Source organism: Populus nigra, chromosome 7, assembly GCF_951802175.1.
Source record: "Populus nigra chromosome 7, ddPopNigr1.1, whole genome shotgun sequence".
In the NCBI taxonomy this organism is placed as follows: domain Eukaryota; kingdom Viridiplantae; phylum Streptophyta; class Magnoliopsida; order Malpighiales; family Salicaceae; genus Populus; species Populus nigra.
In genome coordinates this window covers 8,764,119-8,836,207 of record NC_084858.1, presented here as the reverse complement: position 1 = coordinate 8,836,207, position 72,089 = coordinate 8,764,119, and the positions used below count along the sequence as shown (strand labels likewise).

The window sequence follows — 72,089 nt, the reverse complement described above, 5'->3', positions numbered from 1 at the left end:
AAGAGTGATAACAATAATGCACAAACTTCACAACCATCATTTCAAGCAAACCATAATTTCCAAAATTCTCATGGATAAGCACCTCCTTAAACTCCACCTCCTAGAAGAAATCTTGAGGAAACATTGCATGCATTTATTGAAAAGCAACAGACAATCAACACTCAACTTGCTCAAAGCATGATAGATTTTAAAGATACTCTTGCAAAATTCACATCTGCTCCCAGTTTTCAAGACAAAGGTAAGTTTCTATCTCAACCACAACAAAATCCCAAAGGGCAATACAATACAAATGCAAGTAGCTCCGGAAGCCAACACATGAATCAAGCAAATCTGTCACTACTCTCCGTAGTGGTAAGGTTATTGAAAAACCTATTCTTGAACCTTGTGAAAAAGATGATGAGTTAATCTCTGAGGGTAAGGAAGGGGTTGAATATGAACATTGCAAAGAAAAGATTGATTCCCCGCCAACACTTCCATTTCCTCATGTCATGACCAAACAAAGGAAAGTCAATCACAACTCTGAAATCTTTAAAATTTTCAAACAGGTAAGGATCAATATACCTTTATTGGATGCTATTAAACACGTACCTTCTTATGCTAAATTTTTGAAAGATCTATGCACTGTGAAGATAAAACTGAATGTGAAAAAGAAAGCTTTTTTAGCCGAACAAGTGTCATTCTTTAAAACAATAATACTTTGAAATATAAAGACCCTGGTTGGCCTACAATTTCATGCTTTATTGGAGAGCATAAAATTGAAAAAGCTTTACTTGATCTTGGAGCTTGTGTGAATTTACTTCCATATTTGATTTTTCAAAGTCTCAATCTAGGTGAGTTAAAACCAACTTCTGTAACTCTTTTACTTGTTGATAGATCTGTAAAAGTGTCTAGAGGAATAGTTGAAGATATGTTAGTACAAGTTGATCAAATTCATTTATCTTGTGGATTTTATTATCTTGGATACACAACCGTTAAAACATGTAATTTAATTCCTGTAATTTTAGGACGTCAATTTCTTGCAACTTCTAATGCATTGATTAATTATAGGAATGGAGTGATGAAGTTATCTTTTGGAAACATGAAATTGAAGATGAATACTTTCAACATTTGCAAACAACCTGGAGATGATAATGATTTACAAAAAGTGGACTTAATTGAAAAATTAGTTCATGATCAATTTCAAACCACTTCTAGTGAAACTGAGATTGATGAATTTGATGATTTGCAAATGGTCTATTTTCAGGAAGAATCAAAGGCTAGTAATTGGAGACAAAAAATTGAGGAATTGCCACCATGATCAATTGAGTCCATACCTTCAAGTGTTCAACCACCAAAACCTGATTTGAAATTGTTACCATTCAATCTCAAATACTTATTTTTAGGAGAAAATGAAACTTTTTCAGTAATAATTTCTTCCAAACTTAATGCACATAAAGAAGGTAAGTTATTACAAACTCTGAAAATGCAAAAAAATGCATTAGGATGGACCATAGCTGACATAAAAGAAATTAGTCCTTTGATTTGCACACACATAATTTATTTATAGGAAATGCAACGAAGGCTTAATCTTAATATGAAAGAAGTAGTGAAAAATGAAGTCTTTAAGCTTTTAGATAATAGAATCATTTATCCTATTTCTGACAACAAATGGGTAAGTCCTACCCAAATTGTACTTAAAAAGTCTGGAGTCACTGTTATAACAAATGAGAAAAATGAGTTAATTCCAACTAGGACTATTACTGGTAGGCGCATATGCATTGACTATAGGAAACTTAATTTAATGATTAGAAAAGATCATTTTCCTTTACCTTTCATGGATCAAATCCTAAAAAGAGTTGCAGGTCATGAATTTTATTGTTTCCTAGATGGTTATTCAGGTTACAACCAAATTAAAATTGCATTGGAAGATCAAGAGAAGACTACTTTCACATGTCCATTTGGTACTTTTTCATATCGAAGGATGCCTTTTGGATTATGTAATGCACCAACCACGTTTCAAAGATGCATGCTTAGCATATTCAGTGATATGGTTGAATGTTTTCTTGAGATTTTTATGGATGATTTTTCTGTTTTTGGTGATTCATTTGATGATTGTTTAACTAACTTTGAAAAAGTTTTGAACAAGTGTGAAGAGAAGAATCTTGTGCTGAATTGGAAAAAATGTCATTTTATGGTAACAAACGACATTGTACTTGGTCATATTGTTTCATCAATGGGAATTAAGGTTGACAAATCTAAAATCGAGTTAATTGTCAACTCACCAACACCAAAATTTGTTAAAGATGTTAGATCATTTTTAGGACATGCTGGTTTTTATAAAAGGTTCATCAAAGATTTTAATGTAATGTCTAAGCCATTGAGTAACCTTCTAATAAAGGATAATATTTTTGAATGGACCGAATATTGTGAAGAAGCCTTTGTTAAACTTAAAAACTTGCTTACTTCTGCTCCTGTCATTTAACCTCCTGACTGATCATTACCTTTTGAAATAATGTGTGACACTAGTGATTATGTCGTGGGTGTTCTCTTGGGACAAAGAAAAGATAAGAAACCTTATGTGATTTACTATGCAAGTAAAACTTCAAATAGTGCTCAAATGAATTACACTACCACTGAAAAAGAATTACTTGCAGTAGTATTTGCATGTGAAAAATTTAGATCTTATCTTGTTGGCTCACCTGTTGTTGTTTTTAGTGATCATGCAGTATTGAAATATCTTCTTTCCAAGAAGGATTCTAAGGCTAGATTGGTGCGATGGATTTTATTACTTCAAGAATTTGATATCACAATCAAAGACAAGAAAGGCAATGAAAATGGTGTCGCAAATCATTTGTCAAGATTAACAACAGATTCGAGATCTGATATCACACTAATCGATGACTACTTTCCTAATGAATCTTTACTTTCTGTCTCTACAATGCCTTGGTTTACTAATATTGTTAATTTTCTTGTTTCAGGACAATTGCCAACTCATTGGAGTACCCAAGATAAAAAAAAAGTTCTTGAACGAAGTGAAGAACTTTTATTGGGATGACCCTTATTTATTCAAATATTATCCTGATCAAATATTTCGAAGATGCATTCCTGACAATAAGGTAAGTAGTGTCATTAAATTTTGTCATTCTAAGGCATGTGGGGGTCATTTCTCATCAAGAAAGACAACTGCAAAAATCTTACCAAGTGGATTTTACTGACTCACCATGTTCAAAGACTCACATGCATTCTGCAAGACTTGTGAAAATTGTCAAAAGTTAGGATCTATTTCAAAACGTCACATGATGCCTTAAATCCTATTCTTGTCATTGAGATCTTTGACTGTTGGGGTATGGATTTCATGGGTCCATTTCCTCCATCATTTGGTTTCTTGTACATATTAGTTATAGTAGATTATGTTTCAAAATGGATAGAGGCAATTCCAAGTCGAAACAATGACCACAAAATAGTGATAAAGTTTTTGAAAGAAAATATTTTGAGTCGATTTGGAATCCCTCGAACCATGATAAGTGATGGTGGAACACATTTCTACAACAAGCCATTTGAGTCTTTAATGAAGAAATATGGAATCACACACAAAGTTGCCACCCCTTATCACCCTCAAACAAGTGGACAGGTAGAACTTGCTAATAGGAAGATCAAACTAATCTTGGAAAAAACAGTGAACCCTAATAGGAAGGACTGGTCTTTAAGACTTAATGATGCACTATGGGCTTATCATACTACGTTTAAAACATTATTAGGTATGTCACCTTATAGGTTGGTATATGGAAAATCTTGTCATTTGCTTGTGGAACTTGAACATAAAGCTTATTGGGCTATCAAAGCTTTCAATTCAAACCTTGATGATGCTAGCCAGCTGCGTAAGTTACAAATAAATGAGCTTGAGGAAACAAGAAATGATGTATATGAGAATTAAAAAATTCATAAAACAAGAATCAAAGAGTTTCATGACAAGAAAATCTTGAGAAAAACATTTGATGTTGGTCAAAAAGTTTTTCTTTATAATTCTCAACTCCATTTATTTCCTGGAAAGCTAAGATCAAGATGGAGCGGTCCATTTATTGTGAAACATGTGTATTCTTATGAGGCCTTTGATATTGCGAATCCAAAGAATGGCAATGTTTTTAAGGTAAATGGACATCGTTTGAAAGCTTACTTTGATAATTTTCCTAGTGAAAATGAATCCATTGGTTTGAATGATCCTGTATATAAAGGTTGATTATTTTGTTTTCCTCACATTGTTTTTATGTTTCCTTTTGGTGTGACTCATGTTTTACTAGTCTTTCTCCAACCGCGGTCAAATGGCGGATAACGGTACTCCGTGACTTTTAAGTCGATTCTATCAGTTTCCCATGATAACTGATATCTGTGTATATATTTGTGCAATTATTTGCTCTTTCTCCTTTCTTTGCATCTCTTCTCCAATTCTCATTTGAAAATGGACACCACTCTTGAAAAATTGAAAAAGTATTTTTCCACTTTGCCTCCAAATACGATTGCAAAAATTTACCATGCTAGGTGTGAAATATTGAGGTTGTTAATGAATCATGGAATTCCTGAAGATATTCGCTGGCTAATTGAAGCGAAGGTCTGATTATCAGGTGAGTCCTCCAATTCTTTCATTTCATACATGCCTGGAACAAGTAAAAGAACATTTGCAAAGAAACGTCGTGCAAAACGACTGAAAGTATGTCACAGATGTGCCAGATGGACTTGTAATGCAACATGTCATTCTTTAGGAATGATATCTATAAACCGTTAAGATAAAATACAATTCATTAAGGATGGCCTGAGTAAGGGGTCTTTAGATAATCTTCTATTTACTCTTGAGATGCATCCTAGTGAAGATGTGCATCGTGCAATTCATGATTTATAGCCACAATTCCATAAAGAACATGCTTGATATAGTCTTGGGAATCTGACTAAAAAAGACCTTGTTTGCCAATTTTTAAGAAAACTGGATGGGAAGCCTATCCCCGATCCATATAAGGCGTTTAATCCGTTTTTCGACGTAAAATCAAGGAAAGATGTGAGCCACAATCACAACTACTTGTACATACACATGTTTTCAAAGAGAGAGAGAGAGAGAGAGAGAAAGAATGAGACTCTAGCTAACCTACATATAAGTGGTATGATTGCATTTTCAATTTTTCATTAATAATATCTTCTATTCCTTCCCTTCATTTCTACTCAACCCATACATTCAACAGATATAGAAGTGTGTAGAAATGGCAGGTTCCTCAAGTCATCAAATAAGAAATATTTGTGTTTTTGGTGGATCCAGTCTTGGGAAAGAAAACGAGTTTTTAGAATCAGCAAATCATCTCGGTCAGGTACTAGCTGAGAGAAAGATTCATTTAGTGTATAGGGGAGGCAGTCTTGGGTTAATGGGGGTGTTTCAATAGCTGTATTTTTAGGAGGCAGTCAAGTTTTGGGGGTCGTCCCCAAAGCTTGAGCAAAAGGAGACATCATTGGAAAAATAATTGGAGAGGAACTACAGGTCTCCACAATGTCTGATCGAATGAATAAAATGTTTAACCATGCTGACGCCTTCATTGCCTTACCAGATGGTATGGGCACATTGGAAGAGATCTTTCACATTTCCTCTTGAGCTCAATTGCACATTCACCATAAACCTATAGGTTTGTTAAATGTTAATGGTTTTTATGATAATTTGTTGTCTTTTTTTGATCAAGCAGTGGAACATGAATTTCTAACATCTTCGGCACGACAAATCATAATCTCGGCTACTACTGCTGAACAACTGCTTGATCAACTATAGTCTTTCATCCCTGTAATTGATCCCTCCATGAGTCGCATAAATTGGTCAACTATGGAAAGCCGTAAAAAGCTTAGATTGAATTTGAGTCTTCGTTTGTAAAACCTTGTGTCCTTTGGTTTAATTAATAGCATATTATTTTGTTTTGTTATTTCTTATATTTGTTTAAGTGTGTTTCAGGTTTGTCAGTATTCGTTGTTTCAGGTGATGTCTTCTATACTCTATCTTTCTACCTTAGAACATTGAGGACAATGTCTCATTTTGGTTGGGGGGAGGGTAGTAGTTGACATAAAAAAACTTACTAACTGTTTTTGCTATTATTAAAACCATTTGACAAAACTATTATTAGGATGGTAGAGTAAGGAGAAATTTTATTGACTCTTGAGATGCATCTTAGTAAATATTCTTATCAAGGTCTATCAGAATACTTCTTGAAATATTCAGGTTTATAAACTTTCGCATTGTTATCACTTGATTCTGCTCATATACTCATTTAACAAGTATTCTTAAACCTTCATTTTCACACACACACTTTAACATATGATTGTGGGTTACATATTGGATTATTACATTATTTATGTTCTTTTGTTAAAGGTAACAACTAAAGGAAAGGGATAGTATATAATTTGCAAAAAAAAAAACAAAATATTGATGATAATAAAAACATAGATAAGTTTGGTTTCGTAGCCTCCCTAACCTAAGCAATTAAGCCCGAAGGGGTGTTTTAGCACCTAATACCCTAAAATCAACTGACTTGTGAGCTATTGGCCTAGTGCTTGCTACATGGGTTAAGGAGAAAAGCTTAAGGGAATTAAACATTGCACTATCTATGTATCAGTATTTGTAACCCGAGTTACTAAGCTCGTAGGGGTGTCTCAACACCTAATGCCCTAAGACCAACTAGTATGGGAGTCATTAGCTGAAAGCTTGTTACATGGGTTAAAGATGCATTGTGTTTTAAGTTATAGGTGTGTGTGTGTGTGTGTGTGTGTGTGTGTGTGTGTGTGTGTGTGTATTTAAAAAGATAATAATCCCAACCCAAGAAAGTTAACCTTAGAAAAATATTAGAACAAAATATTGTTTTCTTCCAATAAAAGCCCCATCATCTATGTTTTCATACAATGAGCACATAAAAAGAAGGTTTATTAATATCTTGTTTCAACAGTATGAAGCAGATATATAAATTTAATGAGAGTTTGTTTATTTGGATAGATTAATGGAAGTTGGATGATGAATGTCTTGCTTTGTGGAACTTGCAAATTGTTTTTCTATTTTAACGCTTTGATTACTAGGGACTAGTAATAAGCTGGTTGGGGGGTGTGATTAGTACTTAAAAGTGCATTTCTATCAAGGTTTTATATCATCATTCTGCATTTGAAGTATCAATAACTCCTTAACTAAGATCACGTTTTATAATAACAAGTTTGATAGTATAAGATACCTTTAATTTATGGTAAATGTTCATTTTAAATCCAGGCCTATCACATAAATCAAAGGATTGATTGATGGGTTTAACCATTGAAATTGAGAAGACAAAGAGCCCCTAAGCTTATAAAAGAGATGCTGGTTGAATTCAAATTGGAACACCATTCGGTTATTAGATCATAACTGGACCTGTAGAACTTGGATTTAGGTTTTGTTTATATGGATAGAAAGCTAATACATAGGCCTTAAACTTTCATGAAGAGTTCAAGATTCAAAAGAACCGTTTTGAAGTTCAAATTATAGCAACAATAGAGAAGTCGGAATCTGTCCTACAACCCAGACACTATTCAGTGTTCATCCCATATCTCGAGTTCTAGAAGTCCAAATTGCACCGATTCTTGTTTTGTTAGAAAGCTGAGACAATTCCCCAAAACTTTCATGAAAACTATCTATTCAAATTTTGATGTTAGCAATGACGTTTTTTGTAGACAAAAAGATAAGGATGGTTACCAAGTCAAGTTCTGAATTTTGACCTATAAAAGAAGGCATTTGCCATGCATTTAGGAATCTTGGTTTTCAGATCAAGATCATGTTCTTGCTCTCTCTCTCTCTCTCTTTATATTTTTGTAATGCTTAAGTTTTGCTTTCATTAATCTCTTGTTTATGCCTTTCATTTCCTTTATTATACTTATATAATCATGTTCTCCTCTTGTTTATCTATGTTTCTCTTATTCATAATGTTCAGCTAAGTTTATTATGTTAAGGTGAAAAGGTTACACTAATGATGTAAGAATAAGTATAGTATAAACTCAACATGGACTTTAATTTTTGATACTAACATGTTTTATATTTATTATCTTACTCACTCTTAATACCTTGCTTGTTAAATGGTTAATCTAAATTTGTGTTGAAAAACCCTTGGTACAACAAATACTTGGCACTTTCATAGCCCAACTGTATGATTTAACTGACACATGTGCTACGAAAGGAACTTGATTTGTTGTTAACATAAGTTATCACCATGAATACCTGATAATATTTAAAAGTATTGGCATTACTCGAATAAGATAATTAATGTAATCATGTTAACAATTTATAATCCGAATGGAACCTCCTTTGTGTGTGGTTTCCAGTCAAGTAATAAAAAGAGTTTATACTATACTTATTTGAAATACCATTAGTGGATCCTCTAACCTTGACAATTATTTTATCTTTGTTTAAATCCTTACATCATTATCACATCTCAAAGCTCTCTTTAAATCTTTTCTTTTATTTATAATTCTATATAGTTCACCTCCCTGTGGTTTGACCCCGGTCTTGCCGGGTTATTTATTACTTCGACACTCCTGCACTTGGGATAAGACATCAACTCTTTGATCATGTCACACACCATCTCCAGCACATACGACCCACAAATGAGTAACAACAACGACGTTGAAAATGTTAAAAAACGATGCAAATATATCAAAAATGCATTTTTTAGTGTTTTCATTGTTTTTTTGCTATTTTTGGTTTTTTCAAAAACTTTATCAAAACATGGGTCAAAAATTAGGTAGCAACAAGAGTCATAACCGTGTTTTAGAAGGTAACCCAAGATGAAAAATATGAAGATGTCCTTCAAGTGCACCATTGCTCTTAATTGCTGCTAGAGTGCTCTTAATTGCTGCTAGAGTGCACTAGATCACGAACTGTCTTTGAACAACAATGTTCTCAGTTGATCTGAATGTGCTTATTCATTGATTATCTTTATTTAAAAAACATTACCTTCAATTGATCTGATTCATCATTTGATTATCTTTCTTTGCCCCCAGCTGATCTGAATATTATTTGTTGTCCTTCTCATGGTCCATTGTATTGCCCCCAGCTGCTCAACTTTTCAAGTAGTGTTGAGAAGTATTGATGTCATTTCTATCAAGGATTTTACAAGTTCGATCGATGTTCTTCTTGTTTGGCAGTATTTCTTGTTCTGGAATTAACTCGCATTTTTCAAAGGTCATGTATATTCAAAGTCTAATTGTTGAAATGAAATAAGAGAGATGTCAGTTTTGAAAAGTATTTTTGAAAATCATTCTTCTTTGATCAAAGACCCAATACATGTCATTCAATACATATAGTCCTTTGATTGTCTTGTCTTTTGAAAACATAAATTGACCCGTAGTAAGATTAAAATAGTTTTTTATGTGGTTCTTCATGTCAATTTTAATCTCTGATTTTGAGTACATCATTTAATGGTATGTGATGAAATGACCTTCTATGAATTTCAAAAAACAAGATGTTCAAGTCAAAACTCGAGGCTTTATCAAGAAAGATTGTTTCTATTTTAGCATCAATTTTATCAGCATGTATAATAACCAATAGCTTAATTGATGAAGTCATGACCCTTATGAAAAAACTCTTCAAGTTTTGAGAGCGCTATTTATAGGTTCAGATTGCTTACTTGATCAAAAAGGGCTATGAAAGAAAGGGAAATTCATAGGCTCAAAAGGTGTTTAAGGGTTTCAAAGACCTAGAATCAACATCAACTATTCATCAATCTTTTTTCTCTTGTTGTCTTTGTAGAGAAAATGACATATAACCATGTTAGCTTTTAAGATCAAAATTCTCTTAATATGGGTCATAATGCAGATCCAACTTCTCTTTTGAAGAATAACCAATCTGATATTTTGAAGATATCAGAGGCTTTATCATAGACACCAAAAGATACAAAGCTTGATTTGTTTTCTAGTGTTGACTTTTGGCATTTGCTATGTCTTTTCTCAATTGAAACCTTTTTGGCCCCTTTTAAAATTGATAGGCATTCTCCTTCCTTTATCCTTGACTTGCCTTTAAGTGTAGGCAATTTCCACTTTTTTTTATAGCCTTCCTTAAAGTTTTCTTAGATGCCCCCAGTCTATGTCTTTTTTCTTTTAGCCATTTCCCAATCATTGAACTTTCATGCTTAACATTCCCTTTACCATTGATTCTATTATTGTCTACATCCTTTCAAACAAAAATCCTTTATTTATCTCTAGTGTGGGGTGTGATATATTATCAAGGTTTCTTTTTGAAAGAAATATTCTACAAGGCTCAAAATGGGATTGCAAATGATACATTTCAAGAATTGTGAAAGGAGTGAACAAAGATGACCTTTTCTCATTTCAAGCAAGGTCGGTTAGAACCGATTAATTTTGATCCCGTCCAGTATAATGATTTGGACTTGTAAGAATCATGATTTGCGAGTCCATAACTATTGAATCCACTACATGTCATTATGCATACTACTAAAACTTAGCTACATGATTTGTGGTTCAGTTTCATGTGTGAGTTCAAAATTGTTTGGGTCACCCCATGTTGTTTATCATGTAATATCAAGTCATTTCTGCAATCAAAACACTTTTAATCTTTTAGGATTGTTTGGCTTTAATTTTGCATGTTGGAGTTCAATCAAAATATTTTGTCAAAATAACCTTTGAAAGAAACATCTTTTTATTTCAAGACAATAATAAGACAAAGAACAAAGCACAATCTATTGAAAGATGAGATGTGAACCCAAAATAAAATGGTGAATAAAAATGAGAAAATGACATTCTAATAAGCTTCTTCGGCAATCATCAATGTCTTGTTATCCCTCATTGATGGTAGTCTATTGACAATATGATTGTTGACATCATCCTTCACCAAATCCACCTGCCTCTTGCTCACTAGCTTTCGAACCTGATTCTTAAAGTTCTTGCAATTCTTCACATCTTATTAGGATTACTCCACCTAGAGAATGGTGTCTTGGGGCATTGACTATTCTAATGTTGTATCCAACTATGCTTTTTACTCGGTGGTGAAGGTGAATTAAAATGGAAAGCATCCATGGAGCAAACCCTTCCCTAATTGTAGCTCATCAATATCTCCAGTCTTAAAGTTGAAGAACATCATGTTAGAAAAATATTCTTCCATCATCATAACATCAACATTGCAAAAGGCCAAAGAACTTACATTGGGTTTTTTCAATGTTAAAACCCCTATGTTTATCGAATGCCTCATGCTCCATTGTTTTTCATTACGATCCTCCATGAAGCATACTTCCATTAAATTGCTCTCCCTATTAATGCAGGTCATGGCGAGCTTTTTTTGTATTCAACAAGTCCAATATCTTTGTTATCATTGTCTTTAGAGGCAAGTATGAGAAGTGGGAACAAATAATGACTCTCCCTTTTCACATCAAATGCAAAGATATTTTTCTTCCAAGTGAGCCATTCACCGATACTTTTGTCATGCAATGAAGGGATTCTTCTCGAGGCAATTACATTTCATCAAACAGCTTCCATTTCCAAGTTGTTAATTCAAACAACTCGACTCTAATGTAGTGGTACATATAGAAATGTGACTTAAACTTGGGCTTCAAGAATCTCACAATCTTGTAATGTGAAGGCTTTGACCTTTCAATCATTAGGCCAGATTCTATAGTATCACATCATGTCTTTAGATTCAAGATCTTTTGCCATTGTTTGATAGAAGGTTACACATATAATAACATGGTCCATTGTGTGCATGACAAAGTAGAATTTCTTGATTTGTTGGTGGCACAATCTCCACGTGTCCAAGAAGAAAATCAAAGGATCTTTTAGGATGGGGCTTCAAAGTGTCAGTTGAAACAAAGGAAACATGATATTCATTCCTCATCATGCTTTAGATAAGGAAACTAGAGACAATATTAGTTCTTTGGCTGTGTAGCTTTGTGAAGAGGGATTCATAGGTTAACTTGTTGTACTCTTTAGAAAAAAGACTATATTTCCCCACATTCTCCATTGATAAGCACGTTAAAACTTCATAGATGGAATCCCGAAAAAAATCACCAGCCAAGTTCATGGTACAATAGAGACTCTTATTACCATAAGCTATATTTCTCGATTGGAAGTTTGAGTGAATCCTTCTTAACACTGTCAGATGTCAACAACTTTTGATTCTAGAGAGGAAAGTAGAAGTGGTGGACCTTTATTTCAAATTGTGAGCATGCACATTTAAATGTATGAGAATGTTTTATATGATGTACTCGCCCTTCAAGGGGTGACATATGGTCGTAACTCTTGCTCTGAACAAGAATTTTAACTTTTGCCCAAATTCTACAATGAAACTTTCATGAGTGATGACCATTGTGTCACCTGCAAGCCTTGATTTTAAGATGCTTCAAGAAGGGATTGCTTTAATGTAGAAAATGGGTGTGGAGCATACATCCTAAAGGCATGTTCTAGTTCTTTTATGTGAGACAAAAGATAGGTTAAATATTCAGTCTCTAAAAATGGTCTCTTGCTATCCTAGTGATTACCCTCATAAAGCTAATATGGGGGTTTAGTAGGTAATGAGATGACATGTGTACCAATCACACTACAAGATTTCACAGTTTTACAGATGGAAATATTCCGTCAGTATGTGATTAAGAGTTCGTTGGTAATTTATTTATCAACGTCCTCACCAACAGAATATGTCGATTAGCCTTCTGATCGTTGGTAATACCACTGTCCGTCGCTATATCGGTCGGAAACATAAAAAAAAACATTTGCCAATGGTTTTACAGATGGAAATTGTGCGCCAAAAAAAAAGTTTACCGCTTGAAATATACCGACGGATTTATCCCATCGGTGAAGTGTGACATACCGACGGATACATACTGTTAGTAAAGTTGTCGGTGAGTGTCTGAAATACCGACCGAAGATATCCGTCTATACATTTGTCGATCATTGTGGCAGGTTCTGTCAAATACCGATGGATTAAGCCTGTCGGTAAAGTTGTCGATAAGTGTGAAATACCGACCGAATATATCCGTCTATAAATTCGTTGGTGATTGTGGCAGCTACTGTCAAATGCCGACGGATATATTCCGTCGGTAAAACCCTCTGTGATTATTTTTAAATATGTTTTTTAAAAATTATTTAGAATACATAATATAAAATTCTATAAATTAATGGTAATAAAAACCAATTATGCAAATAAATTTTTTATTAAACATCAAAAACAAAAAAAAAAGTTAAATAATATTCTTTACAAACTGAATGTGTTTCAAAAAAAAATATTAAATGAACTACTAAAGGTAAATAATATTTATTACAAATTAATATAAAGGTGGAGCTGGAGGAGGAGGAGGAGGAGGAGGCAGGTGGTTATACCGCCAAAAAGGATGAGGCGCACATGTATCACCACTCTGTGATGCCATGTTCATGACCATTTCGCGAAGATGTTCATGATCTGCCTTTTGTTGTGCATACTCTGCTGATAGGTGGTCGTATTTTTCAGTGAGCTGAGTCGTGTGTTGCTGCAAAGCCACGAACTCCTTAAATTGGGTGCTCGATACTGATTGGGAGCTCCCAACGGTTGAAACACTATGGGCCGCCCGCAAGTTCTCGGCCGTAGTGTTGGAGAGCCCGTAAACCTGATTTTTATCGGGTCCATCAGACGATCCAACCTCCATCCACAAATCCAGATCGAATTCTGGATGGGTCAAAGGATCGTCCCTATATCTCTCCCTCAACTAGCTATTATAGGTCTCCAGAAAATAAAATAAAAAAAGTAATCATCATATTCAATTCATTAAAAATAATAACTTACAAAATAAAATGGTTGAACAAACATACCACGAAGTGTTGAGCACGGTTGTCAACGAACTGTTGCGCCCCCTTTTGGCGGTCTAGACTCCGCACGTGCGTCTCCACAAATAGCTCCATCGGGCTGGGCTCACGTCCAAGAGACGTAGCCTATAATGAAAAAAGATTAATAAACAACAAATTAATTTAACGATATATTTCATTTAAATTAATCTTACTATCCGTTTCGCATGTGCAGCAAACGGAACGGAGCCGCCGGTGTGCGTTGTCACCGAGCCATGAATTAGCCGATTCTGGTTGCCAGCACCAGACCGTGAGCGTCGTGTGAACCGCTTAGATGTCACATGCTCAAGATAGCGTGGCCATATATCTTCCTGGATGTATATCGGTTTGAAATCCCTCCAAACCACCACATCGTTCCAGCCTTGGAGACCCCTATCTCTCGTGGTTTTTTTTTTCCTTTTTTGTGATTCATACAAAAAATCACGTAACCTACTTCCATTGAAACATAAATTTTTTTCTAAAAAAATCTTGTATTGTTTTCGATGTTACCTAGTTACCACGTGATTTTCCCACACCCTCCTCACAACTTTGTCATGCGCCTTGTCCCAGGCGAATTTGTGTTATGTATAAATAATTAGATAAATAAAAATAATAATTTATTTACAATTATATTAATAAATTATTATAAATAAGCTGGAAATTAGAAATTAACACCAATCTCAAATCTGTTAAACCATGCATCGATTTGAGGTATCCATTTAGGATGTCTGGATACCTGACTCCATTGAAATAATGGAATCTCCGTCGATGATTTAAACGCTGATGATATTACTTGGGGTGGCCTCAATGTTTTTGAACCTGAAAATAAATTAAATTAATGAAATATTGATTAGTTGTTCATAAATTATGTTATAATTTAAAAGAAAAAACTAAAACCTTAACAAACTTACATTGAAAGATCGTCCTTCCATTGTGCCTCGTACTTGTGGGTGAATTGATTCCGCTGTGAAGGCATGCCACCTCTGCGCTATGAACCTGCATTGGAAGAGACATCATCGGTTGATGGCGCAGGTGGTGTAGGTGCCTCTTCTTGAGAGGCACCTAAGGATACGTCATCCTCGCTGCTAGAAGAAGACCATACGTGAGCAACGAGCTGTGGTTTTCATTCTATGTATCTAGATAATTGTATACGAATAATTATATAATTAAATTTGAATGTTAAAAAAAATTCGACAGCACTTCCTCTATGTTGGATACTACCCAAATCTACAAATCTGCAAATATTGACAAAAGCCACAACCAATTGACTCCATCTATACTAATATTGTATATAACATAACATCTATACATATAACATTCATACTAATTACAAGGTAAATTCAATATTAACAACATATTCAATCATTATATAAATACAAACAATAAAAAATATTCAATAAATTAAAAAAAAAACTCTAGACTAACAATTAAAATTAATGCAAATAATTAAACAAAAATCATGCAATAATGTAGTAAAATTACTAATTATTCCAACATATTCAATTACTTATTCTAAGGTATATTCAACATTAATAATTACAATTCAACAAATTATTCAATCATTATATAAATAAAAACAATAAAAAATATTCAATAAATTAAAAAAAAATCTAGACTAACAATTAAAATTAATGCAAATAATTAAACACAAATCATGCAATAATGTAGTAAAATTACTAATTATTCCAACATATTCAATTACTTATTCTAAGGTAAATTCAACATTAAGAATTATAATTCAACAAATTATTCAATTATTATGCCAATACAACAATAAAATATATTGAATAATTTTTTCTAAAAAAAATTAATGCAAATAATTAAACACAAATCATGCAATAATGTAGTAAAATTACTATTTATTCCAACATATTCAATTACTTATTCTAAGGTAAATTCAACATTAACAATTATAATTCAACAAATTATTCAATTATTATGCCAATACAACAATAAAATATATTGAATAATTTTTTTTTAAAAAAAAACTATAAACTTTAGGAATGAAATATGCTTACCTTAATAATGTGTTTATTTCAAGACTTTATCTACATTATAAAAATACACCAAAACAAAAAAATAGCTAAAAAAAAACTTTAATGTAAAATGAAATAGAGGAAACACGTACCTTTTAATTTGATGAAGATTCAGAAAAAATCTAGTTAGAGACTGCAGGTAAAAATCTTGAAGAAATGAGAGGAAAAAAATCAAAACTGAAAGGTGAAGAATGGAGAAGATGCAAAAATGAACTGAAGGGGCGGTCGCAGGGATTTATAGCGCATTTTTAACGACGGATTCACCGATGGAAATTAAAAATAATATTATTTTAATTTATTCCGTTGGTGAAGTTTTGAAAATCCGTCGGTAATTTTTGAATTTCGGACCAACATTTTGTATTACCCTCCATATTTTTCGCGGTCCGTCAGTAATTCCATCGGCAAAATGACGCGGTCAGAGATGCATTTAATGCACCGCTCTTTGGAATTCACACAGTCCGTCAGTGATGTTGTCGGTAATAGTGGCCCGCCGATGACATACCGACGGCTTGGAATTCATCGATATGGACATAGGTGATAGTGGCATTTCAAGTAATTATTTTTCAACACTCTGTGAAATGCCGATGGAAGTTTTTCCGTCAGTATGGACGTCGGTGATAGAGGCATTTCAAGTAATTATTTTCCAACTCTCTATGAAATGTCACAGACGTTTATCCGTTGGTATGGACGTCAGTGATATGGCATTTCAAGTAATTATTTTGATTGCTAAACTGTCAATCACACAAAACAATAACAACAGTGCTTAAACAATACGTAAACTTATAAAATACATATTTCATGTTACAAAATATATCATCCATAATATATATTACATGAAAAAAAAGTTTTTACATAGGGCTTCATTCTGATAGTTAGTCAAAATTTTCTTTTTCTTCGTCATCAATTGAATAGTCATCACCTTCATCACAATCTTCAATATGGATATCATCATCTTCATCGATATTTGCTTGTCCGCTAGAGCTCAAAACAACATTCAACTCCTTTGCGTCAACATCAACAAGACTATCATAGAAAACATGAAAATTTGAATTTTCTTCCAAGTCAATCGAAGGAGCAACTCGATATGGTTCAACCAACTCACTAACTTGAAAGACTTCATCTCACACACTTGTGTCTTCGTTCTCATCTTAAACAAGCTCGACACGACCCTTGGGTTTCGTTTTTAAAACGAACAACCAATCCACTCTTGATCGATCCTTTCTAAAAGAAGTGGTGTATGTGTAATAAACTTGTTGACATTGCTTTACGAAAACAAAGACATCGTTTACATTGCGGAGTCTAGCTTTTGAGTTGATTTCGACTAGACCATAGTGCAGATCAACTCTGATTCCTCTATCAGTCGTGTCATACCAATAGCATTTGAATAAAAATACTTTATTCTGCTCGCTATGATATTGATGTTGTATGTCTTTCTTCCATGCCCATATTCTTCAGTATGGAAAACATATCCATTGACAAAATACCCATTGTAGCACTTAACTTTTCTTTCAAGGCCCAGACTCAGTGAAGACAATGACTTAGCAAAACTTCTTCTCATTTGATAAACCTTGTATATAATGTACATCAATGAACAGTAAACGAGAATCACGTAATGACATGCATACAATAATTTTGCAAGTGAGAATGAGTTTATGATAGTGCTTACATGTGTTTTGAACCATGTGGCAAATTGTTCATCTTGTAATTGAAAGATTTGGGATTCGGTCAGCTGTCAGTTATTGGACAACAAATATTGTCGATGTTCCCTGCAATGGTAATAAGTGTATTATATTACAATATACAATTAACAGTATATTATTGACAAAGTTTAATTAGTATTACATATATATACACTTACTGAATAAAAGGTCTGAACTCATCATAGTTAAATAGAACATAATTGTGTGCTTGTTTGAACTCTATTTCTGACAAATATCTTCCTCTTATGGCATTTTTAGGTGTGGGTCATCCAGGATTGGAGAATAATGACAAGTTCCCATTGGAAGACACTTCACCGCCATCATCATGCCGTGGAACACGATTGATTCTCGTTCTCAGATGAGGTTCGAAATAGTACGAGATAAATGTTGAGATCTCCTCAACAATATAGGCCTCACATATCGAAACCTCAACATATGTCTTGTTCTTAACCTTTTTCTTGAGATTGAACAAGTACCTGCATTGAATTAATCAAATATTTTCAATGAAGAAAAACAAAGAAAATACTTTTATATATGAATTACATTGCAACTGTAATATCTAACCGTTCAAATAGGTACATCCATCTATACTGGACCGGTCCTCCAACTTTTGCATCGAACGGTAGATGTATGGGGAGATGCTCTATTAAGTAAAGAAATAATGGAGGGAATATCATCTCAAGTTTGCATAGTGTCATGACGATATTCGTTTCAAGCCTCTCAATATGATCAACATTCAACTTGCTAGAGCATAAATCTCTAAAGAAATGACTGATCTCCGTGAATGCATCCCATATTCCCTTTGGCGATAAATCACGAAAAGCTAATGGGATGAGTGTTTGCATAAACACGTGGTAGTCATGACTCTTCATTCCATACAATCTGCATTCCTCCATATTAACCAGTCTTGATATGTTCAAGGCATGTCCATCAGGAAAATGCAGACTTTTAAGCCATTTGTAGACTAGTAGTTGTGTGTTTTTCTCTAACACGAAGCTTGCTCTTGGTTTTGCGACCCGTGACTTATCCCAAACCAACTCCATATTTTTATGGTTACAGAACAAAGCTACATCCAATCTAGCCTTGATGTTGTCCTTTGTCTTCCCCTTCACATCCATGATGGTGTTGAAAATGTTCTCAAATACGTTCTTTTCAATGTGCATGACATCAAGGTTATGGCGGAGAAGATTGATCTTCCAATAAGAAAGCTCCCAAAAGATACTTCGCTTTACCCAATTATAGGTCAAACCAAAACTAGGGAACTTTTGCTTACCTGATTGGATACCAAACACAATGTCACCGTACTCTGAAACAACATCATGCAATTCTTCACCAGAAAAGCGCAGGGGTGCAACATCCTTTTCAACTCTGCCAACAAAGAAATCTTTTCTGTTCTTTTTGTACCTGTGATTATGTGGCAAGAAATGACGGTGACAGTCAAAAAAAGAAGTTTTACCTCTATTTGTTAGCGTGAATGCCTTGTTGTTTTCCATGCAGTATGGACATGCTAGTTTCCCAAGCGTGCTCTAACCAGAAAGCATTCCATAAGCTGGAAAATCATTGATAGTCCACATCAAAGCCACCCTCATAAGGAAATTTTATTTCCTCGATATATCATAAGTCAAAGCTCTGGAGGACCACAACTACACCAACTCATCAATCAACGGTCGAAGACAAACATCTATATTCCGGATCGGGCTGCTCGGACCTGGTATGACCATAGATAAAAACATGACCTCCGGCCTCATACACATCCCCGGTAGCAAGTTATAAACTATCAGTATGACCAGCCAACAAGAATAAGGAGCAGCAAATTACCCGAATAAGTGAGGATGCACATTATTAAAGTGTTTCCACGCTTCGCCGTCAGAAAGATGCACAATCACTCCATCAACCGAATCATGTGATTGATGCCATGTGATGTGCTTAGCAGTCCTTGGTGACATGAATAACCTCTCCAGTCTAGATGTGATTGGGAAGTATCTAAGTTTTTTTATATGCGACTAGAGTCTTTCCTCTACCAGTTCTGAGTTTGTAACAGGAATGCCTGCATGTCATGCACTCGGTCATCTCAGCATTTTCGAGGTAGTATAACATGCAGAAGTTAGGGCACATATCAATTTTCTAGTATCCTAAATCGAGGGGTTTCATCATGGACTTCGCAGTATAGAAGTTTTCTTTCAGCCTATTCCTTTAAGGTAAAATGTTTCTCACCATTCAATAATCTTGTCATACCCGGCCTCACTCAACTCGTGATCTGACTTGATGGTGAACACCTGTGTTACGGCTGATAATTTACTGTGGTTCGTGCAACCATCCCATAATGGTTCGTTAGAATCTTTCAACAAATCAAAAAACCTAGTTGCATTTGCATTAGGTTCTTCTTCTACAATTGGACATTGATTGACATTACCTTGATTCATTCTCATTGCATCCATAACCATATTCCTGTAAAGATTAGTGTTGTCATTTGTCGCTTCATGCACGTTGCTAGCACTAGAAGTTGACCCAACCACCCTTTCTCCTATTCTCCTCTAACTAACAAATACTTCTCCGTGTGCATATCAACACTGGTAATTCTCCATAAACCCTTTGTGTAGAAGATGCATCGTTACAACATCTGGATGTAGATACTTTTTATTTTGACACTTCCTGCATGAACACCTATTACCGCCTCCAGTAAAATTTTTTAGAATAGATGTTACGAAATTAATAAAACCCTGAACCCCGTTATAATAATCCATCCTTCGCAATCCTTGGGGTGAATCTCGATACATCCATGAACGATCATCCATGACTTCTATCGAACCTCTATAAAATTATGATGACAACATGTATTAATTAACTATGTTAGGTAAATAAATTTGCAAAAATATTGGTTTACTTCGAGATTATCCAACAAACCAATTACAACTTCTCATAAATATTAAATATTCATTATCAATTATCAACGTCCATACAAATTAATACATATATATCAATTTACAGAAATTACAACTTTGTAATATCATTGATGATAAAAATTAAAACGGACCCATTAAACAAGCTATTAATTATTTCAAAACAACACATGTAATTCGGTAATTTAATAAAGTTTCAACAATTTACCAACAAATACAATCTTACAAAATCTAAAACAAACCATAACAAGTATAAAATTATACATTCATATACTACAAGTTTGTTTGAGAAATAACAATAAAACATGTACATCTACTAACAAAATACATATACTAAAAAACAATAAAATTCACATTTAAATGTTAAAATTTAAAAAGATAGAATTACTTACAAAAACTGATAAAAATCCATCGGTAAATCAGAACACGGATGCTGTGATGAGAAGACTTCAAGAAATATGACTTATTGAACTAAGAAGAGGGAGATTTCAGTTGGGGATAGTTGAGATTGGGAAGAAGAAGGAGAAATAGGGGAGGAGAGGGTCGATAGAGAGGGGATATATTAACTTTTACCGACGGCTTCAACTACAGACCTATTCCGTCTGTGATTCCGTCGGCTCTTCTGACTGTAAACAGGGCACGTCACCGTACGAAGCTGTCGTTTTGAATCCCTCGGTGATTCTGTCGGTATTTTCATCGGTGAATCGGTCACGTCACCGTACGGAGCTGACGTTTTGAATCCCTCAATGATTCCATAGGTAAAAAATACCTGCAATAACCTCCACGACAGTGAACTGCCTTTTTTTTATATTCTCAACATTCCATCCGTAATTCTGTTGGTAGATACCGACAGAATTATTTCGTCAGCAATTCTGTTGGTATTAAGCGAATTTTTGGTAGTATCATTACCAGTCTAAGCACTCACTAAAAAGTTGGGGTTTACACAAACTTAAAACTTGACTAAAAGTCAAAAGGTAAGTTGTTAGTCCCCCACTTAACCTAAAGTTTTTCAGAATAAACACTTATATATAAATATATATATATATATATATGAATGATGCATGAAGCAATTCTATACAATGCATGAACAGATATGTACAAGAATTAAATGTATAAGCAGAATAAAAAGGAAAGGTATATTAACAACAAACACACAAACCAAATAATAAAACACGATAATCAGATAAAAACAAAGCTTAGTCCACAAGGATCCCTAGTAGAGTCGTCATTATGTTGCATGTTAGCAACCGTCCTCTCGGGTATCGTGATTGGAAAATCAGGAAAATGGGATAAACAAGAAATTCTTGTTTTTTTATTAGTGGAAAGAGGGAATGAGAGTCAACATCTAGTTTTTAATTACTAGGAACCTTAACTAGTTTTAGAGATCGGGCACGGAAACTAGTTGTGTAAAGGAAATATATTAATACCCCAAATACACCCTACTTAAGATAAGTTGCATTATTTAATTGTGTGATATATTCTACGGTGTTATTGTATTTCTAATTGTTGGTTTGTCTAAAGTTTAAGAAAAGTCCTCCTTACTAAGGAGATCGTTATCTTATTGCGTAAAAACCTAACCGTTCTAACGTCAGTATAAAATAACTATATATTTAATATCATGAATACATCTTATGTATAAATCATAATTCTAGATATTAAAAGAATTTTTTTTTGAAATTTTTGACATATTGGCCTAGTTCTCATGACTTTAATAAATATGTTATTTAAAGCCAAAAATGCATGCTAATATATATTTTTTGAATTTTTTTGTATGAAAATATAATATAATTTTTTTATATATTTTTTAGAGACTTGGTCGTATGCATGAAAACAAGAATTTTGTTTTGTTTTTCTATATTTTGTTTTGCAACATTTTGGAGAAAACCTAGTATTTTAATATCAAATTTATATCTTTATAGTATATAAATACAAACCAATATTAAGCAAAATTGATAGAAAAATACGTGGGAAAATCATAAATTTTGAAAGGATGCTTTTTGGAATTTTTTTAATATATAATATTATATTATATAATGTTATTAATATATAATGGGATGGGCTGGCCCAAATATATGGGCTAAGCCCATCCTGAATGGGTCAAAATTAGCCTAGAAGAAATTAGGTCAAGGTCGGCCTAGAAGAGTGTTGGGATGTTGGCCCAAAAGAGTGTTGAGCCGATGTCGGCCCAAAGATATTTTCCTTTTCTTGTTTGAACTAGACCAGACCCGGCCCAGCCATTTTGGTCTAAGTCAGAGCTGTCTGGCTTAGTGAACAGTGGAGAAGCTCTCCACTATTCACATGTAATGTGAATAGTGAAGAGTGAATTAATTGACTTTTCACTGTTCACTTGCAGAATAGTGGAGGGCAGCCGAAGTAGAAGAAAAAGGTGAAGGAGGAGAGGGGCTAACCTGGTGGTGGTGATGGTGTCGTTAAAGGTGGCTCACGGTGGTGGGGTTATGGTGGTAGACGATGGTTTGTTGTGGAGAAAAACGATCGTTACTGTTGTTTTTCCTTTTTTATCCAAAGGCACATATTTCTTCTTTTTCTTTCTTTTTTTTGTTGTTTTTCTTTCTGTTCTTCCTCCCCTCTATTTTCATGGTCTCTCCCTCTCAGCTTTTATTTTCTTCCCTTCCTTTTCCTTCCTCTATTTTCCCATGTTTTTCCTTCTTTGTTTTTCTCTTCTGTTATTTTTCCTCTCCCCTATTCTCTCTCTTTTTCATTCAGTCCCCCTTTTATCTTTGTTTTTTTTCCTCTCTCCTCTCTCGTTCTTTTCTTTGTTTTTCACCCAAAATTTCTCTTCCTTTTCTTCCTCTCTATTATCATCTTCCCTCCCCCTTTATCTTTCGTGTTTCTCCCCTTTTAGTGTTTATAAGAGGAAAAGGGAGAGAGAGCCACCCTACCCTGACCAGTTATGGCGCACGGGGCGCGAGAACTACCTTACCCTTGTCTAGTCATAGGGACAGGGTAAGGTGGCTAGGGCGGCCTTTGTGTAGTTGCCTCAGAGCCACTCGTAAGGCATGACTCTCTGTTTTTTCATTATGGTGGTAGGCTATGAGGGGGTGTGGGTTGTGTCAGGGTCTTTGGGCAAGTGGGAGGGAGAGAGAGAAAGAGGGGAAATGCAGGGGGAAGTAGGGAAAAAATCTTCTTCTTCCCCTGGCAATGCGTGTCCAGGGGAAGAAGAAGACTTATAGTGTCGTTCTAAACGACATTGTTTTGGTCCTGTTTTTTAATGAACAATGCATTTTATTTAAATGAAAATGGCACCAAAAAAGAGTCAAATTTCAAATCGGTCCTCAATTTTTGATTTGTTCAATCAAGTCCTCAATTACAATTTTTATTTTAAGAACCAATTCAATTGTCCTTACCAAAATCAGATGTCAGGCCTAAAGTTGGCTGCCTTTTTCATTTCAGTCTTTGATCTCGGATTTATACAATTTGACCCTCAATTGATCAATAAACTTTTAATTTCTTCAATTTGGCCCTTGACTCAGTCAATTTCAGTACCTCTACTTACGCGCCTTTTCTAGTTTGGTTCTTGGTTTCGGATTTTTTCAATCAAGTCCCTAATTGACAATCAAACTTTAATATTTATGCAATTAAACCCTTGATTTGACCAAATCAACTCTTAAAATTATAATTTAACCCCTGAACTTTAATTTATTTCAATCAAAACCCAAATTGACTTTAAAAAACTATTTTTCTTGCAATCAAACCCTCCATAAATTTAATTAAACCTTCAATAAAACTTAATCGAATCCTTAAACATCTGATTTTGGACTTTTTTTCCTCAAATTGAATTGTCTTTGTTAATAGGGCCTTCATCAGTCAAAAAATATACCGTCAAATTTTAATTTTTATATTTTTGAACTTGCTAAACCAATTTTTGGCCATTTTTCTAGGTGCACTAGCATCCTCTTCTCACTGCTATTATTTTTTATTTTCTTCTAAATATAATGTTTTTGTCTTTTTTTGTATTTTCTCATTTTTATGTAGGAATGCAAAACTGGGTAACAACATGCACTAAAACCATAATAGAGGAAGAGTGTATGAACTGAATTTTAAAAGCATGTAGTGCAACCTTTAAAATTCTTTTTTAGAAATTAGATAATCTAATATTTATACCCATACAAATATTGTAAATATTAAAAAGATATTGGTAAAGCAAATAGAAAATAAGCCACTCACTTAGAGGAATATACTATTGATTGAGATTCAAATAGTTCCAAATCAATTATGCTACTTGTTTTTTATTTTTTTTATTTTTAACAAGAAGAAACTATAACTAGAAATTTAATCATGAGGGAGGTAGGTTACACCTGGTCAAATCAAGAGAAGTATGGAGATACTAGATCTTGAACCTTAATAAATTGTTATATATATATATATATATATATATATGCGCTAACCTATTTTATGATACTAATTAACTATACACGTTGAGGATTCTTGTTCTGCATAGGCCTAGATATTCTAGTTAATCACATGCACCTTTTCTTCATGGTAAATTTTATGCAGTTCCTTCCCGCGATAAAATGTTTCTGTCTAGTCAATAATTGTTATATCTTCCTTACCTTTGATTGATTATAAACTTTTTTATAACTCATTTTTACCCCTAGTTTATTTCTCAAAAAAAGTAAAAAAGTGTCTTCGAATATATCATAAAACAAGAAAATTCAAAAAAATATTTTACAGTTGATTGGACAAAATTTCCCAAATATTAGTTGGATAGGGTAAATTTTCTCAAGGGTGTAATTTAATACAAATTGGTTATCATTGGAGGAATTAAAGCACTAATGCCCAAAATTATCAATTTGGAATAATTTTAGAAGTTCTATTAAATCAAGGGCTTAATTGAATAAGTTTTCAATTTTATATAACTTTGACTTCAAGTGAAAAGATTTTAAAATTTAGCGAACACTTTGAAAAACAAAGAAATTGAAGGGTAAATTTTATAACTGGCGAGGGACTCAATTAAAATATTTTAATTATTTGGTTTGGATTTCAGGCTTGATATTGAAAAATCAAAACTTTGAGGGTGTTACTTTTGAAAACACGCTAACATTTAGGGACTATTTTATAACGTTTCCATGCCAAGTGATGTTGTTTTGGAGCCTCGTACATGAGCAACGCTTTGGCTCTTTTCTTCTTCCCTACGAGCATTTGTAACTCTAGCCCCTAAATTTCAAAACCCTAGATGCGCCTGTCTCCATCTCAGCCTCGTCATTTCTCTTAATTTGGGCATCATAGGGTTTGATTTAAGTGTTGTCCCCTCATAATCTTGGCGTCGTTTGTTGTGGTTTGCTTTTTTATATAGATAGGTATCTCATACTTTGTGTTTTATCTGTTTCTTCAACGACTTTAACACTATGAGAGAGGGTTTTACATTCTCGTTCACAGCTTGGTTGTCCTTTAATTTGTTTGCATGTGCTTATTAGTGAGGATTGAAGGGCTCTAATTTGAGGGTTTAAGAATATATGTCTAAGTCAGTCTTCTTCCTGCTATAAAAGGCTCTACTTTTTAGGGTTTGAGGCATATTTTTAAGAGTATTGGTGATAGTCTAAGAGTGATATAGAGCTTTTAGCAATTCTGGAGAGGAAAATAAATGGTTTAGAGAGAAAATCTAAAAAAACTGTGAGCTTGAGAGACTAAGGTTCTAGGTTCCTCGGAACTTTGGGGTAAGCTAGAGCGATCGAGGTCCATTTTAGCATTTGAGTATGAAGTCTAGGATTAATGGAAACCCTAAGTGTTCACTCCTTTGTCCAGTCAACTTCCAACCTTTCATCTTAGGTATATTTACGCCTTTCTGTTTATATATTTTCCTTCTATTTTCAAGCTTAAATAATTGTAAATGAATGTTTATGGCAGTGTGTATTATTAATGTCTGTTAAAACTGACTATATGTATGGGTTTTTGATATTTAATGGCCTGTGAATGGCAAGACCTACCCTTGGGGAGCCAAATCTTTAGAAATAATATACTGACTTTTTGGACCAAAAAGTGGCCAGCTGCTCATTGACAGTCCATTATTTACTGCCACTTTAAATATGTATGGATGTTTTATATTTAGTAGCTTTTATAGTGGGAAGAAGGTGTATGCTAGAATGCATATGAGCTAGGGACTCCTTTGTTGAGTTTGTAATTTGCCATTCATATGATAATTTCTTTTTGAGGCTATAAGGTCAGCCCTGAGCCAACTAAAGTAGGTCTTATTTTAAATTTCTCCAGTTCAAGTGTTAAACTGTTTTCTATCCAAAATGTTTTCATTGCATTTGGCTGAAACCCAAGTTTAGTTCCCATCTTGTATTGTTAACGTGTTCTTGACCATCTGTGCATTACATTATGTCATTGCTTTGGAATCTGAAACTTGTAAAAAAAAAACTGAAGCTGTTGGTCATCCTTTGGTTTTTAAACAAAAACAATCATAATTGTTCTCTCATGTACATTGGCCTTGGAACAAGTCTGCAAGGTCTGTTGGATTTCAACCTACATAAAAAAAAAAAAAAACCCATTGAGATGACATTTTAATTTTTTCAAAACCAATTTCTTTTTTAATAAAAAAGGATATCCGAAATATTTTGTTGTCATCCTTTGGTTTTCAAACAAAAACAATCAAAATTGTTCTCTCATGTATATTGCATCCTGAAGCAAGTTTGCAAGGTTTATTGAGTTTGAATCCATGTAAAAAAACTTATTGAGTTGACATTCAAATTTTTGCAAAATCAATTTTTTTTAACAAAAAAAAAGATATCCAAAATGTTTTGTTATTCTTTTTTAGTGTTCAAATATATTTTTTCTTTCACTCTAGGCTGAAATAAAGAAAAATAGAAGATGAAGATGAAAAACACAAATTTTATTCGATATGTTCAGCAAAATCAAGAAACTATATAAGATGATATATATATATATATATATATATATATATAATCATCTTAGTTTAAAATAATAAGAGAAAAATAGATTTTTTTTAAGAAACAAAACCCTAGCCAAAATTATAAAAAAATCAAGAAACGACACAAACTAAAGATTAAAGGGATATACATTGATTATAGCATACACTCTAACACCAGCTATGCGGACACCTTCCAAGACACTCTGAAATCATATTTGAATGGTTTGCAACTTGACCTAATAAAAACTTGCTTGAAAAACCAAAGTTACACGTAATGATCACCTTCACCCTATGCCTTTTAAAAAACACAAATAAGTAGTATAAAATCACAACAAAGTTGAATAATTTTTTAAAGAGTTTGCAAGTTCAATCAAGAACTTAATATAAGAATCACTCAACCATAAAAGATAACAAAAATGCCAAGTTGTGTTTATTAAAATTAGTCTATTTTAAAAACATATCTACAAAAAAATATTTATACTAGAAAAAATTCAAAATCTAATAGGATATATACCTAATTAATATGGATAAACCTAATAAATAATAATAATAATATAATGAACTCAAATTTAAATAAAGATCTTAATATCTCTATAAGACCTAATAATAACTAAAAGATAAATAAAACAATAGCTTGACTAATTTAAATAAAACTAAAGTTGTTTTTATAATTTAGTAGCATAATCTAACCTCAACATCAAATGTATAGTTCTCTCTATGCTAAATAAATTAGTAGGCTTGTCATATATCACTTGAAATTTAAAACATAAATATTTTTTTAACGAAGTATTTTTATTTTTTTATATTTTTTAAAATGATTTATTTAATAGTGAAAAATACCTTGTGTGTCAGTTCATAATCTCAAATATTAAATAAAAAGGTAAAAGTTGTATAAAAGATCCAAATTTAATTACAAAATAGTTCTTTTAAAAGCTTAAAATTAATTAAAAAAAATTAAACTAGGGTGTTGTTGGCAAAAAAAAAAAGGAAATAAAAATAATGCTATGAAAAAATTGTAAGGGTGAGTTTGCTAACCATGTCCTTAGCTAAAAATTATTTAGTTAAAAAATATTCTAAGGGTGTGTTTGTCAAACTCATTTTAAAGAGCTAAGCAAAAAAATTTTATTGATTTTTACTTTGTCAAACACATCCTTAAGCCTTAGAAAGGCTAAGCCCAACCACGTGGACTAGGCTTCCCAGCTTGGCTCAAAATCCAAAGCCTCTACCCTATAACTTGGACTAGACTTCTCAACTTGGCCCAAACCCATAAACAAGACCCATTAACAAGACAAAAATTACAAAGATCAAATGATGGTTTTTGGTTTGAAAATCCTCAAGAACACGAAGAAAATTACTAAAAATATAGAAACAAAATCGAAGATAAAGACCAAATTGCATCAAACTGAAGGCACATAAAGAGAGAATATGTAAGATTATAAAAGAAATCGCTTCAAATGGTAACAAATATGTCAGATATTACACAAATCAAACCAAAAGTCTAAACCTAAACCCATGTCTTTATAAGGGTTAAAGGATTAATTTATCAAAACCAAGCCTTAAAAGGAGTAATTCAGAGGAGAGAACTCTTGTGTGTAGGTCTAGGCTTCAATCGAAACCCATAAAGACATGCCAAAAACTTTGGTTTGCAAAGAAAAAAAAAGTGACAACCTTGAACACTAACCTAGAAACCCAAAAACCTAGAAAACCCAAAAAGGCTTTAAACATAGAAAATGACCAAAATCCTAGAATAATAGCCTAAACTTAACAACTTTAACTCAAACATACTTATAATGACCTGCTTGAACCATCAAAAACTCAAGAAAACAAACCAAAGAACTAATGCAATAGTAAAACCTAACAAACCATAAAACTTTTAAAATGCATTTCTATAACTCTAAACACCGTTACATTAATTCTAACACTTGTTTCAACCAGTATCATCATGAACATGGTTTGTTTAAACACAATATCTGACTAGAAACAACCTTGCTCATGGTTTTGATAAATCACTTATCAACATAAGATATTAGAAGGAAATCTTAGGACAAATAAATTCATAAGATTCTCAAATTTTATATACTAGGCTTTAAGGTTCTCGTCACACTCCATATAAAATTTAAGTTCATTTGGAGTTCTTTTGCTGTAGAAACTAATTTCAGGATTGGAACTTGTCATAATGGTTTTAATTCGCGTTAGTAATTCAAACTTGTTTTATTGCTGTTATTTTTCAATTATGGCAATATAATAACATCGTAATTGATATATTTAGGTTTCATTTAAATTTCTTTTATATAACCTTTGTATCATTTTTCTTTAATGTCTTAAAAAACATCTATTTTTTCGTACAAACACGCTAGTTACTCGTGAAATTGTATTTGTAGTTTTGTCTTTACTAGTTTTGTATTTTTCTTGATTCTTGAGACATTTACACATATTTGGATACACTACTCTAAATGTTATATTTGGTGTTGATTTCAATTCTGCAAGAGTCAAAGAAAGGTGAGATGAGAGGAAAAAGGTGTGACAAACATATTTGAGTGAAAAGCCTATATTTGAGTGAAATATGATAGAAGTGTAAACACATGAGGGAGTGGGTAAAGATTATATATTGCTTGTTAACTAACCAATTTTTCATATTCAAATATGTCAAAGTGAAGCAACAACATAGCACCATGAAAAGGAGACAATGAAATTGTAACTTAGTTGCACATTATGAATCAGCGGATGGATCAAATGGTCAATAAATTTGGAGATAGATTGGATAGGTTAGAGAAGCAACGTGTTAATGATCATGGTAGGGTTCAAATTAGGCTTGAGTAAAGAGAATTTAATGTTAGAAGAGTTGTTGGGCGAGTGAACACTAATGAAGATGATAATGCAGAAATTAATGATGTTGATTTTGAAGATGTGTCTGTGGGACATAGGGGATGTTTTGGACAACAACAGAATTTTCATTTTATAGAGGGAAATATGGTGATAATTTTCACTAGAGGGGTAATTATAGGTACCAGGACCATAATGCTGAGTTAGGTGAAGATTTGGGTACAATTAAGCTGAAAATATTAGCTTTTCAAATGAAGAATGATCCTGAATTTTATTTAGAATGGGAGAAGAAGGTGGAGTGGATTTTTTAGTGTCACAACTATTTAGAGCACAAGAAAGTCAAGCTTGTTGTGATTCCTTTTACTGACTATGTCATTATATGGTGGGATCAATTAGTGACAACCCGTATGAGGAATTATGAAAGGCAAGTTGATACTTGGGATGAGATGAAATCCTTTAAGAGGAGGAGATTTGTGTCTAGCCACTATTATAGAGAATTGTATCAAAGGTTATAAAGTTTGAGTCAAGGTACAAAGAGTGTTGATGAGTACTTCAAGGAGATGGAACTTTCTATGATTCGAGCTAATGTTAAGGAGAAGGATAAAAAGGTTGTTATGCTAGATTCATGAATGGTTTTAATCATGATATAGCTTATATTATGGGATTGCATCATTATGTGTAGTTGGAGGAGATGATGCATATGGTCGTGAAGGTGGAAAAACAGCTTAAACAAAAAGGTACCATTCAACAAAGCCAACCATTAGGCTTTTTGAAACCTTGAAAACCCGATTGGAAGGCTAATACCGGGGGTGGTCCATCATAGTAGAATGAGGAGGGCAAGGCTGAATACCCTAAAGAGAATAAAGACACCTCAGTCATTGTTAAAGGTAATAATATTACTTCTATTTCTCATAATCGTGACATTAAATGCTTTCATTATCTATGTTTTAGTCATGTTGTTTCACAGTGTCCAAACAAAAGAGTTATGGTTATGAAAGTTAATAATAAGGTTAAGATTGATAGGGAGGGTGAATTGGAAAAGATGCTACCATTGAAGGATGCTGATGATGTTTATATTGAGTGTCCGGTTAAAGGAGAGGCACTTATGGTAAAGAAAGCATTGAATGTATGTCAAGGTGAATGATTCAGAAGGCCAAATGGAGAACATATTCCACACAAGATGTCATATTCATAATAAGGTATGTAGCTTAATTATAGATGGGGGTAGTTGCTCTAATGCAACTAGTATTAAATTGGTGAGAAAGTTGAACTTACACACTACCAAACATCTCATACCTTATAAATTACAGTGGTTGAATAATGGTGGTGAAATGAAAGTGAATAAGTAGGTTTTGGTTGCTTTTTCTATTGGTAAATATTATGATGATGTGTTATGTGATGTTGTGCCAATGCAAGCTTGTTATTTGTTACTTGGTAGACCATGGCAGTATCATATGAGAGTTATGAATGATGGAGTGAAAAATATGTATTACTTTGAGATGAATGGCTTTAACTTTTGTATCTTTGACACCTAAGCAAATATATGAGGAGTAACTAAGATTAAAGAAGGAGAATATGGTTAAAAAGGAGAGCTTACATATCAGAGGGATCTATTTTGCTACTAAGGTTCATCTTGGTTTTGATGATGATATTATTCTTTAGCTTGGTACTGATTTGTTGACCTTAGAAGATGTTTTTCATCATATAGATTCGAGGTTGAATCTTTTAAAAGAAGATGAGGATGATACGAACCAAGTTAGGTCCAAGTCGGACCTTAAAATATTTGCTAACTAGTTTTGCGAGATCAATAATATCTATCAAACCATTTATTGGAACGAGCTGGCAGTTTACATGGATATACTGAAAACATGGAACTATATCTTAGTAAATTTTCAAGTCAAATACAATTCAGAAACATATTAATTCAAAAGGTTAAAGTTACTAGACAAATCTTGTCAAATCTGCCAAACTAAACCTGTATAGACTGTTTAAAACATATCTAGATCTATAGGTGGAAATGTTCTACGATTCAAGTTGATCTAGAAACCAAACATCTTAAGCTTTCCAACAATATATGGCAGGTCTAATAATTCATCTATACGAGAGAGAATGACATGTTTGAAGTCATGACTGAAAATCTACCAAGAATGTGTGAAAATTGAAGATTCGGGATACATGAAGGAATTTTAATATGAAGACTTTGTTTTTATTATCCTATTTTATTTGTTTATTTATTTTTGAATAATTATTTTTAATGTGGTTTTTTTCTGGCCCATTAGACATTGTTTAGGGGTTTATTTCATTAGTGGACTTATGTTAGTTGATTATTAGTTGTTACGATGTCGCAACTGCACAAATTAATTACCCTAGCTTAAAACACAATACATAAGATAGTATAGAGCAAGAAAGGGGTCAATCCCACGAGGAAGGTTCAAGTTAGATTTTTATGCTCGATGATATGCAATTTGGGGGGGGTTTGGACGTTATCTAGGCTAAAGCAAAAGAAAACAGAAAACTATCAAGCGGAATTAAATAAAATCAGAAAATTATTAAGGGAACAAACCTTGGTCGCAAGCACACATTCACCTACATAAATCAGAACTGATCAAGGGAACGAAACATCAATTTATATTCTGAATATTTATCTCTTGTTAACATTGGTTAGTTAACAGATTCGCCGTATAACTAACCCTAACCATCAAACAACCACAGTGTCCGCACTATTAATTTAATTCAATGACAACCTTAAAAACTAGATAAGTTGATTAATCAAGAAAACATAATTGTCCGTAGTTTATGTTTGATTTGATTGAATTTCTCCCTAAGATTAATAATGTAGATCCGCCACAATTATTAAACTAAATTGCTTCACAAGTTCATAAACCACAACTCCGGTTTTGATATCAAACTTAGCAATAGATTGTTTACAATAATAACTTAAAGTCTGCTCTAGTAATTAAAATAAACAATCATAGGAAAAATATGCATAGGAGAACAAACATATTCATCATATAAACTGAAAAGAAAAGGTAAAATAAATCTCATAGTTCTTGAAATCTAAAGATTTCCATGTCCTTGCAACCAATAAAAAGAGTTTAGCCTTGCATGTTTGTTAAACAACTAATAAAAAAGAAGGAGGAATGCATGATTTCGGGTTTCTTAGAGGAAGGGGGCGTTTATATCCTAGGAAACCCTAGTCTCTATTTTACAAAATAGTCCTCCCTTGAGTAGATAGTTTATATTTAAGTACTTTAATAACTATTTTCAAAACGAAGAGATAGCCTTGCATGAAATCTTCAAGCTTTGATTTAGAGGAGCTAAATTGCTGAAATAAAAACTTGGATGTCGATTTAGATGCTTCAGAATGTAATTTGGACTCGTTTCTTCACGAAACCTATTTGCTGGCAGAATTCAGTTTTCATCTTTCAAAAATCATATCTCCCTCATATGGCATCATTGGTGACTGAAATTTCACGCATTGATAGGTATTTGAGCCAGGAATCCAAAACATTTAAGTTTACATCAATTGGACTTATGTAGCTCCAAATATTCAAGTCGAAATGGTCGAAGGTCAACACTGGCAGATTGCGAGATTTGACTTTGAAGGTTGCTATGTCCATGCTCTTCCTTATTTTATTTTCTTTCCTTGGATATCTAGAAAGGTATGAATGTTATCTTTTTAATACCACTAGAATAACTTCATTTCGACTTCTAGAGCTCACGCTCTGCACAAAACATTAACTGAAGGTCAAATCTGTCAATTGCCTTCAATTTTCTTTTTGCATTTTTCATCCAAAAATGCCTTCCAAACATAAAACAAAAAATATTAAGACATTTTATAAATAAAGCATAGGCAAAACACTAGTTAAATATGGGTGAAACTATCGAGTAATTTGGTTGCATCAAATACCTCCACACTTAGCTCTTCCCCGTCCTCGAGAAAGGATAAATAAAATCAAAATTGAAAATAAATATGACAAATCTCTTAATCTCTCATCAATATCCAAGAATATATGCATTATAAACAAGAATACAATCAAGAAGGATAAAGAGTATAAATTTTCATGAATTTATTTATATGCAAACTTCAAAACTCAATTAATCGTCAAGATTTAAATGAAATCTATGTCATGCCAAAGTGATACATCCTCTCATTAATATACACTCCAACACTCACATGTTTAGGGTCTATGTGTTTAAATCTCTCAAATTCAATCAACGAATATGTTCTACCATAAACTTGCTCTTTAATCTCATTTCCATTATTAACATATTACAAGCAATACATGAATCAAAAGGTTTTGTTTTCTGGTTGTAAATGGGCTAAGGTTAAGGTGAGGTAAAAGAGAGTAAAAGAAAATGTTCAAACAAAAAAAAATAGAGCATTTTGAAAAATGATATTTCAAACAAGATATTCTATCAAAGCACATAAAGTTTCCACCTTTAATCATCAATACTTAACTTCTTTTTATTTCTAACTCTTTCAACATAAAATATTAAGAACATAAATGAACACTTTTTTTGTTTTTTTTTCTTATTTTCACCTTTGGCAACTTTGCCAATCTTTTCATCAAGCATCACTTCTTCTTTCTTTTCACATAATTTCCAACCATAATTCCATGAGATCTCACAAGTATATGCTCTACTAATCCTTGGCTAAGGGAAAGGAGGAAAACATATAAAAAGTTAAGGCTTATACATGGATAAAGCAAAGAAAAGGTAAACAAGCTCAAAAGGGGCTTACTAAGGATAATATGCTTTAGGTTAGCTTTTTAGCTCAAGTGGTTAAAATTCCTAATGTCTTTATCATCTTCATGTATATATGTAATGCAAATGTAATCTCAATAAGATATGAAGCAAGTTCTAGAGATACATATCATTGAAAGAATGCACAATCAAAGAATATAATGTTGAAGGCTCAAAAGCTTGCATTGGTATAACACTATAAAGTCAAGATGACATATTTTCAAAGTCAATCCCTAAACTAATTAAACGTTAAAACCAACATGCACACTCATTTATTCGATTTATATCTTCATCTATCTCAATTAATTCTCATACATAATACTCATATTCTCATAAACCAATAGGAGTTCAAAAAGATCAAAAGTAGATTATTATTTTTTGAAAAATAACAAAGAAAACCAAAATTCTCTTAATACCCTCACACTTGAAACACAACATTGTCCTCAATATTGAAATAAAAGAAAAGGAATATAAGAGAATGAAAAAAATAAAGTAAAATGCGAAAAATCAAAGATCAGGGAAAAAGAAAGCAAATCTGATTTTTTTTTTCTTTTTGTGCTGGGTTGCCTCTTAGTAAGCGCTTTTGTTTTATGTCATTGGCTCGACATGTGGCATGCTCATTCTTCATAGATTGATTCAGCTAACTCCACATAAACGGTAAGTTCTACTGTCCAATCTTCATATAAAGGTTTTAAGCGATGCCCATTGACTTTGAGCACTTTTGTTTTATGTCATTGTATCGACATGTGGCATGCTCATTCTTCATGGATTGGTTCAGCTAACTTCACAGAAACGGTGAGTTCTACTGTCCAACCTTCATATAAAGGTTTCAAGTGATGCCCATTGACTTTGAGCACTTTTGTTTGTTTCTAAACTTGTAATTTCAACTGCATCATAAGAAAAAAACATTAGAAACAATAAAGGGTCCAATCCAATGAGAGAGCAACTTTCCAGGAAATATTTTCAAACACGAATGATAAAAAAGGACTTTGTCTCTAACATTAAACTCTTCTCTTGTAATCATTGGGTCATGAATATTCTTGGTCTTTTCTTTGTAAATCCTTGCATTCTCATAAACATCATTTTGTATCTCTTCTAATGTGGTTCCTGTCTTTTTAGGTACCAAAAGAATAGGCGCCACCCATTTACTGTCCGTGATGGGGTAAATGACTCTTGTATCATGGGGGACAGTTTGCAAAGCTTGTAAAGCCAATGTTGATTCATGCACGTTTTGGGGAACACATATATCCCTCTCCATCTCTTTTATCTCGGTAAAATCATAGCCATAACTCAAAGCTATGCTTAATCCTTTCTCATAGTCATAATAAAAAACTTGTTGCACACACTTATCAACTTGGTCATAACATGTGGTAGAATAAATGTTGCTATAAAGATATTTTATTACATCATGAAAATTAAATTCAATTTTTTCATCTCCTACTGATTAGTACTTAAAAGTGCATTTTTATCAAGGTTTTATATCATTATATTGCACTTAAAGTATCATTAAATTCCCTAACTTAAGCATGTTTTATAATAACAAGTCTGATAATATAAGATATCTTTAATTTATGGTAAATGCTCATTTTGAATGATGGCATATCTCACAATTTAAAGGATTGATTAATGTGTTTAACTATTGTAAGTGAAAAGACAAGGAGAGGGCTAAGCTTAAAGAAGAGATGTTGGTTCAATTCAAACTAGAATACCATTCGATTATTGGATCATAACTGGAGCTGTAGAACTTGGATTTAGATCTGGTTTATATTGATAGAAAGCTAAGACATAGGCCTAAAATGTTTATGAAGAGTCTAAGATTCAAAATGGATGTTTTCAAGTTCAAATTATAGCAACAAAAGAGAAGTTGGAATTTGTCCTGCAGCCCAGACACTATTTAGTGTTTAGCCCATATCTTGAGTTCTAAAAGTCCAAATAAGCTCATTCTTGTCTTGTTGGAAAGCTGAGACAAATGCCCAGAACTTTCATGAGGACTATCTATTCAAATTATGATGTTAGCAATGATGTTCTATTTAGACAAGAAGATAATGGTTGTCACCAAGTCAAGAGGTGGCCACTCACTCAATAATTAGTCATCAAATCAATAGTTCTGAATTTTAGCCTAGAAAAGGAGGCATTTGACATCCATTTAGACATCTTGGTGTTCAGATCAAGATCACTCTCTTTCTTTGTATTTTGTAATATTCAAGTTTTATTTGATGTCATATTGATCTCTTGTTTATACTTTTCATTTCCTTTACTATACTTAGTTAACTTATATCATATTTACGTTCTTATATTGTTTATTTATGTTTTTCTTCTTCATGATGTTTAGCTAAGTTAATTTTATCAAGGTGAAAAGGGTACACTAATGGTGTAAGAATAAGTATAATATAAATTCAACATGGACTTTAATGTTTGATACTAACATGTTTTGTATTTGTTATCTTACTCACTCTTAATACCTTACTTGTTAAATGTTAATCTAGATTTGTGTTGTATAACCCTTGGTACAACAAATACTTGGCACTTTCATAGCCTACTATATGGTATAACTGACACTTGTGCTATGAAAGGAACTTGATTTGTTGTTAACATAAGTTATCACCATCAATACCTGACCATATTTACAAGTATTAGCATTACTCAAATAAGATAGTTAATATAATCATGTTAATAATTTATAATCCGATTGTGTCACTTACCTCCATAGACAAAGTATCCTTACCATAATCAATCTTTCTTTACAGTGACAAAGATCGAACACTGACTTATCGAAGATTAACTGGCTTCATGGCATCATTCACATTCTTAGGGTTCTTAGATACAAGGTCATCTATGGGTCTAATTTTTTTTTCCAATACCTTTGGTTCTTAAGTATAAGGTTACCTCTAGGTCAGGTCTTATGAAACTTGATTTTCAGCTTTCTGGGTTGTTATCTACTTCGTTGGGGGTTGCTTGACAACGTGATCAAAAGGTTCGCATCACCTAGGGAATGATTTCACAACTCGCCTATTCAACAAGGCACTAATCTCATTAATCAAGAACTAGTTTCAATATTTGTTCATTCAGCAGGACACTAGTTCCATTAACTAGGAACTAGTTTCAATATCTGTCCATTCAACATGACACTAGTTCTATTAACCAGAGATTAGTTTCTACAATTCACCTAGTATAGAAGGCACTAATCCTATTAACCATGGGTTAGTTTCTCAATTTTAGCTTTTATGCTTTTCAATTTAAACTAAAATATAATTAAAGAAAATTTTAACTAACAATTATACAATTAAATAGCTTTCATAAAGGTGTTAGATACTTACCTGATTTTTATGCACATGATGTGATCCTCTGTTGTTGATTGGACCCTGTAACCTCTTTTATACCACAAAATTAATAATCACTAATCAATTATTTACCATAAGGGTCAATCTCATCTTCCATACCAAAAAGGGAATATAATCCCATTTTTTATTTTTGATTTTTTTTCTATCTTTAAACCTTAAAACAATTTAACCAATTTTAGTAAACATGACCTCCTACATTGATAAGATCAAACTTAAACCCTCCCTTTTTAAGGTGGTTATAACCAAAACTATAGGTGAAAGAATTCTTTCTCTCTTCTTTTTTTTTGTAATTTTTCCTTCCTTTACATGTATTAGCAATCCTAAACACACCATTTCACATAATTCTAAACAATGCATCAAATTCTAAACACACTTTCACATAATTCTAAACAATGCATCAAATTCTCCAATTCTTTATTTTTTATTTCTCTATGGTCGAAACCATTAATTGATTAAGGGAGTGAAGGGTTTGTTTCTTCCATTTTAAATAATTTATCAATTGCCCATTTATATTACATGCATACGAACACTATTTAATAAAACTTTGCAACAATTCTATAATCAATACCATAAATCTCCAAGTTAACTACTTGGATATGCTCTTTTACCTTAATTGGTTATGTTTCAAGGAATGGATTCTAGGAAAATTTAAAGTTCCCTTCTCTTCCCTTTTCAAACCCTAGCTTTAGGATTTTTCTCTTCAAAACAACCCTCCAACACTTAATCACCTTTACTTTTTGCCTAAATATGATTTAATTACTCTAATTACATCTCTTTTTGGTGAATTTAACAAGAATATAAGTAGAAAAAAATCAAGCAATCCTCACCCTCTCTTTATCTAGAAAATTGGCAGCCAAGGAGAAGAAAAATGGGCATTTATAGTCAATTTTTTTTATTAATTACATGTTAACCTCTTTTCTTTCTCATTTTTTCCTTTTTGCCCAACTACTTTTCCTTCTTACATTAATTATACCATGAAACTCTTTCCTTTATTTAATTTCATCCCTCTTTTTGTTATCTAAAGTTCTTTTATTCAATTTAGCTTATATATTATTTCTAGATTAAATAAGATTTTTTTATTATTTTCACTCGAGAAAGATTTTTAACCAAGTTTTTATAGGGTTCCTAGATTAATCACCAAGAATTTACATTATATTACATGAATGAATGTGAAAAATTAGGGGTTGTTACAATTGGCATTAGAGAAACTGAATAGAATTCAATAAACTTTTGGATAATTTTAGTTAAGGAATTGTTAATAAAAAGTTCAATGTTTGTTTCAGAATGGTATGATCTAGAAAAGGAACCATGACTGAACGATCACCTATCAAGAGACATGGGCACTCCATTAATGGTGGGCATGAATAACTAGGAGATGTTTTTTGGGATACCACTTTTTATATTCCCAGGAGACAGTCACAAACAATATAAAGGGATGTTTCCCCAACCGTATCTTACGGGATACTGCAATGTGGAACATCTGAGGGGAAGGACAATCTAGTGGACCCCCACTTGTGGTACCACCTAGGGCACTCATATCACATCCAAATCCTGCTTACCTAAAACAAATTATAAGAGCAATGATCATAGGTATGTCTAGGATAAGAGGGGGAAAGGGTAAGGATAACCCTCAAACCCTGGTATATTATGTATATAAGAGAAATGAGATGTGTTCCTTTTTTTAGAAAGGATGATTTCGAGATATCAAGAGAGTGGTTAAGAAAGGTGGAACAATCACTTATATGAATTCCTATTCTTGGAAATGTGCAAGTGGACTGTATGGCCCAGTTACTTTCTAACAATGCCTATACTTGGTGGGAAACAGTAAGGGATAGGAAGACTGGAGAAGAATTATCTTGGGTAGAATTTAGAAAAGAATTTGAGGATAAATATTACTCTCAACAACACTAGAGGAGTAAGGAACAAGAATTTATAGGTTTACAATAGGGAAATATGATAGTGGTAGAATATGACAGAAGATTTCAGAACCTTTCCACTTTTCCTACTAACTTGAATCTAACTAAACAACATATGATTAAGAGATTCAGAGATGGACTTTGATAGGATCTGAATAGCAGGATAGTTACTGGTTAGTATAATACCTTTAGAGCATTGGTTGAAGTTGTTCAGGCTTAGGAGGTAGTGTGGAATGAAGGACCATAAGATATGTCCTGACAAGGTTGGTCAGAATCAGGGAAACAAAAGGAGTTGATGTCTTTTACAATTATGATAGCAAGTATGGTTTTAGTTAATACACAACAAGGGCATGTTTTGTTGGATCCAAGGGCTACACATTATTTTATGTCATATAAATTGTTAACAAATTGAATGTGAATGTGTAAACTTGATAGATGGTTAGTTATTGGTACTCTTTTAGGGGAAATAACGAATGTAGATAAGGTTTATGAAGGATGCAATGTTTAGATATGAGGGTGGAATTTGAGGCTAGATTTAGTGCCCTTAAATATGAATGATTTTGATATAATTCTAGGGATGAGTTGGCTGAGTGTATGTCATACCAAAATGGATTGTTATATAAATATTGTCACTTTTGAGGTAACAAATAGGGATAGGGTAAAATTAAAGGTGAAGGGATCATTATACCTAATAGTTTAGTTTTGGTGATTACGACTAGAAAATTAATACAAAAAGGGTGTGAGGCATCCCTATCTTATGTGGTGGATACAGAGAAAAAGATGTGGAGATAATAGATATTATAGTAGCGAGGGAATTTCTAGATGTGTTCCCAAAGGATATACTAGGGTTACCTCTTATGAGAGAAATTGAAGTTCCCATAGAAGTATTATCAAGCACGACACCAATTTCCTATGCCCCTTATAGAATGGCCCCTATTGAGTTAACAAAGTTGAAGGTTTAACTACAAGAACTATTAGAGAAAGGATTCATACGTCTAAGTAATTCATCTTGGAAAGCCTCTATTTTGTTTGTTAAGAAGAAGGATGGTACCCTTTCGCTTTGTATAGATTATTAATAGTTGAATATAGTGACCATAAAGAATAAGTATCCACTTCCCTGAATTGAAGAATATTTTTATCAGTTAAAGGGAACACAAGTGTTCTCATAAATAGATTGAGATCAGGATACCATTAGATGAGAATAAAGGAGTAAGATGTGCCAAATGCAGCTTTATAAACCCATTATTAACATTATGAATTTCATATGACGCCATTTAGGTTGACAAATGCTCCAACCATGTTTATAAACTTGATGAATCGAGTGTTTTGACCTTGTATGGATAGATTTGTGGTGGTGTTTATAGATGATATTTTAATTTATTCTTGATCTCCAATTGAACATAAATAACACTTGAGGATTATTTTGTGGGTATTACGAAAAAATAAGCTATATGCCATGTTATATAAGTGTGAATTTTGGCTAAAGGAAGTGATGTTCCTAGGTTATGTAATATCAGAACAAAGGATATATATGGATCCTAGGAAGGTGGAAGCAGTATTGAAATGGGAGAGACTTGTGAATATGACTTAAATTCAAAGTTTTTTAGGATTGGAAAGATACCATCGAAGATTTATTGAAGGATTTTTTACCATTGCCTCCCTAATAACTCAATTTACTAGGAAAGGAATCAAGTTTGAATGGTCAAAATAATGTGAAGCAAGTTTTCAAGAGTTGAAAAAGAGGTTAACCCCAACCCAGTATTAGAACTTCCGAAAAGACAAAAGGAATTTATAGTTTCTAGCAAGAGCTTTAGTTGTGTACTCATACAACATGTAAAGTCATTGTCTTTGCCTCAAGGCAATTGAAGCCATATAAGGCAAATTACTCAGTACATGACTTAGAACTAACAATAGTAGTGTTTTCTTTAAGGATTTAAAGGCATTATTTGTATGGAACTCAAGTATATTTTTTTACGAATCATAAAAGTCTGAAATATTTGATGTCTCAAAAAGAATTAAATATGCAATAGAGAAGATGAGTGGAGTTGATTAAAGACTATAATTGTATAATTGATTATCACTTGAAAAAGGCGAATGTGGTAGTAGATGCCTTAAACAGAAAGAATAAGGTGGGTATTGGAGGTTTATGAGGAGGAAAACATGAAGGGCTAACAAAATTAGATAAGATGAGAGCATAGTTTTGTCTAAGAGTAGATGGGTCCTTATTGGCTAATCTTGTAATGCAACTAGTAATTTGGGAGAAGATTCGAGAAGCACAAAAAAAAAGATGCTGGAGTGGAATAATGAGGAGAATATAATTGGACCAGAATTTGCAATTTCAAATATTAAAAAATGGAGTTGTAGCATTGGGAATGAGAGTTTATTTACCTAAATATAAGGTGTTAAAGGATGAAATACTAAGAGTGTGTTTGACAGTGTGGTTGCAGTTTCTTTTCAAATAACTTTTCGTGCCGAAATGCATGCCAATGATGTTTTTTCATTTTTTAAAAATCATTTTTGACATAAGCACATCAAAATGATCCAAAATATATAAACCATATTAAATTTTAGCAAAACAAAATTGAATTATTTGGGAACACGATACAAACGGTTTCTAAGAGAGGATCAAGAGTTTAGACTGGAAGTACAATCAGAGAGTACCAAAATGTATAAGGATTTAAAGAAGAATTATGGTGACCTAAAATGAAAAGAGAAATAGGAGAGTTTATGGATAAATATGGAAGGTGTCAGCATGTGAAAGTAAAACATCAAAAACCTACAAGAGAGTTACAACCTCTTCCAATCCCTAAATGAAAATGGGAGGATATCATTATGGATTTTATATCAAGGCTTCCGAGAAGCAGAAAGGACAACGATGTAGTTTGGGTATTTGTGGATCGATTGATAAAATCTGCTTTATTCTTACCCATAAAAATGACAGACTTAGTAGATAAATTGACCAAGTTATACGTGGACGAAGTAGTTAGACTTCATGGAGTTAAGGTGTCAATCATCTCATATAAGACCCTAGTTTACTTCAAGATTGTGGCCAAGGTTACAATAGGCGATGGGAACAAATCTACTCTTTAGTACAGTGTTTCATTCTCAAAATGATGGTCAGTTCAAAAGAACAATATAGATATTAGAGGATTTATTGAGGGCCTGTGTACCCTTAATAGAGTTCACCAACAATAACAGCTATCAAGCCACGATTAGCATGGTGTCTTATGAATCCTTATATGGTCGTAATTGTTACACTTTGGTATGTTAGGATGAGGTCGGAGAGAGGAAATTGTTGTGGCCATAAATTGTATAGCTAGTTACCGATAAGATAAAAATAATTCAAGTAGAGATGAAAAGGGCTCAAGATAAACAAAAAAATTATACTGATAATTGGATAAGACTATTGAAATTTACAATGGGAGATCAAGTATCTTTAAAGGTCACACCTTGGAAAGGTAGTATTCAGTTTGGAATAAAAAGCATGTTAGCACCAAGGTACATTGGTCCTTCTAAGATTAAAGAAAAAATGGGACCAGTAGCGTATAGATTAATGTTACCGGCCTATTTATCAAAAATCCATCACTTGTTTTATGTATCCATGCTACGAAAAATTGAATTGGATCGTTCTCGGGTTTTACCCCAAGTACCAATAAAGATTCACGAAGATTTAACCTTAAAGATGGAACCGAAAAGGATTCTAGATCTACATGTGATGGAATTAAGGACAAAAAGGTTACTTTGGTAAATATATTATGAGGAAATTCTCAGTTTGAAGAACTTGAGAATGAGAATAAAAAATGGAGAGGAAAAATCCAACACTATTCACAAATTAAGGTAACAAACTTTGAATTTCGAGGATGGAATTTTTTCAGGATGAGAGGATGTGAAACCTTGGTTTAAATGTCACTAAAATATTTTGAAGATATGATAGAAAATTTAGCAAGAAGAACTAAATACTAAGAAATAAAATAACATATTAATGGGTATTGGGAAGATAATTATTATTGGTAGCATTATTCTGAAAGTTAGGTTGAAAATATAGGCAATTCAGGTATAACATAGTACATAAAAACACTGGAAATTAATTAGGAAACAATTAAACAAGGTCTAATATTATTTGTTAGGGTATAAATACACATGATACAAAAAAAATCATCATGTCCATTCTCCTTCATTACAGCTAGCGGCCAGAACAAATTAGAGAGGCCAAGTCTCTTCATCTTCCTTCATCTTCCTTCATCTAAACACTTTGCATGTCCTTCAAATGGAGAGTTTTGGGTGTAAGGGTATGTGAGAGTGAAATGAGAGCAAAAAATTTGAGGATAGAGAGAGAAAGTGATAGTTTATGAGTGAAAGAGAAGAAAGAGAAACCAAAAAGTTTTAGGAGGAAAAAGAATAAGAAAAAGAAGTTGTCTAGAAATCCATAACTTAACCTTGTAGGTACAATGACTTTCATTATTTCATTTGTGTTCTTTTTAGAAATAGATGGAGGAGGTAGTAAACCCTCATTATTGTGACCTTAAGATTTATATGAATGTTGGAAATAGAGAATTATTGAGCATACATGTTAAGTTAACCATAAAAGAACACCAAACTAAAGGAAATAAGAAGGAAAATATAAATAAATCATGAGAATACCCATAACTTTAAGGTTGTCCAGCCTTGAACAAAGAAGGAAGAGATAAAATTGGTTGGAAAGAAGAAATGTTAAGTATTTAACAATCTTGTGAAGAGTAAGTGGTGGTTAAACAAGAAAAAAATGAAGTTTTTGTTAACTAGAAGTATTATGTGTTCTTTGGATAAATGGAAGAATGACCGAAGTGTAAGGATATAAAGGAACTTGGTTGCAAATATATTTTTAAAATATAGGAATTAATCCTTAGGTTGAGTATATGACATGAAGTAAAAAGATGAAGTAATTGGAATAAACAAAATTGAAAAACAAAAAGGGGTATTTTAGGGCTGGTAATGAGAGGGGTTTAAAGAGGAATTATTTGATTGATAAAATATCCTTGTGGAATGAAAGTAGTGATATGTAAATGATAGGGTAGTAATGCAAGAACAATTGTTGCCATTGATTCTTACTTAGAAGCATCATTACATTTTATCATGGTTTGTTAGATGGAGTTTAGGTGTAAGAACAAGTGTTGAGGACTTAGAGGAAATGATATGAAATTTTTTAACTATGCATATGAAAACAAATAAGAAAGAATCAATTTTTTTAAAGAAAAATGTAAAAAGAGAAATTTGGCCGTTCAGCCAAAATCATAGTGATAGAGGAGGAGAATTTAACAATGTTTCAATGGGGTTCATAAAGATAAAAAGATACTTATAGTAAAACTTGGAATAAGATTGTTTAATTGTTTAGAAAGAATTAAGATTGATACACATATAAAATCATCTTTCATGCTTAAGAGGAACACAATAATAATAACAAAAGACCTTACTTGAAAAAATAACAAAATTAAAGAGATAGTGGAAAACTTGAGATGATTGGTTGTCAAATCCATAAACTAAACAGTTATATTACCTAACTTTTAAATGAGGTTAGGACTTGTAAGTGATAAAATTTAAGGTATGTTTTTTTAATGAAAGTTGTAATTAGGGATATTAGCTTTCAGACATGACTGACTTTATTTAATTTGAACTTGTATAACTGCTAATTTGAACTAAACATTGAGTAAAGGTCTATATCAACATAAATCTAGATAGATTTTGAATGATATTGTGATTGTTTAAATTGTACCTTAAAACAATATAATTTGGAGTTGGTTTCTCTACAATCGTTGTAGGTATGGACGTTATATTTCAAATAAAATTGATCCTGATTAATTTAGAGCTAAATAACTTCAAATATGACTTAAAAATTGAAGGAAGGTCGAATTTAATCTTGGTGGACAAATTGTATAAAGTGCGATAACAAGTAAATTTGGGTATGTTAAGGGTTGAACTGGGTTTTTTACCCTTCACTAGAGTTGTAGATTAATGTCTTAGCTTTCAATAGAGTCAAGATATGTCCAAAAAAAAGGTTTCGAACTTTACTTATAAGTAAAATACTAAAAATATTCTCGAGTAATAAATGGGGTTAGAAAGTGTAATGAGAAAATTAGTTGAAGGAAACTAATTGGAAACTTCAACTACTTTATGACAATGAACTTATGTGAATGGAATTGCAATGATATGAGAATTCACATTATGGTGAAGTTATGAAATAATACTAATTATATTTCTTAATCCAAAACAAGAGAAGTGCCTAGAGCTGGATTGTCTTCAGTTGAAGAGATTCGTTCAATTGGAGTCGTTCAATTGGAGGAGTAGGTCGGTGTATCACACCTTTTTCTTTTAAATTCTTATGCATATTAGTAATACAATTCAGATTATAATAGATTCAAGTTTATGATTAATTAAAATTGATTGCAAGTAAAATAGTCCATATGAATAGTGGATGGACTAAGTATAGATTGACTACGAAATTTTTTTTAAAAAAACTTGGTTGTGGAAATTAATGAATGTTGCTTTGGAATCATGTTTAATATAGAATAAGCATTAATTGAGGAATGATAACTAAGGTTATGATATGAATGTGATACTTAGTCACCACAATGTTGATGACCAAGGATACAAATTTGAAATACTTTGTTCCCGACAAAGAATAACCAAGAACATGGTATAAATGAATAGTCGTTCTAAGATTTTAAAGTGGAAGAATGTGGAAGGATAATGCTAGATACTTGAATAACTTATCTGATGTGTATTAAATGTCTCACCTTATAATACAACTAGGCATATGATTTTAAATGGGCATATATAGATAGAATTATGTATATATTAAATGCGATGTATGAGTGTTTAATATAGGGTATGTGTGGATCGCTCTAATCATTTTGGATCTTTCTAGAGGTGAGTTTGGGAGTGCTTCCTTGATCACAGCAATAATAACGTGGTTGATATGAGCATATCAGCAATTACTAGTTCCTATGATTCGAATGCACATCAATTCTCGAGGTCCGCAATTATCTACTACATTCAAAGGGTCTGAGATTGGATCATCTTCTTTTTTTGAATTTGTTATTTCAATAGAATGGGAAAAAAAGAAATATTGTTTGTCCAAAACAAAACAAAAGGAAAGAAACTTGTGATTTTTTTTCTAACAAAGGCTTTTTTTCTTTTATAGTTCAGCATTCCTATCTCAAAATAATAAATTGAGTTCGCATGGACATTTTAGTCGCTGCTATTGAAATAGCCTTTCTGGCTATCTTTATGCTACCCCGTCCATTTCATAAATCATTCTACCTTGTTAAATGACAACTACCCAATATTTGGAAGATCCCTTCCCCGAACTCAAGCATGTTTCCAAGGATCTTAGGGTAACTAATTTGTCAGGAAAGATACACACCCGTATTTTTCCTCCGTGGTGTACATTTCGTGTCATTACCTAGCGCCCCACTTCTCTTTGTCTTCTAGACATAATCGAAGCAGGTTCAAGTAGCTGAAGAATATATCTACTGAAACAAATGTGATTGGCTCGATAAGATATTCTTTTCATTCTTCCTCCTATATATATAGGCATATATTAGATGAATAAAATGTATTCTTGATTTTAACCTATGGGTATGAGAGGTATGTTATGGATGAATGCTAGCTACGTGGTAAACGATGAAAGAAATATGTTGGTGGAAAACTGTGCAAAGTCAGATAATATGGATAGTAAAGAGCGTGAAAATGATGGTTTCTCTCCTTTCGTTTTTTTCTTACCTTTATAGACAAAAGTGTTTGTCCATCATTAGTTGGTTTGGGCGGTGCTAATCTTCGAGTTAGCCACCAATTCTTGTGTATGCTTAGATAAGGTTTCCGGGTGGTTTAATGTGAAAGTTTTGATCTCTCTCTTTTTTAATACACTCCTCATAGTTTAACAAAACTCATGAACTAGCACTCGTGCTTTAGAAACTATTTCAAAAGATAGACTCAAGTGAGACTCATTTTCAAAAATCATGAACTAACACTCGTGTATCCAATTGTTTTAACCAAAGGATCTGATTAAGGAAAGGTAGATAGATAGGAATGCATTTGGTAAAATCACTTGGAGACTCAATCAAGAAACTATACATAATCGGGGGACTAATATGAGATTTGACTTCTTCTGGCCCATTGATTAAGAATTAGAATGACTTTCTTCCTTTGATTAGAGAATTCTAAAAATATTTAACTAGTATCTACCGGGAGTCCAATGGGCTTCGATTTTTCTACCCCTCCCTTTTCTTTTCTTTTCTTTTCTTTTCTTTCCTTTAAAAAATGTTAATGATTCCAAATGTATTATAAAACATGGAAAGACGACTAAAATTACGGTTTGAATTGTATATTTTTTTAACCTATCTGTAGAGTTTTTGAGATAAAAAAGAGTGCTCACAAAAGAAATAATAAAAAAGCATTTCATCTTATTAATTATTTAAGATAACAAAAATTTTATTTTTACTCAATGCTTTATACCATGTTTTCTATCTAGGATGATTTTTTATTCTTTTTTTTTAGGAGTACAATTCATATTTTCTCTTATCACCATGTCAACAACAACACAATAATAATATGAATCTGATTATTTTATGAATAATATTTTTTCTCTGTTTGACTTGAAAAATATTTTTCCATAAAATATTACACAAAATATTTTTCAATTATGGTGTTGATGGTGGTGGTGAAAACAAACATGGTTGTGGAGGAGGAGATAGTGGTGGTAATGGTGAGGTGGAAGTGAAGATGGAGGAAAAGGATGTGGTGGTGATGCGGATTAGTCCTAAATGCAACCTATAACAATAAAGGATCCATTAGAAGTGCTAATTTGACCAATTACATGATCAAGAGTAAAAAAAAAGCACTTAATGATGCATTCAATTGGTTTATTCAGTGTATTTAGGCCAAGGCAAATTTCAACGAGGGTACAACATGTGACGATTAGACTTTAATCAATTTGATTCTTATGTAAAAGGGTTGATCCATCTACAATATGGGCTCAATTATTTCACGATAGTGGGCAATCCAAATAAAGCATGTATCAACCTTGATTAATTAAGTATTTACATGTGTTTTATTGATTTCATTTTAGTTTAGGAGTCTTTATTGTGTATAGAAATATTTATGGTAGCAAAAGAGTTCATACTAGATAAGTTTGACAACTCGACAATTCTTATCTAAAGTGAAAATATAGCTATAAAGAAACTTGGAGGTGGCAACAACAATCCTAGGTTTTTAGAATATTAAGTCGACTACATGGTCTTTTAAGAAAGGGAAACATTAGGCTTTATGCTAATTTAGTTCATTACGTGCGACATTGTTGTTCTAAGTACCAGACTTGAGTTTTTTTATTATTTTTTGTTTTTTTGGCTTTTTTTTTAAATACTTTGGGTTTTATTTAAATTGAGCTTAATATTAGTCCATTAGTTTATTAGGGTTGGGTTAAGACACAACAAATACTTTTATGTAAAACTTGTTATTCAGATTGGTAATCATTATTATTGCTGCATATTATTGCTTCTATGTGAAAGGATTTTCATACTTTTGATTCTTCATTGAATTTTCTTGACTTATCCAAGAATAATTATCTTTGTGGTGTCTTCCTTATACTTCTCATTTGCAATTCTTTATAATTGTTGAGGGGCTTTCATTCCAATGGTTTCAAAGACTCGGTTTAGGCGATTGTTTTGTTGAGCTTTATCAACTAAATCTAATTTTAGCTTTCTTGAGTTGCTTCTATTTATTTGTGAGTTTTAAGGTTCTTACTATTCAAGTTCATATTAATTGGTATCTGTAACATCCTAATTTTTAGTGCAATTGCACACACATACATGATACATATACAATGAAATTAGAAGGGTCAAATTTATTTTTAGTCCATGTTAATTATTTTATCGAAATTTTGGCAAGAGTTTTTTCTGTATCCGGACTATACCAAGTTATCAACCACTTCATATATAACACTAGAACCAACTCCACCACATCCCGGTCCATCTATCCTGGACCTTAATCCACATCAAACTCAATATCACTTCATATTAACACACATAACACTTATTAGGATATTATTATAAACAGACAACATAATCTAGGAGTATATAATTAAAAACATAAATCATAAAACAAATAAAAGGAAAGAAAGATAAACACGAGTAAGTAATATTGTTGATACTAAATTCAAACATTTACAAAGTTTACAAGAGGAATAATTACAAGATAAGTATAAATTTGATTAATTATACATAATAGGTTAAAATTACACAAGGATACTTAGGACAAAAACTACCCCTAAAACTATATCATCCTTGTTTTACAGTATAAGATGTGCTTGTACAAAAATGTCAAATTATATTTTACATTAGTCAACAAGAGATATATTTATAATTTCAACACAAAAGGTCCTCTTAGAACAATATACAACATTAACAATCATAACTCATTTATTTTATTTAGGTCGATACTATTTTCATGATCTATTTTTGGGTTATTCCCTAAATTCATTTTTTTTTCCAAAATAAAAATAAAAAAATAAAATAAAGGCTGCAACGTAGAGAAAATAAGTCAAGGAGGATTCCAAAAAATTACATAGAAATCAAGTTGTAATTTTGGATGAAATTTTAAGTCTAATTGTACCCCATTATACCTAAGACTAAAGAAACAATGCAGATTCAAGGTCAAATTAAATAATTATTGGATAAATCTACATAACAAATTAAGTCTAAGGACATAATTAAATTTGTAATTGGCTAATTTGATTTAATCATGGGCTAAATTAAAGTTTGATTATTTTTAAGAATTAATTTGGGTCCACTTGAAGGATTTAATTAGGTGCAAGGACTTAATTATACTTTAAATGGGTGAAATTAATTTTATTAGGGGCTTAATTGGTGAAAACATAAGTTTGGGAGCCCAATTTGAGCTTAATTAAGAAGATTGGATTTTTAAGAGATCAAATTTAATTTTTACCAAGTTAATTGATTGAAATCAAGGGTAAAATCGCAAGAAAATCAAAGTTTTGGGGCAATTAGGGGTTAAATTGAAGAAATTCACATACAAGGACCAATCTGTAAAAGGCGTCGAATTATGGGGATCGAATCGGTTGAAATTAGGGGTGAACAAATTGAAAGTTTAATGATCAATTTAAGAGCTAAATTGTATAAATCCAAGACCAACGATCAAATTGAAAAAGGCGTGAATATTGGGGGATGATATTGTAATTCAGCAGGGGCTAAATTGTATTAAATCAAAAGTTTTAATGACAATGAGGGGTGAACTTGAAGAAAATCAAAAGCTGAAGGACCAAATCAAACTTTGACCAAAATCCCTAATTTAAGGACAAAACGACACCGTTTTGGAATACTAAAAAAATAGGGAACCAAAAAAGTATTTGCAAGCAAACCAGTAATGCCACGGGGTTAAGAGTTCTTAGATGAAGCCTATGTTAAACCCATTTGGAAAAAGAAGAGACCTGCCATCCTATAATCTCCCATGCCTTAATGCTTACCGCCTGCCTTTTACTATAAGCAAAGATGATTAAGAATATGCGGGCATAGGAAGTTCTAAAAAAATTGCATGACTTTCGGGGTGAAAATCATATTATTTTCACTTTTAGCATTTACTTACTATTGACTTTCAGGATTGAAAAAGTGTTTGTGCTACTAATAAGCATTCGGCTTTCAAATCATTGCTATGTAATGGAATTCTTATGTGCTCCTTTGGGTGTGGTTGCAAGATCTCGCTTTCAGTTTGAAAATGTGTAAGTAGCTTCCTTGTACAATAGCTCTCTATGAGAGAGTGATCGGGAAGCATTCTCTCTTTCCCTCTATATCTTCTTCATTTTTTACCCGAAAAAGTTGCTTAAGACACCTACTTTGCAAGTGCATTTCATGCCTCTAAATTTCACCAAATTTGACAAAACTTCCACACAAATGATCACCTAACATTTCTCTCCAATCCGGTATGGTACAATCAGGTCGATTGACACCACAATTGCCATGGCATCGACCTAAAGAGGACAACTCATGCAGCCTTTAACTATCAAATTTGACAATTCATGGTGCCTGATTTGAACTAACGGTTGAGATCCTTCACAGCTGAATCAAGGGACATTTTTTTTCTCAATCAAGGGGTGGATTTCATGGCCTGAGCATCAAGAAAACTGGGTTCAAAATTGACAAAAAAACCAACCTTCCTCCCCAGTTTTTTTCTCTTGTTTGTCGTCTCTCTCTCTTTATTCTCTCTCTCCACCATGATCTCAACACCGCTATGAACAAGAGCGACCCAACCTTCTTCTCCAATCCATCCCACTATAGTGAACAGTAGCACCACCGCGAACTCCTCTCTTTTTCTCCTCTGCAGGCTTCTTCTTCCTCCCGCCACAGCCGACTCAAACCATCATTTCTTCCATCAACATCTTCATCTGCCTCACGCCAGACCAGTGATGGCAACTCCACCACCCCCATGCTTGGAACAACCATTGTTCTTCTTCTCTCTCACTTCTGCAAATTTCTTCTTCCTCCTCCCATAACCAACGTCGAACACCATTTTTCCCACTGATGCCTACTTAGCCACCAACTAAGCCTCCTAATCATGGTTAAGAGTCCTACGCCAGGTGAGTTGCTCCTCCTTCCACCCTTCTCTTCTTCCCTCGTATTTTGTAGGCTTTGGTTGCATGTAGAACTGAACTATTGTTCATGTTCTACAATTTAATTAACCTTCCACGTGGGTCAAACCATTTATGGGTTGAGCCCGATCCAGCCTAGTCTAAAAAAGAACAAAAAAAGATTTGTTAGGCCGAGATCAGCCCAACCCAACCAGGATGGGCCCGACCTAGTTAGTTGGGTCAGCCCAGCCCATATATATTTAATATATTTTAATTATAATAATATAATATATATTATAATATTTTATATTAAAAAAATAAAAAAAAATCCTTTCAAAAAATTTGTGATTTTCTTGCATGTTTTTCTATCAATTTTGCTTAATATTTGGTTGTATTTTTACAATGTAAGATACAAATCCAATATGAAAATACCTAGTTTTCTCAGAAATATTTATAAGAAAAAAGAACTAAAACAAATTTCAAAAAAAAATTAAAACTCTTAAATTATTTTCCCTTTTCACAAAACAAAAAATATTTTGTTTCCATGCATACGACCAAATCCTAAAACATTTTCCAAGCATATTTTCATAAAAAAAACAAAAAATTGCATATTTCTCATGTTTTTAAAAAGCAAAAAATGAATATCGTAACCAATTTATGATTATCCATTAGGATTTTGCTAAAATATCAAAAACCCTTTACCAATCATTTTTTTTAATTTCATATTAGGGTTTAGATGTAGACTATAATATTCGTGGGGTGTAAAACTACATGATAGAGTACCCCACGGGTATTAAAGATATAGAGTGTAAAATAAATGCGATGCTAAATTTCAGATTTTAGAACGGTTAGAATTTAACTCGATAAGGTAGAGACTCTCTTATAAAGGGAGATCTACTTAGAAACGTAGACGAGACTAACGAACAGAAACTTGACCTAGAAAAACAATCAAACAACAATGCAGTTTGCCTTAGGTAAGGTGCACTGGGGGTGGTGTGTCTTCCCCTTGCACAGCCAGTCCCTTACTCAGACTCGCGTAGACCATAGGTTCCTAGTAACCATAATACTAGGTGGTGACTCCTGAACCCTAATCATAATTTTATGATTAAGCTCAAAACATTTTCCTTCCCAACAACAATACCTCCTCAAGAGGCATAAAAAGCTCATCGCGACCCGACGTCGCACCTGCAACAACTATAACTTAACCTTTTTTATATCTATTTATATTGAATCCTCAATCTCTATCATCTCATTCCTTTCTCATATATCTCATGTCTTATGTACTTTTTACATTTCACATCATTTATAACCTTAACCTCACAACGTGGCGGGCTCAATAATATCCATAACCTTAGTTCCACCACGGTTTTCTCAAGTAATAATTCTTTACCTTGGTTCCACAACGACAAACCAAGTAATAATTCATCGCCTTGGTTCAACAACCAAGTAATAATTCCATCAACACAACACAATCCATCACCCATTCATTATCTTAGACACAAAATTCATATCTTCCTTTTTCTTTCTAACTTCCCAACATTATATTCCTCATATCACATAACTTTACATTTCTAGTAATTTAACAAAAATATACACACCAATAACATTAAAGTTTAAGAAATTTAAGGAAATGAAAAGTGAGGTGTAAGACACCTACCTGCTACTCATACCGTAAATGTTGCTGCTTATGGTGCCTTTCTTAAATCCAAAAAAGGTACCATAAATTAATAATTTTATCATCCTATACCTCATCATTATTTCAGTTTATTAATTACATTATATATGTCAAATCATATTCTTACTTTTCTCTATTATTCATATTTAATCTAATTACATTTCTCACACATTGATTCATTTTACTCCTTTACTCCTTTCTCCTTCTATAAATTTCCAATTAAATCAAATTCAACAACACCACATTTAAAGTCCATATTCCACTACTTTTACTTATTTGGCCATAAACCCCTTTCTTTTTCTTTTACGTTATACTATAATATAAATTTCCAACTCCATATTCAAATCTATTATATAACCAAACCACATTCATTGACAATTTATTCCATTACAAAAATTTACAACAACTTCAATATATATATATATATATATATAACAACTATCTAATTCTTTAACATATTATTTCACACTAGTTCTTACCACACTAACACATATACATCAAAACCATAATTCTTCCTTCTCTCTCTAGTATGGCTAGCCACATATACCATTTCCTCCTAGGATTTATTTTTCAATAACATTAAATTTCACCACCTAACCATTCATTTCCACATGTTTAAGTATGTCTAACCACTAGTTTACAAAATCCCTAATTTTCACACATAAGAACCCCAACTAATAATTCTAACAATTAGACAAAATTAATGTTAGTTTCCCATTAAACTCACTATAACAAGTGTAAAACTTCTTACCACAAACTAATTTGACCTTCAAATACTAGCCAAATGAGAATTTCCCAAGCTTTCACATTCTTTCTTCACCTTCCTTACGTTCTCTCTCTAAAACCTTACTTACTCTTCCAAAGTGTTTGCCTGTTTGGCATATTGTGATTGCGATTGTTTTTCAAAATGCTTTTCATTTAGAAATGTATTAAAATAATGTTTTTTTTATTTTTTAAAAATTATTTTTGACATCAGCTCATCAAAATGATTTGAAAACACCAAAAAAATATTAATTTGAAATAAAGAAAAAAATAAAAAAAAATTAATTGTTTTCAAAAACGCTTTTGAAACGCAAAAACAAACAGGGCACTCAGAATCCTAAAATATGGTTTCCATAAGATATAATGTAAGATTTGGTGCACTCTCACAAGATTTCTCACTTTTTCTCATACTTTTCTCTCTTTTCCTCACTTTTCTTTCTTAATTTTCTCCCCTCAAATGGCCAGTCACACACACACACACAGGGAACAATTTTAACAATTCTCTCTATGTCCTTTCCTAACCTCTTATTTTTTATGGGTAAAAATTTATTGGGTCCTAGTACTGATTTATACCATATTTAAAACAGGTGAATTCAGATTTCATTAAACTTTATGTTACAAATAAATTTTCCTGAAAATTTATTTTCATTTAGTTTTTATCTGTGTTTTTGTATTTTGTATTTTTTAGTAAATTTTCATAACTTATTTTTTTCAAAACCATACCTAAACATTTTATTTTAATTTCTTCCTTTTTTCATCATCACATGAGTTAATTATTCCTTTTACTCACTTATCATAGTGTTCCCTTGATTAATTTTATGAGTTTCTTCGTAGGGGTTTACAGTATCGAAGTAAGACTCTAAAATCAAGTTATGTCCTTTGTTTAATTTATCACGTTAATTTTTATATTGTTTCTTAAATATGGTATGTGGTAAGTAGTATGTAAAAAAAATTCTTTGAATTTTTTTACTTTAAAAAGAAAGTTGGTAGCTTATATATCGAAAAAAAAGGAAGTGAAATCATAAAGTGTTATAAATTCTACCATAAATTGAAATCATCAAAAGATTGAAATAAAAAACTAAGAGAAATACACTTACAATCTGATATTCTTTGGGTTTTTTGTTTTTTAGTTATAAATTTTGATTTTAGGGTTATTTGGGCATACTTGGGTTTTGGTAATTCTAAAATTATGAAATAAATAATATTAGGTCAATTTGTGTCTACACAATTTGTTTTTCTTTGCTATTTTCATATCTGATCATATTAGTTTGGGTTAATTGATTCATATTACATTAGCTTTCTTGTTTACATATTGTTTTCGCGTCTTCATATTTGATTTGTAATCTCTAGCATTTTTGTATTAGTAATTTGTTTTCTTTGAAGTTTTTAGTTATTTTCTTACTTCTCAAGTCTAAAATACTAAAAATCTCATTAATAAGTTGTTTCTATTTTGTTGTTTGGGATTAGTTCCTTAAAGAGATGAAAGAGTTCTCATTAATAAGTTGTTTCTATTTTGTTGTTTGGGATTAGTTCCTTAAAGAGATGAAAGAGTGAGTATGAGAGGTAATAGGTGAAAATGTGAGCTTATTATCTTGAAAAGCAATATTTGAGTGAAACACAAAATGAGTGGCGTTTATTAGAGTGTAAGCACATGAGAAAGTATGTGAAGACCTGTTATTCTTGCTACTAACATGTTTTTTGGATTTCAATGATGTCTTTCAAAGATGAGGCATCACATAAGAAGGGGCAAGAGAACATATTTTTTATGTTACAGGCTATGGAACAACATTTTGAAAAAATGAATGTAATGTTTGATAAGGTGAGGTGCAAGACCAAATAGAGAGGCAAGAGGTTGTAATTGCTAGTTTACGAGAGATATCAATATAATGAGCTCTAGAGGTTAGAAGGATAAAAATGCATGTTCTCAACCTATTGATGAGTCTGCTAATGAGAATGTAGATGAGGGAGTTGAGGATTATAATCAGGCATCAGTTTGTCATGGATTTTATCAGGGTGATGAATTCGACTATAGGGGTGAAATTCAGGATTTTAGGTATCTTGATGCTTTGGAAAGAAACTTAAGGAGTGCTAAATTGAAAATTCTAGTGTTTCAAGGTAAAACATAACCCAAAAGCTTATTTAGAGTGAGAGAAGAAGGTTAAGTTGATTTTTTATTTCCATAACTATTCAGAGGAGAAAAATGTAAAACTTGTTGTCATCGAATTTACTAATTATACTATAATTTAATGTAAAACTCGTTGTCATCTAATTTACTAATTATGCTATAATTTAGTAGGATCAACTTGTTTTAATTAAGAGAAAAAATTATGAAAGACTTATAAACTCTTGAGATGAGTGAAAGCAATCATTGAGAAAAGATTTATTTTGGGACATTATTATTGAGAGTTATATAAGAGGTTGCAAAGTTTGACTAGGGGTCTAATAATGTAGAAGATTATCATAAGAAGATGAAGATTGTCATGATTAAGGCTAATGTGGTGGAGAATAAAAAGGCTACAATGATGAGATTTCTAAATAGGCTGAACTTTGATATTGCTAATATTGTTGAATTACAACATTATTTGAATTAGAAGATATGGTTCACATGGGTAAGTAGGAGGAAAGACAATTAAAATGTAAAGGCAATACATGATAAACAGGTAATTCAAGTTCTTTTTTTTATCATAAAGGCCAAATTATAGGAGAGATGAGGTTGTTCAGCCAAAGCCTATAGTTAATGCAGAAGCCAAACCTTACAAGATTAAAAAGGAAGTCATTATCAATTCTAAAGGTAAAGCCAAAACTCAACATGCCTATAATCATGATATTAAATATTTTAGGAGTTTGAGAGTTGGAAACATAATGTAACACCCTAAGCTTTTATTACAAGAAGAATAATATGACATAAATAGTGGTTTTCTCTAGAGAGTCTAAAGAAAAAAAAGACTAAATTTATTAAAGAAAAGGGAATTAAGGCTGGATGTGAGAGATGTAAATTAAAATGAGGAGTAATATGGATTTAAGAAAAGTAAAAGACATGATAAGAAAAGAATAAAAAAAGGAAAGTAACGACCTCTATTGGAAAGAGAGAGAGAGAGAGAGAGAAATTGTCTCTTTAAATAAAAGGGAGAAAAGAAAGGGGGAACTCTTCTGTGATTTTTTTCATTCTAAGAGATTACACATCAAAATAGGACATTGAAAGAATTCATAGAAAGATTAGCAGTAAAAACATTACATAAGGAAGAATTCAAGAAAATAAAAAGGAATTCAAGTTAAAAAAAAAAGTAGGAAGAATTAGAGAAAAAAAGGAAATCAATTAAAAAATCATTCAAGAAAGTGATCTCTTATATTCAAGACTCATTGGTACAATGTCTTAACATCCTTACTCTCTTATTTTTATTAATCTTGAAGAAAAAGGGAAAAACCCCAAATTGTTCTATAAAAATTAAGGTTCATATAGAGTGGATAAAAATGTTGAATTAGTAAAGATTTCATGAAATAATGTTGCAATAAGAAGTAATTAGAAAAAAATAAATAACAAATTAAAGAAAAATCCAACGTAGAAACCCTAATTAGGTTTGACCAATTAAGGAAAATTTATATGTGTAATCTTTTCTTGAATTTATGCTTGATTATGATGGTATAAACACCAAGGATATGATAAAAGTAACTTTATGTATGAAAACTAAATGGAAAGATGAGTTTCTTAAATTCTTGATATCTAGGGTTTTGAGTAATATTGGGGAAAATATGTTTTCTTTAGGAAAACAACGAAGTTTTGTTATTAGGGAACAAAATTAAGTATAAATTTATGAGAGATTTGAAAACAAAACCCTTAGGGATTAAGGTGAGGGTTTTGGTCACCATGAGTTTTATTAGGGGATAGGGATATGTAGTAATTATGTGTTTTTTAAGATATTATCAATTGTGTGATGATTATGTTACCTGAATGTGTATGATTTGATCTTGAAAGGAAAAAAACTCATGATTTAAAGGAATAAAGAGTTCGGCCAAATTGTAGAATTCTTGAATGGTGTATATTGATAAGTCTTTTTGAAATTCTTGAATTGTGTTGATGAAGTCTTTTTGAAATTATTGAATTGTTTTAATGAAGTTTCTTAAGATTTTTGAACGAGTTTAAAGGTTTGTATGAAGTTAAAATTGTTTGGATGATTGGGTTGAAAAGAATATACACGTGGAATAGAGGGTTTGATTTGGTAGAAGGATTAAGAGGTTGATGTGATGCATACATTTTGGTTTAATAAGGTCTATTATAATAGCCTAAATATAAAGTTTAGGGGCTGATTTATTACATAAAGATAAAGGGAAAAGAGGGTTGTTAAGACAATCTTAAAAAGTGAAATAAAGGGCCAATTATGGTGCCTCAATCATGGAGTGCAAGGGCTATCATTTGCAGCCCTTAAAAATGTTTATTAGGGGTTGTTTTAGTACCCTATAATGGTAAAAATAAAGGTTGAAGTGGAAGCCCTGATTTGGGAAGAGTTTAAGAAATCTTTAATGGTCACAAGTGCTTAAAATATAGTTGTCGTGACAACCATATCATGGAAAGTAAAGAGGGTTGTTTTAAGTAGCCCTAAAGCTTAATATATGGAAAAGAAAACAAAAATATGTATGTATGCATAGAATTAGCTTACACGATAGTAATGCTTACATTGAAACGTTAAGTGTTGGAAACCTAACGCTTAATGTGTGATAATATAAGAGTACATATATTCATGAGTAACAAGTACTTGAATTGTCAAAAGAATATTCAGAAGTAAATTCTTAATATTTAAGGAGTGAATTTGATGTAAGACTTTGTGTGATGCAAGAGAGGCATTAGTTGTAGGACCCTAAACATGTGGGACAGGACTAGTAAGAGGAACAAGTAGGTGCTTGTTGCCTCGTCCTTATTAATTTAAAACAATTTTTATAAGTTTTTATTTTTAGTATTAAGATAATATTTTGTATATATATATATATATATATTGTGATGGATTGATAAAGACTAATGAAGTCTTGATGTGATGATTATTTTTAGACAAGTGTTATATGCATAAAGGCAGTCATATGAGTAGAGCTTAGGTTGATAAGTTGTTATTTATATGATGTTTGAGTAGTTGTATTAAAAGCCAACCATATGAGTGGGGCTTAGCTTAAGAAACTTGAATTGGGTAAAAAGATACACACGGTTTGTGTGCATGATAGTCATGTATGTAGGGCTAAGGTCAAGGTCCATTGAAAGACATGTTGGATGCATTTTTATGCATGTGTGTCGGGCATAAGAGTGGGGCTCTAGATTGTTAACTTCAAGTCGGCCATGAGAAAATGGGGACTTTAGCATAAAATCTAATATATTGGTCATATATGTAAGGGTAGCAGGTAATTTATAGTCAGTCGTATGAGTGGAGACTAAGAAGGTGTTGAACATACATCTTTGGCATGGAAGCTAAGTAAAAAAAAGGATTGATTGTTGTTTATATAAATAAACCTCTAAAAAAGGATTAAGAAAAGTTGAAAATGATGACCTTGATTGTTAGGTTAAACCTTTTGGTATTCTTATGTGGAAATCATCATTTTGGATCTAATGTTGTATGAAAGAGTTAGCCTAAAAATTGGGAGCTTATGTGTTAGATGTTGATATAAAAGGATCTGTTGGTGTCATACTACTGCTAATTATTGGTAGATGAAATGTTTATGGATGTAAAAATGTAATTTGTGGAAATTATAAAAGTTTGTTTTAATATATGCTTGATTTTGTTAATGTCATAATGTGATGATATAATTTTATTTTGAATTCTTAGTATGCTTGTTTTTTACAAGTTCATCATGTGCTCCTCGAAACTAGACGACATGATTAACTATTTTAGTTGTAGGATTTTTTTAGCTTCTATTTAACTGTAGGACTTTTACCGGTTTTTATTTAGCTATATGATTTCTATATTTGATGATATTCATGTTAGTTCCTAGGAGATTGTAATAAACATAATTACTGAAGTATTAAGGATTATGATATTATTATGGTAAAGCAGTAATGATGAAGATGGATTACTTTTTTTCATTATAAATATAAGATTGTGATGTTTTGCTCTTTTAAGTTCTTCTATTGTAGTATTGTATTATAAAACTTTTTCTGTGATTGTTTGGTTTGGAAATATATATGGATGGTTATGGATATTGTTATCAAGTGGATATGATTACACTCGAGGTTGTGATTAAAAAAAATTCAACGATTCTTATGTATTATATTATTGTTTATCTTATGTGCTTGTATAGTAATAATATGGGGGAGGGGTGTTTCACATAACTCTATAATATCCAAACAAGCGAGCCATGATTTTATGAGATCACAATTCAAAAGTGACAGATTTGAAGATAATGAGATGCCATCACTTAAAAAGTATAGTGATGAGGATGTTGAGTATTCAATTGATGGCAGATCATTAATAATTTAGCATGCATTTAATATTCAAATCAAAGAAGATGATATGGTGGCATCAAAAGGAAAATATCTTTCATACGAGAAGTCATATCAGTAATAAGATATGCTGTTAGTATTACAGTTGTTAAAAAATTGAATCTAAACACTATTAAACATCATAGACCTTATAGGTTTCAATGGTTGAATGAATATGGTAAAGTAAAAATTACAAAATAGGTCTTGATATAGTTTTTTTATTGGAAAGTATTTTGATGAGGTATTGTGTGATGTGGTTTCTATGCATACGAGTCACTTGTTATTAAGGCGTCCATGGTGGTTTGATAGAAAAATAATATATGATAGGTTTAGAAATAGGTATACTATTGTAAAATACTGAAAGTCCAACAAACTTATACCATTATCACCGAAACAAGTCTACGAAGACATATTAAAGTAAAAAAGAGAAAAAGAGGTCAAGAGAAGTGAAAATACAAGTGAGATTGTCAGTTTAGAGAGGGAAAGAGAAAGGAAAGAAAAGATCCATGAGGAGAGAAAAATGATAGATTTGGCCAAAAAAGAAAGAGAAATAGTTTTTGCCAAAAGTAGAGGTAAAACACGAGGAGAGAAGAAAAAAAATGTGAGAAAAGAAGAGAGTGTAAAACAAAATAAAAAAACTTCTAAGTTTTTATGAAAATAAGAGTGAGTTAAAAAATGTTTTTTATTCTAACAAGCCGATTATTGTACTTTTATACATAAAGGCTTATTTTAATATTTACAAACTTGATCCTTGTCTTTCTAGTATGATTGTTTCTTTATTGCAGGAGTTTAAAGATGTGTTCTCGTATGAGATTCCTAGTGGCTTGCCACCGATAAAAGGAATCAAATATCATATTTATCTTGTACTTAGCGCTACAACTTCTAATCAACCAACCTACCAAAGTAACTTTAAGAAGATAAGGAAACTTCAAAGGCAAGTAGAGGAGCTGATGTCAAAGAGGTATATAAGAGAAAAAATTGAGTCCATATATTACTTCAGTATTAATTATGCCTAAAAAAGAAAGAACTTAGAGGATGTATGTTAATTGTCATACTATCAACAATATTATGGTAAAATATTGACATCTCATGCTAAGTTTAATGATATGTTAGATAAATTATATGGTTCTTGTGTTTTTATGAAAATTAATATAAGAAGTGAATATCATCATATTAGAATGAAAAAGGGTGAAAAATGAAAAACTTCTATTAAGACTAAATATAGTTTGTATGAATGGTTAGTTATGTTTTTTGATCTTACTAATACACCTAATATGTTTATGAGATTGATGAACCACATGTTCCATACATTTATAAGCGTATTTATAGTTGTTTATTTTAATGATATTTTAATCTATAGTTAGATTTTGGATGAACATGTTGAACATTTACATAACTTGCTTGATGTTTTGTATAAAGAATCATTGTATGCCAATATGAAAAAGTATATTTGTTGCATGGAAAGAATTATGTTTCTTGGTTATATTGTTAGTGCAAAAAGTATTAAATACAATTTTACATTCATCCCCTTTTTTCATCCTAATTTGATAGCACCCACTTTTCAAATCAATTTTAAAGAAAATATATGATTTGTGTAACTAATCTAGCATATTATCAAGCCTAAGGATAAGATGTCTATACTTTATTATTATATTGTTGTTGGTTCGACAATCTACACACACCCTTTATGTCCCATTCTTTTTATGCACAAGTAACATTGGCATAACACAAGGGCTCATACTCTTATGAATATACATTTTCATCATTAGCTTATCAACTTGCCTTTGAAGCTCCTTCATCTCCTTGAGATTACTTCTACAAGCTAGTTGGTTAGGAATCACAGCTCTAGGTAGAAGGTTAATTTGATGTTCCATTCCCTTCAATTATGGTAATTGACTAGGAATGTCTTCAAGAAATACATCTTCAAAATCCTGCAATAAAGAAATGGCCACACTAGGAACAACATGATCAAGATTGTTAACATTAAAGTAAACCTCCTTATACATAAGTAAAATCATTGGCTTGTTAATATAAAATACAGATTTAATCTCACCCTCTCTTGTATAAAAATTTGGTTGTTTCTTTAATTTTTTCACACAATGATCATCACCACACTTATTTTTTTCACTCCTCAGATCTTACCTCCATTCTCAACCAATTTAATTATTGGTTTAGAATTAGTTGAATTTGATGGTCTTCTCTAACCATTGCCCTCACATGAAATTTCACTCTCCCTAACCTCATATTCTCTTTTACCTCTCTTTTTTTTTAGATAGAGGTACAAGAGTGATGGTTTTATCATCTTTTACAATAGTGCATTTATTTTTAAATCAATCTGAATAGCCCTCCTATCAAATTATCAAAAACACCCTAAAAGTAAATGACTAACATGCTTTGAAACCACATCACACATAACATCAACAGAATATCTACCAATAACAAATGAAGTCAGCACCTGTATAGTGACTTTCACCTTACCACATTTATTCAACCACTGCAATCTATAAGGCTTATGATGTTTTATAGTATTCAAATTTAATTTCCTAACAATAGTAGTACTAGCTACATTGGCACAACTGTCTCCATCAATTATCATATTACATACTTTGTTTTAGATGCAATATCTAATATGAAAGATGTTTTTTTTTTGTTGATCTACATTTTCTACCTTGACTTGTGCATTCAAAACACGCCTTATAACCAATGTCTCCCCCTCAATTGGATATGCAATCTCCACATCACTACAAACCTCTAAAGGTGGAATCTCATCAATATCAAATTTGTCACTTTTAAATTCAATATCATTATGCTTTATGATCATTATTCTCTTATTTGCACACTAAAAAGCAATGTGCTCACTCCTCAAACTATTGAAACATTTTATATCATGATTATACATAGGTTATGAATCGATTTTACCTTTCCCATTAGTAGGCGTCTCCTTCTTGGCCTTAGGTGGTTCGTTCTTAGTATACACAAAGGACTTCGATTGGGTTATCCCTTATCTCTTCAGATTTAGCCTCCACACTGATAAAAAAAGATGTCAAAATTGATATGTGGTCTTACGCTACCCCGTCTTTTGATTTGTCTCTTCACTTTTGTTGCCATATGTCTAATATCCTCGAACTCCATATAATGTTGTAACTCCACAACATTAGCAATGTCCTTATTCAGCCCATTAATAAATCTCGTCATGATGGCTTCTATATCCTTAACAATACTGGCTCGAATCATTATTATCTCTATATCCTTATGATATTCATTTATTGTCTTTAAACCTTGAGTCAGATCTTGTAGCTTTAGATATAAATCCCTATAATAGTGATTAAGAACAAAATACCTCTTCATCAAGACTTTCATCTGCTCTCATGTCTCTACAGGTCACTCCTTATTCCTCATCTTACTAATCACAATTTGATCCCACCAAATTAATATGTAATTCGTAAATTCAATTACCACCAACTTCACCTTTTTTGTTTATAATAGCTATGGCAATAAAAAATTCAATCAACCTTTTTCTTCCATTCTAAATAAGTCTCGGGATTGTTTTTGCCTTGGAAATTAGAAATTTCAGCTTAATAAAGTCCAAGTCTCTATCCATATCATCATGGTTCTATATGTTACGGAAATTTACCCTCTAAATGAATTGGCCTCTTTATCTTCTAAAATCCCTTCCATATATCCTAAAGTCTCAGCCTCAAAATCTTCATCCCCAAAGTCATCATTGCCCTCCCAAAATCAGCCTCCACATGCTTTTCAGCCTACTGTCATGGTTCATTCTTCTTTCAGCCTCTACTCTACGTACATCATGATTATAAAAGTTAGAGTCATCCTTATGTTTTTAAACCTTCTCAAGTCTGTCACTTATATCTCTTAACACCATTTGTGTATTTGTTAACATTTGCACTATGCCTTGAATCTTAAACTTTACGTCATCCTCGGAAGGGGTTGGCGTACTGTTCTGTTATGACTTGTTTATAATTGCAAAAATTAGTTAGTGATGATAAAATATCCTCATATCTCTCATGTTTCACTCAAATATTAGGTTTTTCACTCTAATATGCTCGTTATACCTTTTCCTTTTGTCTCATATTCTTTTAGCTCTTACAGAACTGAAATCAACACCAAATAGAACTACTTAGCAACATAATTCAAATGAATAATTGTGACTCCATAAGCAAGAAAATTATGAAAACAAGCAAAAACAAAACTATGATTATAGTCTTGCTAGTAGCAAGCGAATTTGTACAAAATATGGACGACTTGAAGACACAAACAAACAATAGATGCCAAATATATGAAAATGATGTGGATAGAATCCAAATATGCAAAATATGATGATAGTATTCTAAAAGATATGAAATCAACATAAACAATACAAGTTTTAAAAAATGACACAAACTAGACTCGTTATGACAAGCTTGAACTCGAATCTGGACCCCAAAGAAAACGATGTCCAAATGACAATATATATATATATATATATATATATATATATATATATATATATATATATAGTGCGATTAGGACCCCAATAAATAGAATATCAAATTTGAGTTAATTTCAAGTCATGTTAATATATAGACGCAAAACTGACGCTTCTAATACCTAGATTTAGAACTTAAAGTAAATGATGTTTAAATAACCTAAAATTTAATATATATTATGACTAGGACTCCAGTAACTGGAATATCAAGTTTGAGCTAATTCCAAGTTAATTTGATCTAATTTTACCTTGTTTAGCTTTCAGTAACAAAATCTAAAACTAATCTTTTGAATAACTTTTTTTCTTTTTCTTTTTACTTTTATGCTATTGATATGTTGAGAGACAGTACAAATCAAAATAATACTTTTTTTTACTAAGAAGATGTCGCTACTGAATTGAAGAGAAGAACATTGGAACAAGTAGTTTGATGCAGAACAAGAGAAAAACAAAATTAACATAAGGATATAACTTGATCAATGGAGCTAAGCTCTAATATGAAATGATCTGAACCCCATGAGCACTTGGTCACGTAACCCATACGTAAATGATACAACTCTCGAAAAGCCAAGAAATCAGGTTTGGAAGTGTGACACAAAGATTACCTTAAACATAAGCACCAACATTATTGGAATCTGAAACCCTCACCCCAAAAATAGCAATTCACGAACAATAAGTCTAGGATGACACCACTAAGAAAATTGTTCTTTGATAAATAGATTCAGTTCGTTAAAGAGCCAAAGTATGAGAGAAACTCACCTTCACACACTTACAAAAAGAGATGTGACAATTTGAATATTATTAAGCAAAAACATGAAAACTGAGACTTAGGTTACAAAAGTGTTTTTATATATGTAATAACCTAAGCTAAACCCTAGAATACCCAAGATGTAAACTTGTATAAGGTCCACTTACAATTACACTAAATACCTTAATTAAACAAACCTAAATATTGATAATCAAGCCAAAAACATGAAAATAAAAATTAAAACAAAGGTCTAAAGCATGCTACCATAAATAATAAAGCAAATAACATAAATGTCTATTTTCCTAGTCTAAATAGTCTTATTGGTTGAATAATCCTTCCTTGTAGCTTTAGGATCAGCTGTCAATTTTAGGAATTCCAAAAATTATTAGATGTGCTGGCATAAATTACAATGAGAAGAGAGAGAAAAAAACATCCAAAGGCACATAAAAGCTTTGAATATGACATCATCGTTGCAATAAAAAAGTTCTCGATAAGATGAATCTAACAACATCGAGAAAGATCACTAACGATGACCAGAGTGGGTCATACTCTCTATCCAAAGGCAAATGAACAATTACAATGAGGAGATGAGAGAGATGTGAGAGAAAAAGAAAGAAAGAAAGAAAGAAAAAAACCTCAGAGACACAAAAGTTTCGATTACGACACCATTAATATTATTAGAAAGATCTTGACAAGATGAGTCTAATGACAGCAAAGAAGGTCACTATGGGTGACAAAAGTAAGCCACACTCGGGGTGGCTCACTTGCATTTAGACGAAGAGTGTGGTCCACTCTGGTCGCCTTTGATGATCTTTCTTAGTGTGATTAGATTCTTTTCGTCCATAACTTTTTGATGGTATTAGCGGTATCATAATAGAAGTTTTGGTGTGCCTACAATGTTTCTTTCTTTCTTTATTTTCTTCTTTCTTCTCTCTCCTAACCGCTTACTTGCCTTTTGGATAGATAGTGTAGTCCACTCCGGTCACCGTTAATTACCTTCCTTAATGTTGTTGAATTCATCTTATTGAGATGTTTTTTATTATACCAATGATGTTAGAGCATCTCCAATGGGAAATGCTATCTTAAAGAGCCAAATGGAGAAAATGGCTTTTTGAATAGTGTAAATATAACTTTTTTGATTATATGCATTCCAATAGTAAAAAGCTATTTAGAAAAGTCAATTATATTTTAATATATTTCATGTTAAATTAATTTTAATATAATTATATAACTAATTTAGATATTTTATATATAGTATAATTATGATGTTATTAATTATATAATTAATATGAGTAATTTATAAAAGTAATATAAAATTAATGAAATAATATGAAAGTTAAAAGATATAATTTAAAATTTATTTATATGAATATTTTTAATTTTAAGTTTTATATGTTATTGTTAAAATTTTAATTTTTTAAAAGTAAATTCAAATTCAAATTTTGAAAAAAATCGCCAACATTTTAAATTTTGATTTTCAATTTAAAAAAAAAAAACAATTCAAGCTTTGAAAAAATGACCGCCAACATTTTAAATTTTAAAATTTTAAATTTTGAAAAAATTACCACCAACATTCTAAGATTTTACAATTTGAAAAAATAATCCATCTATAAATATTCTCATATACCTTAACATTTTTTCTCGTCATTTTCTTCTCTCCAATCTTTGTTATATTTCATTAAAATTCATCATGAATCATTCTAATTTTAATTGTTATGATGCTTTTGATTTTGATGATGACACTCCTGTGTTTGCTTTTAAAGTTGTTACCGTTGTGGTTGCTGAAGAAGAATCGAATAATCAATGGCGGAGAACAGGGTATCGTGACTCTATTCTTGGTCACAATATTATCAATCGTAATAGAAAGGCAGGTGAGTTAAGGTTATATAATGATTATTTTGCTGAAAATCCTAAATTCACTGAAAGTCAATTTCGAAGAAGATTTAAAATGAGTCGTCGTCTTTTTCTTTGGATCGCAAATGCAGTGGAAGCTCATAATCCATATTTCAAACAAAGGACAGATGCTCTTGGTGTTTTTGGTTTATCTTGCCTTCAAAAGGTAACTGCAGCTCACATAATACTTGCATATGGTATTCCTGCAGATCTTACTGATGAATATCTTCGAATTGGAGAAACCACTGCAATAGAAAGTCTTAGAGCTTTCGTCAAAGCAATCTAGAAGTTTTTGGTGATTGGTATCTAAGGGCACCAAACGATGCCGATATTTGTCGATTATTATCAATTGGAGAGTAGTGTGGATTTCCAAGGATGTTAGGGAGCATTGACTGTATGCATTGGAAATGAGAGAAATGCCCAATTGCATGGCATGAGATGTATACTGGTTATTATCGTGAACCAACTATAATTCTAGAGGCGATGGCTTAACAAGATCTTTGGTTATGGCATGCTTTTTTTGGAATGCCTAGATCATTAAATGATATTAATGTTCTTGATCAGTCACCTATCTTTGCTGCACTTGCTAAAGGTCGTACTGCTCCTATCAATTATACAATTAATGGGCATGAATAAACAATGGGATACTATTTAGTAGATGAGATTTATCCTAATTGGTCAACCTTTGTTAAGACAATCCTAAGACCATTAGGAGCAAAGAGAAAATATTTTGCAAGCAAGCAAGAGTCTGCAAGGAAGGATGTGGAGCAAGCATTTGGGGTGCTGCAATCTCGTTTTACAATTATACATGGACCTGTTCGATCCTGGGATGAAGAAACGCTTGCATATATTATGAAAACTTGCATAATAATGCATAATATGATTATTGAGGATGAATGGGCAATGAACCTTGGATTTAACCATGAGCATGAAGTCAATTCCTTTATATTAGTGTCACACGGTGAAATACCAGAACTACATGATTTTCTTCAAACTCATAATTGAATTAAGGATAGAGCAACTAGCTCTCAACTACAAGAAGATTTAATTGAGCATTTAGGGAACAATATGGCAAGGAGTAGAATCTTTAGATTTGAACTTCTTATGTTATCATAATTTTTAAGTTTTTTATGTTTTTTTTTTCATTATGGTTGTTATCTTTTAAGTTAATTAATCTTATTTATTATTGTTAAGTGTTAGAGGAACTTCAAAAAAGTATTATGAATTGATATCAATTTCATAATAATATATTTAAAATAACCAAGAATTTTCTACATATTTAATTAAAAATACATTACATTATAATAAATCAATCAAAGTTAATTAAAAATTAAAACCCTTCTTTTGCATAATTTCTAACTTTCTATTTTGAAAATACGCTGCAGAAATTGGATCCAAATTAGAAATATTCATTTTCATAATTTGTTCTTCTTTCTCAATCCTGTTCAATTCTTGTTTCTCTTGACTTTGTTGAATCATCATGGCTTGTTGCTCTAACATAATTTTCCTGTCTTGTTTCTTTTGATCCTCAATTTCAACTAGAGTATCCCTGCATTGTTGTAAGAGATTTGTTACAGTTACCTCCCCAACTTTATCTTTTCCTTGTCTATATTCAAGTCATTCATTTACAGCCTTTTGACCGATTGATCTATCTTGATGAATCAATGGTTCACTATCTTCTCCTAAACTAACAGAATTAGGGGTAGATGGAGTTGATGAAGCCGGACTTGTATTGACATGACTTTTTTGTTTCTTGTTTGACCTTTGATGTTAACTTGCACGCTCAAATTGCCATTTGGGTTCTTTTCTTAAGATAACCCAACAATGTTCTAGTTGAAATCATTTGCCAACGCAAGAAGCATACATTTGTCGAGCATCATTAATCTGGTAAAAAAAATTAATTAAATAATGTTAAAATATGTGTTAAATAATTTAACATGAAAATGAATAAAATTACCCTTGATTCTTCGGTCATTCCACTTTGCTGACGATTTTCAATTTGAGTAACAAATCCAACAATTTACCGTCTTCTCTATTTATTTCTTGCCTTCTACTTGAAATGCTTATTTGGGAATGATTATTCAAGTTTCCTCCATTCTTTACAAAGTAAGCATGTACACGAGCCCATAACTGTTTTGTTTGTTGTTCAACTCCTGTAATTGGATCCTTGCTTGTATTTAGCCATGGAGAGACAAATAAACAATCTTCCTCTGGTGATAAATTTTTACTTCTTTGTGATTTTTTTGCCGAATGGACATTTAAATTCGAGTATGTTAAGTCATCAATTAATTGATTAGAATCACTTGGTTGAGAGAGAATATCTTCTGACTCACTCATAAGAAAGTTGGTAAAAGAGCTTGGAAAATTTGAATTCATCTACATTTAAAAAAAAAAAACTCAAGTTAAAACCTTATAAGAGAGTGTAAAAGAAGCTCACATTTAATGTCTAGCAATTTTTTAGTTTCCATACATGTGAATTAATAATAAGCATTGCCTCCTACTTATTCTAATATAACAATTTGACCATTTTTTGGAACTAAAAGAGAATTGATATACTGGTTTAATTGCATTTTCAACAAGATAAAATATAATTGACCTCAAATTAAAGCAGACAATCAAAAATAAATTTTAAATATGTCACTCTATAGTTTTATCAATATCAACTACCATTCTTAATTCCTCTCAATTTTATCAAAGATAACAACATAAATAAAAATTGTCTTCCTTAACCCATATTAAAAACATAAAATAACAAAGAAATAAAAATCATCACAAATATTAAATTAACAACAAAAGGTCTAAAAAATCAAGAGATATAAAAGAGAAAATAAAAAAAGCTTTTAAATAAGTATACCTTTTAATTTCAGCTAATTAACACAACCGATGTTATTAATTAACCGGAGAATAATTGATTCTTGTCTTTCTAAATTTGAGAGAAGGGTGAGACATAATACAAAATTTTAAAATCTATAAATTTTTTCCTACTGCATTTAAAGAAAAAAAAAAGAGTTGTTGGCTAACGGTTATAAAAATAACCGTTGGCCAACAATCATTTGTTTACTGTAGAAATAACTCTTCACGTATCAAATAGCTAAAATAGCTATCTGTTTGCCTCATGTGTTGGAGTGAAGAAATGGAAAAACAAAAGCTAAAATGATTATTTTTAACATTTGGCTCTTCATTTAGCTCTTATGTTGGAGATTCTTTTATAATTGGAGCTTTAATATACCTCTCATTTATATATATATATATATATATTCATCTCTTCTATTTTATTATTGTAATTTCTCACTTA

The 72,089-nt window shown here is 31.9% G+C and overlaps 1 pseudogene; it reads left to right on the top strand.

Annotated features, from left to right (window-relative positions):
- The first annotated feature begins 30,987 nt into the window (after positions 1–30,987).
- LOC133699466 (uncharacterized) lies at positions 30,988–69,799 on the top strand (annotated as a pseudogene).
- The last annotated feature ends 2,290 nt before the right edge of the window (positions 69,800–72,089 follow it).